The following is a 72,089-nucleotide window of genomic DNA, read 5'->3' as shown; positions in this document are numbered from 1 at the left end:
ACTGGGACGTACCAATGTACATGCTGGCACATGTGTGGCAATACATAAGCTGTCCAATAGCTTTCTATCTCTAAACCGTAAATTATAATGTTTCTAGTTGCATCAAATAACTTGGACATTCCAATTGATTGATCTGAACCGTTCATTAAGTTCAGAAAACATTTCAAGATCTACCTTGCCAAAAAAAAAAAAAAAAAAAATCACTGATGGGATGATCCAATCCATCCTAGATTTGGCTCTTTTTTTTTAGCCATCTTTTTTCTGATGAATGGATGGGATGGTTACAACTGTTTAAGCAATCTATGGTGGTCCCTAACAAATAGAATGATCAAATGGTTGATTTGAGCAATTTTGTGTGTATAAATGATCTCGACCGTCCATATTTAAGACCATTGATGAAATTTTAATAATTGTCACATCAGTGTGATAGTTGCTCCACAGAAATGAAGTATGTGTTGGATATAAGGAACAGTCCAGATCAATGGTTCAGATTCTCTAAGTGTCCCAATGAAGCTAGGAACGCTGCCACTTATAGCTAGGGGTGTACGCAAACCGAGCTAGCTCGGTTTGCTCGCGCGACTCAACTCGAAAAAGCTCAATTTGATTTGGTTTGAAGCTGAGTTCGAGCTGATTTTTTGAGCTCAAAAATGAGTTCGAGCAGGATTGAATCTAGCTCGAATAAAACTTGGATCCAACCAGTTTGGTGACTCGATTACTTTGCCATTAACTGTTTGATAAAATGACTCAACGAAATGTGGCTGGTGGTTAGTTAGGTCTGGCCGGTGGCAAGCAAGATATGTACATTAAACAAATATCTTTTTTTTTTTTAAGGTTTTTATGTTACTTAGAGGGTGTTTGATAAAATACTTGTAAAACCCTTGCCTCTGTTTGTAAAATAGTATGATTTTGAAGTTGCAGTTCAGTTGTTTGTGGAAATGCCTCAATGGCAAACTCGACTTGATCTTGGCTCGAACTCGGCCTGAGCTGCTAATCAAACCGAGCTGAGCTGGCCAATCAAACTCAAGGACCGAGCCGAGCCGAGTTCAAGCTGAGGTCAGCCAATGTTTGAGCTGAGTCGAGCGGAGGCTAGCTCGACTCGATGTACACTCCTACTTATAGCCCTCTAAAATAGAAAATATTACAACCAATTGCATGGGACCATTCTTCTATATATATCCAACCTTTTATTTTTCTTCAAAAGGTGATTTTTCTCATTAATGCAACGTCTGCCTATTTCCATATATATATATATTACACGAAAACAATATTAAATTTTTATTTTTATTTTAAAAAAAGGGTTGGGATTCAATCCCATAACCAAAACAGATGAGATGCAAAAACCCTAAATTAGACGGTGGATGGCACATCATCAGGCCCAAAAGATAACAGCAGCCATTAATGGAAACTCTAGCTTTTCCATTGAAATTGATGGAAGTTCCTGAAAAGCTAGCTTATCTAATCTCACCCCAACCTCCTTATCTCCAGCTGTAGCATTTCATGCACCTAACCAACCCAAATAACCATTTTGCAACCATCTCAATAAATACACTTTAGTGGACCATCAAACCGTGAAAAGAAGTGGTCCATACCATGAAAATCGCCTTGGGCCAAATTCATCAGGTGGGCCACACACATACATTGTTGAGTTTACGATGGGGCCCACTCATATTCATTTTGTGGGAAATGGATTGGCTACTCCCCCTGCCACCAGCCAATGGCTAGTGGTCTGTGCGCTGTGGGCCCCACCATGATGTATGTGTTTCATCCATGCCATCCATCTATTTTTCTAGATCATTTTAAGTATGAGACCAAAAATGATGTATATACCAATCTCAAGTGGACTACATTATAGAAAACAGTGTTGAATGAACATCGACCATTAAAAACATTTTGGGGGCCATAAAAGTTTTGGATCAAGCTGATCTTTGTTTTTTTCCCTTCATCTAGGTCAGTATGACCTAATCAACAGATTGGATGTCAAACAAACAGTACAGTGGGACTTGGGAGGATTTTAATGGTGGATATCCAATCACTATTTTTTTTCTTGTGGTGTGGTCCACCTGAGATTTACATCCCCCTCATTTTTGCTATCAAGCCCTAAAATGATCTATAAAAATGGATGAACGGTATGGATGAAACACATACATCATGGTGGGGCCCACAGACCACCGACCACCAGCTAGTGGCAAGGGAGTAGCCAATCCGTTTCCCATTTTTTGGACCATCGGTGGGCCCACTCATATACATTCAACGGTGTATACCGCTTGATGAATGGACATCCTGGTTTTAGCCCCGGGAGATCTCGACGGGGCCCACATTTCTCCAGCTTGGAATTTATACACAAGTGACAAGTTATCAAGAAATAAATGGTTGTATGTGAAAGTTCATATACAACGTTTATAGGCATGTTTTTACTATGGCCGTTGTAACGGGAATGATTCCTTTACGCGGTTTCGGGAAACGGATTGGCTACTCCCCCTGCCACCAGCCCGTGGCTGATGGTCGGTGCTCTGTGGGCCCCACCATGATGTATGTTTTTCATACATTCCGTTCATCCATTTTTAAAGATCATTTTAGTGCTAATATTAGAACTGAGAGGGATATAAATCTCAGTTAGACCACACCACAGGAAAACAATAGTGATTGGATATCCCCAATTAAAATCCTCCTAAGGCCCACTGTACTGTTTATTTTACATCCAATCTGTTGATTATGTCATACAGGCCCAGATAAAAGGAAAAAACAAAAATCAGATTGATCCAAAACTTTTATGGCCCCCAAAAGGTTTTAATGTTTGATGCCCATTCAACACTGTTTCCTGTAATGTGGTACCCTTGAGATGGGGATATACCTAATTTTTGGTCACATACCATAAAATGATATGGAAAAATATATGAACGGCATGGATGAAAAACATACGTCATGGTGGGGCCCACAGAGCACCGACCACCACCATTGGCTGGTGGCAGGGGGAGTAGCCAATCCGTTTCCGTGGTTTCATACAAAAAATGTCTGTTATTAAAAGCTGTCGTTTCTTTAGATGAGACGTGATACAACAGAACAATCGACCATTACATACATAAGATATTCTTCTTAAAGGAAACGGCATCACATTCCGCTATATAATCAATTGGAAGAAAATCAGGCTGTCATAACGGCGTTGTAACAGGTATTGTCGCTTTGTATGACTGTGATTAGTTTGAATCGACTCAGCTGACTCGACCCCGACTAGATTCGACTGGCCTGGTTCAACACCATGAGTCACCCATCTCGGCTAGCCGGTTCAATCCACCCCGATTCATGCAGACTAGCGATTTGACTCAGACCAAAACGAGTCGGGCCCAGACTCGAGGCTGAAATCATGCTTTGGTGGATTTTTATTTTTATTTTTTTTTTTCAAATTTTGGTTAACTAGAGCTACCTCCCTCTATACACACAGACTTTTGTTTCGGATTATTGGAGGTGCCTCCACTCGATTTTGAATTATTACAGGCACCTCCCTCTGTTGTGGACTATTGTAGGTGGCTTCCTCTATTGGAGGGGTTAGATGAATATATGCTAAATGATAAAAATACCCAAAATCCAAGCAGAATTTTGCCTGTATGAGGGTCCCACAATTAGAGTCGTGCATGTGTCGAGTTAGCTTGGTCAGCTGGAAATTGGATTTGGACTGATTTAATTTGGTTTTTGGAGCTTGAAAAAATTTATAGCCAAGTTTGAGCTTGCCTGAGCTCAACTCAACTCAGATTGAAGCTCAACTTGAATCGACTTGGATCAAATTAGCTTGGTGACTCGGTTATTTTGATATTGATGCTACTTGCCGACAGTTTGATAAAATAACTCAACGAAGTGTTGTTTCGGGTATATACATTCTTTGTTGAATTGGTTGGCGGTGAGGAAGGAATGGATATAAAATAAATCACTACAATATATATATATATATATATATATATATATATAAACTACCATCATATGTTGATTTTGATGCTACCCATCGAGTGTTTGATGAAATACTTGGAAACTATTGTTACTGTTTTTCATTCTGTGAAAAATTGAAGATACACTCGATGTGTTTAAGAAAATGTTGCACAAGCTCAAACTTGGCTTGAACGGGCCCGAGCTGCTGACCAAACCTAGCTGAGTTCAAGTTAAGGTTAGTTACTGGCTGAGCTAAGCCGAGCAGGGCCAAGCTCAACTCGATTCGAATTGTGTACAACTCTACCCATAATTATACATAAATGGCATCCAACCCATCCAATAAAAAATATAAGTTAATTCAATTATCACGGGGACATGCCATAGAAAACAATGAAAAGCCTCTCACAAACCTCTAGACTCACCTATAAGCCACTAAATTTACAAGGTGGCCCATTGATAATTATATTAGCCTGATTTTTAAAGTGTTTAATTTTCTTGTAGTGACTACAATGAGCAAGTTGGCCGGCAAGTGAAGGGTAAAACAATTGAAGATAACTAGCTTATTGGGCATTGTTTCCTTGTAAAGGCGAATCTGCAGAAATCTTTCAAATAGAGGGTGGTATATATAATAATCCAAAACAGAAGGGAGGTATGACTGATTATCATACAACTAAGGATTTAGGTACAATGTGAGAGAGAGAGAGAGAGAGAGAGAGAGGTACGACTAATTATCATACAACTAAGGATTTAGGTATAATTAGAGAGAGAGAGAGGTACGACTAATTATCATACAACTAAGGATTTAGGTACAATTAGAGAGAGAGAGAGAGGTACGACTAATTATCATACAACTAAGGATTTAGGTATAATTACAGAGAGAGGTACTACTAATTATCATACAACTAAGTATTTAGGTACAATTAGAGAGAGAGAGAGGTACGACTAATTATCATAAAACTAAGGATTCAGTGCAAGTTCTAGACCATCCAAACCCTATGAATGTGGCAGATGAATGCATGGACACGTGGCATGCATGCATGTAAGTTCAAATCATCCAATCCCTGGAACCTACTAGGAGTATAACCCAGAAATGAAACTGATTGGACGATCCTAGTCGTCCAATTGCTGGGCATTTTTATGCTGAATTCCTAGTGTTGACTTTTTCTCATTTCAACCATCGGTTTGATGGCCACTGAGCAATCATTTACTAAGTGTGCTTTTTAGTTTGGTCCCACCCACATGGCCCACGATTTTTGACGGTTTGGAGCCAGAAACATGCATTGCCACGTGATGTATGTGAGACCCTGCATCCACCTAGGTGGGTTGGACCCCTGACTGTGGGGCCACTGTGATGTATGTGGCTACATCCACACCGTCCATTCGCATTGAAAGATCATTTTAGAGCATGATCCCTAAACATAAGCAGTTCCGAATCCCAGATGGACCATAGTACAGGAAACAGTGGTGAGTGATCATTAAAAACTTCCTGTGGACCACAAAACCTTTCAATCAAGATGATATTTGTGTGATACCTTCATCTACGTGTTTGTGATCTTATCAACAGGTTGGATGGAAAATAAACATTCCGATGGAATTCACGAAGCTTTTAATGGTGGAGATTCAATCACTACTGTTTCCTTTGGTATGGTCCACGTAAGATTTGAATCAGCTTCATTTTTTTGGAATCATAACCTAAATGACCTTTCAAAATGGTTGAACGGTGTGGATTTAAGACACATACATAAACGTGAGCCCCACAGTCAGAGGTCCCACCCACTTCTGTCTATCCGAGGTCTCACCAAATCCGCTCCCGTTTTCTGCGCGTACGAATGATTTGTAAGACTGTAAACAGGCCGGGCCTGATTTCGCCTTGGCCCGGATTTTGAATGGTTTCGGGCTGGCATTTTCCAAAATTCTTATTTTGGAGGCCCGAGCCCGGCCCATTGACACACTTGCTGATTTGCCGTGCACCGGATGGTATCGAACAAATCTGCATGTTTTATCACTAGCAAACAAGAAAAGACGAAGAAAAGTGCGAGAGGTTTCAACTCCACCCCTGCTAACATACTCACGCGAGTGAGATGATGAAGGGCTCGCACGAGACAACATGGCACACATGTGCATGATCTGATCCATATGTTAGGTTAGTGCTACTGTAGATATTCCATATTCTAAAAAACTAGGACCATTTCACTCTTCTGATGGGCGAATCTGTATGAAAATAGGGACCATTAAAAAAGAGGATCAACAGTCCATATTCAAATCAGATATGTGGTCCATCTGATTCGTATTTTTGAACCATGTGGCCTTAATATCTGGACTCATATGATGCATGGCACGTCTCCGTCGGACTTGTGCACGGTTGGCACGTGTATAATCTGTGGAGGTGTCCACTCAATCTAACTCGCGCGAATGCCGCTTTGTGAACGTGTTTGAGTGGGGACAAAGTGGGGTGACGTGGACGGTGGAGAAGAAATGAAGGAATGCGCGTATACGGTTGGAAGAGAGAGAGAGAAACGCCCAAAAACCCTTTTGCCAGTCACGTGAACTGCCCTCATTCTCGTAACGTAAAATTCCTTCTGCCCCCACATCCGTTCGGTTGCCCTAAAAATGATTATCCAATGGCCCACCAAACAACAAAAAACCATTTGTAGCCCGCACCTCCACTTCCTAAACACAAACTCTCACACGTGCTGATACATGGCACGTTCTATCAATCCAAACCGTTCACTCGAGGGGCCCATAGCAGATTCTCGTCTGCCTACAAGTCCGGCGTGTGCGGGCCACATCCATGCGAGAAATAGACGGTTTGAAAGAGAGTTACCAACGGTCTATTTTCAATGTACACGTGCAGCTTATTTGCATCCCTGGGACTCACTGATGACCTGCGATGAATCATGCACACGTGTTCAATGTCGGTGCTCTGAACCCCACACGTGTCACATGCATGGCGGTAGATGAAATTCATCATGCCACCTATAATCCACCCTCTATCTCATGCGGCTTGAATGAGAACAGTGCAGCCCCTCCTCCCTCCTATTTAAATCCCATTCCCTACCTTCATGCAGAATGCCCACACCACCTAACCACTCCACTCATACATGCAATCAAGGGAATTGCAACAACAGCCCTTGTTTTCATCTCATTGGAGTTGGAGGAGGATAGAAATCTAGGGTTTTTCTTTTGGTGTGCAATACCCAACTCTCTCTCTCTCTCTCTCTCTCTCTCTCTCTCTTCCCCCTATATAAAGCCAGAATATATAACTAGTTCTATAGAGATGGCCATCATCACCATCCATCCTCCATGGACTTTCACCTTTGGTCTCTTAGGTAAATAGATAGTGGCTTTTGATGAGTTCTGGCCCACCTTCTCCCTTTGTTCTTGTTCTTTATTTTTTGGAAATGTTTTATAATTATTTTGTATGATTATTAAGATTTATAGAGATGACCATCTTCACACCATCCACCATAAATGAGTAGATAGTCAGCTTTGATGGATGGTGGCCCACCTTCTTCCTTTTCCTTTTTTCTAAATGGTTTTTAGTTATTTTTAATCTTGTTATGTATTAAGTTTCATAGACATGGTCATCGTCACCATTCACCACCCACAGAATTTTGACTTGTTAGATTGATAGACACTAAGATTAAAAGGATTGTGGCCCATCTTTTCTAAGGTTGTGTTTGTTTGCACCATATATCATGAAATTTATATTTTTAAAGGCTTTTTGTAGAGATTTATTTTATATGTTTTCCTTACAATTGTTTGATTCTTATTTATTTATTTATTTTTACGGTTTTTCCACCATTTAGGTATGATTTCTGTGTAACTGCTAACATAATCAATATGAAAAGGTTAACAAGACTTCTGATTTAATTTCTTTTTTCATATTTTCATTCTTTTCCATTTTAGGGTTTTTAATATTTTAAGTTGAGAGGTTTGTTAAGCTGACACGTGCATAGCACAATGAATACACATGCAGACTAGATGATATGGGGCAGGAGTTAAGATCTGAGTTTTCATTTAGGTGGGCCACACTGTTTAGATCTTCTGGTCTTAATATCAAGACGTTACAGTGTACAAAACAGATGAATGGTCAGAAAGAAATTGTTTTAGCTTTCTTTTTCTCTATACATTTTCGCCCACCTGAGGAGTATAACTGCTAGGTTTTTTAGCTAGTTAGAAGATTTTATCAATGTGGCCCAGTTGATGGAAAGCTCGATCTCACACAGTTGTGCATTATTGGCACACGTGTTTGTGTGCATTGTTTTTTTTTTTTTTTTTTTGAGATATTTTTTTCTTTTCTTTTTTGTTTGATTTGGGTTTATTGCTTTCCAATATTTTTGTTCATTTTTAAAAATAAGGGTATGCTAATCTAATCATGGAAGGCTTTCTCATATGTGTTTTTCTTGTAGTTAATTAAGCTCATCTACACGCCAAACCCACGTACTAGAATGTCACACATGTGTGAGATCCAAGCCTTCTATTAGGTGTGTCCCACCACTTCGATTTTACCCTTGTCCAAAAATGAGACCAGCTAACAGATCAAAGAGCTCATAATGTTAGAAACAAAGAAGATGGATTAGAAAAGCTCGGCCAAATTTTGTTAGCCAACCGTTTGTTTCTAAACCCTAAGTCAACTAAGCAGTGGGACCCATCTGATGGATAGCTTGGATCTCTCATAGGTGTGCCACTTTGACACATGCTTTTAATTGAATAAAAGAAATTTAATGTTATTTTCTAAGTATTATAACATTGTAACCTACTTACCAACGTACATTAAAGATGCATGCAATCAGTAGTGGGCCACATACAAAGTTGATGGTTTAAATAAGTATTTTTGGCCATCCATTTGCTATGTGTGCTATGGCCCACTTGAGAAGTGAGAATGGCCTGCCTTTAGGCCAGAAGATCGAATTAGCGTTGCCCACCTGATGGAAAGCTCAGATCTTGCACATGTGTTCCATTTAGGCATGTGTTTCTGTGTTTGGATAGGCGTGGCTCTTACAATATGTGGAATTAGAATATCAGACATTCTCAAACATTTATTTTACAAAAAAGATTATTAATTTTATTACTGTTATTAATGATGCAGGTAACATAGTCTCGTTCATGGTCTACCTTGCTCCCTTGTAAGCTCTCTCTCTCCTCTCCAATTGGTTCTTCTGCCCCCATTAGAGATAGATGATTAGTGGGTAGAAATCCAATGCACATGCATTCACTGAACAGTTCCCGCCAACTTTTGATAAAAACAAAAAGGAGGCAGGTGAGATGTGTATAGAGATTTCTGGTCAATGGATGGTGGGAAATGTTTGGCCCCACAGATCTCATATCTTAATCCTACACGCACAAACTTTAATTTTCTTTTTAGCTTAATTTCTTTGCTAAGTTATTATTAGAAGTATGGGACATTAATTAGGACTTTTAATCTCATCCACAGGCCCACATTTTATCGAGTTTATAGGAAGAAATCAACGGAGGGATTTCAATCACTTCCTTATGTGGTTGCATTGTTCAGTGCAATGATGTGGATTTACTATGCGTTTGTAAAGACCGATGCTTACCTGTTGATCACAATCAACACCATTGGATGTGTCATCCAAACCATATACATCACAATATACATAACTTATGCACCAAAGAAGGCTAAGGTATTTTAGAAAGATTTCTTCAATTCATCTTATTCTCAATAAATCAATCTTATATACACCTTATAGCTCTACATGTTCCATGGGTACAAATGGTAGATGTGTACAAGATCCGGACCAATCACTTTAAAATCCACATCAGTATGGTCCATGACCTGAAAATTTAAAAAGTTGGTCAATCCTCATAGCTCAATTTGAAGAAAAAGGCCGATGTTCATATTTGGTTAAGGTTCTAGTTGAATACTTAAGATCCTCAGATTGAACTAAATTTTGAGATGTAATCCATCTATGGTGAGAAATGCTACATGAATGGTCCAGATCTTGTACGTAGTGTTGTACAATTACCGTTTTTTTTTTTTTGTTTTTTTTTTTTTTTTTTTGTTTCTAACAACTGGTTTTGAATTTGGATTTGCAGCTCATTACTGCTAAACTGCTTTTGTTGTTAAATGTTGGGGTGTTTTGTTTGATTCTTATCTTGACCCAAGTGTTAGTGGGGGGCCCACAGCGTGTTCGGGTCCTTGGATGGGTTTGTGTCGCCTTCTCCGTTAGTGTCTTTGCAGCTCCTTTGAGCATCATGGTAAGATTGATACATCAAGCTTTGATGGTTGTTTTTGGATTAAAATTCTATGATAGTTCTAACCTTGATATGGTGCAAATTTATAGTTGTGGCCCAAATGGGCAAATTTATAGTTGTGGCCCAAATGGCCGACTAATGATCATACTTGGCCATTCAATAAGAACGGTCCACTGTGGATTGCCTATGACCCCAATATCACCCTAGATGATCAAATCCATTCAATAAGGGCAGGCAAAATTGATATGGTGAGATCATTTTTACTCTTACAAAAATATTATGTTTGTGTGCCATTAATTGTATGACTTGATTATCAGATCATGGTTATTTTTCATATCAAGGGCAAGTGAAGGTGGAATCCTCCTATCCAACAGTCTTTATTGATAATAGTGGGACTGCCCGGCCCCATAGGAATTTTGTTCGGAGTGTTTCCATTAACCCAAACCGTTTATATGATGGGCCTCACTGTAGATGAGATTTTATTTTTTATTTTTTTTTAAAAAAACCCACATATTGAAATAGATTTAACTTTTCGATTGTCAAGGATTCAAAGGAAAAAGAGAAAATGATAAATTGGTTGAAATATTCTAATTTAAGAGCTTCGATTTTTCAAATACCCACTATCTTGGGTGAGTCTCATCATATGAACGGTTTAGAACATTAAAATCTGACTCCATATATAAAAAAAATAAAGTGCGGCATATCCTGTAACAATACATCATGATGTATTCTAGCAAACATCTTGTTTGCATGCACAAACAAATGTACTTATCCATGTATACACTTCAAAAGGTGTACAATAAATGATATTTATACGGCGAGAAATGGGCTGTCTTGGTTTAGACTGATCATCAAGGCCCATGATCTGGATCCATGAACCGTTGATTAATTAGGGAAGGCCCAATCAAAAACCCAACCGTCCCCAGCTTAATGTTAGTGGGCTGGGTAGTTTGGATGATGGGTTGTTGTAAAACAGATGTCTTAAATCTTAGTTCACCGAGATGCTCAAGTAGTCAAGGTATTGGCTCGACTAGTCGAAGATCCCTTCGACTAGTCGAAGACAGTTCAACTCAAAGTTTAGCAACGATATATTTATGATTTTCAGGATATTCGACTAGTCGAATAGGTCTTTCAACCAGTTAAAACCCAAGCTCGACTAGTTAAGGGTTACGCAGACGGTGCACGGTTTATGCGCGGACTGCATAAATTTGAGGCAGTTTGTAGGGAGGTGCGTAAGTGGAGTTTTCCCATTTATAAATAGGAGTCCCTAGGACCATTCTTAGGTATGCTAAGGCTTTCTAAAGGGGTTCCAAGGGTTCCTAAAAGGATTTTAGGGCTTCTAAAGGGTGTAGTAAGGGTGAGATTCGAGGTTGTTCAAATTGGGTAAGTCATTTCTCTTTGTAATTTCTATTTTCATATTAGAATTCTGTCGCTTAGTGCCGTGTTTTTTTTTTCCCGAAATGGTTTTCCACGTTAAATCTTTGATTTCTCTTGTATTTGCTTGGTACCATTAGATTGATATCCTAGATCCATATATGTGTGATTCCGCAGCACAAATCCCAATAAGTGGTATTAGAGTAATTGTTTGGGGGGGGGGGGGACAGATCTGAATCTGAGGGATAAACAATAATGGTTAACATTAGGTATAATATTGAGAAGTACTCAGGAAAAAATAATTTTGAGTTATGGAAGATCAAGATGATTAGTTCCTTAATCAAGTAAGGTAAAGATGGTGCTCTTGGAGAGCGAAAGTCTACTATGACTGATGATGATTAGAATACTCTTGATAAGAAGGTCTTATCATTGATTCATTTATGTCTCACGGATGAGGTTCTTTACAATGTCATGAGGGATAAAACTACAGCTAAGTTATGGGCAAAGTTAGATGATGTGTATGTGTAAAAATTCTCTGAAAATCGCCTACACTTGAAACGTAAGTGGTATAACTTCAAGATGGCAAAGGGTGGAGATATGGAGGCTCACATCAATAACTTTAATAAATTGGTTTGTAAATTGCTTGATATAAAGAAAGTGATGAAAGATGAAGAACAAGTATGTATGTTGCTGAATTCTCTTCCAGTGTCGTATGAGTCATTCAAGGGCACAATGTGCACCACGAATAAAACCCTGAGTGTCGACACCGTTATCTCAACCCTTCAAGGGAAGGCCATAAGAAAGCTTAACGATGACATGGAGATATCTTCCAATGCACTGATTACGAGAGACAAGAATTCTGAGTAAGGTATAGGATCTTTAGGGTCAAGATCTAGGTTCATGGGCAAAGGCAAAGGCAAGTTAAAGTGTTGGAATTGTGAGATGAGAAAACATGTGAAGAAGGATTGTACAAATCCTAAATCTAAGAGAGAATATTTTGAGGCTTCATATCGGGAGGCCAACGGTGCCACATCGGATGGATTGAGTGGATGTGATGGTGATGTTTTGTCTGTGTTTACGATCAGACACTTTTACGATGATCGTAAGGGCGAGTGAATTATAGACACAGGGGCATCCTTTCACATGACTTCTCATCGGAGTTGTTTCACTAGCTTCAGGGATTGCGATAGTGGACGGGTGTTTATGGGCAATGGCATTGCCTGTAATGTTATGGCGGTTGGTACGATGCGTATCAAGATGTTTGATGGGGTGGAGCGTACCTTGACTAATGTCAAGCACGTTTCTGATTTGAAGAAGAATTTGATTTCTTTTAGTGCACTTGAGGCAATGGGCTGCAAGTTCATAAGTATTGATGGTGCTTTTAAAGTATCTAAGGGGGCACGAGTAATCATGAAAGCGCAGCGATTTGGTAATCTTTACAGGTTGATCAGGAGCACTTCAAAAGGTGGAGCTGCGGTGGCTGTAGCGGATTCCACCTTTGCTCGTGTGTGGCATGCTGGGCATGACGACATGAGCAGGCAGTGCATGAAGGCTGAGATGCGTGGACAAAGATATAGAGTAGATACAGCAGCTACCTGTGAGAAGAATCACACGGCATAATCGCAGAATATCGACGAGGTACATGGATGACTCCAATATCGTAGAGAATCTGTCCTCTATTCAGATAGCTCTAAATGAGTCTGGTGTTGAGAAGTAGAAGGTGACTATAAGCGATGTGATGGACTCGTTATACCAAATCAACATATGGGAGCTGGTGGAGCTTCCATTGGGCTGAAAAGTGGTTAGATGCAGGTGGATCTTCAAGAGGATACAGCATAGATATAGATTGAGGTTGGTAGCGAATGGTTATGCTCAAAGAGTAGTGATCAGCTTCTCAGAGATATTCGCGCCAACGGTATAGCAGGTGTCTATCAGATTCGTGATTGCCGTTGGTTGGCCAATGCGATATTGAGCTGGAAAGGATGGATGTTGAGTCTGCACTTCTGCACGGAAAATTGGAAGAGCAGATCTATATGAAGCAACCAGAGCGATTTGAAGTTAAATGGGCTGAGAAAAAGAGTTTGCAGGATGTCGTGGTACGACCTATCCCCTAAACAGTAGTTTAATTCCTTCATGATAAGTCAGAATTGTATGCTGATGATATGTAGATCGCTAATTATGATATGTCTGAAATCAATGTATTGAAGACTCGGTTAAGTGGGACATTCAGGATGAAGGATCGGGGGTTGCAAAGATGGTTCTCGGCATTGAGACTGAAAGAGAAGTAGGTTTTAATAATCACAGGTAAAATACCTTGTGTAGGTATTGATCAAGGATGTGATGGGCCAGACAGAGCAGGAGAGCGTTCCCTATGGGTCTCTCCTCAAGTTTTCCTCAGGACATGTCATAAAACAGATGAGGAAAAATAGGATATGTCTCATGAGCCTAATTCAAATGCAGTTGGTAGTGCATGCCATGGTCTGTATTAGACCGGTTATTTCACAGGTAATTGGTGTTGTGAGCAAATACCCCAACAAGCAACATTGGATGGCGGTGAGATGGTTACTTCGATAGATTCGAGGTATAGAAGACTACGTCTTACTTTTGAGAAGACATGAGCAAAGGTAATTGGGCATGTGGATTTAAATTCGACAGACATGCTCACTTAGATTGTTCCTGTAGAAAAGTTCAAGTTTTGTGCAACTATTTTAGGCTTAGTAATGGCGTAAAAGAAGGATAGAGTATATACAAGAAGTGTTGATTGAAGTTATGATGTGATGTATAGATAAGAGAAGAGGTCGAGAAGCTACACGGTTAAAGATTAAAGACATGGTGGAGATTGTTGTAAAACAGATGTCTTAAATCTTGGTTCACCGAGATGCTTGACCAGTCGAGCTACTGGTTCGACTAGTCGAAGACAGTTTGACTCGTAGTCTAGTAACGATGTATTTGGGATTCCGGGATGCTCGACCAGTTGAAGTTTGTGCTCAACTAGTTGAGGGTTACGCAGACGGTGCGCGGTTTATGTGGGGACTGCGTAAATTTGATGCAGTTTCTAGGGAGGTGTGTAAGTGGAATTTCTTCATCTATAAATAGGAGTCCCTAAGGCCATTCTCAGGTATGCAAAGGCTTTCTAAAGGGGTTTCAAGGGTTTCTAAAAGGGTTTTAGGGTTTTTAAAGGGTGTAACAAGGGTGAGATTCGAGGTTATTCGAATCGGGTAAGTCATTTTTCTTTGTAATTTCTATTTTCGCATTGGAATTTTGTCGCTTTGTGCCGTGGTTTTTTTCCTAAAAGGGTTTTCCACGTTAAATCTTTGTGTTCTGTTGTGTTTGCTTGGTGCCATTAGATTGCTATCATAGATCTATATTCGTGTGATTCCGCAGCACAAATCCCAACAGGGCCATGCCCCAACCAAACACAATCCCAATTCCTTAGCTTATGGGCCGGACTTGCACATGTTTGGGCCTACCTTCATTTATGGTTATAACTCATGCAATGTTCATTGTTAGTTTTAGGGTGCCTTTGGTTGCACCAAATAATATGAAATTTTCATGATATTTAGTGCAACCAATTTCATGATTTTTAGTCCAACCAAACGGGCCCTTATTTATTTTGATTTTTTATTATGTATTTTTTGTGTATGTAGAGGCTTGTTATACGTACGAAGAGTGTAGAGTTCATGCCATTTTACTTGTCTTTCTTCCTTACATTGAGTGCTGTGATGTGGTTCTCCTACGGTTTTCTACTGAAGGATAAATTCATTGCTGTAAGTATTCCATTATTAGTCTTTTGTGCAACAAACCAATCTTCTTCTTCTTCTTCTTTTTTTTTTTGTGCAACAAACCAATCTTGATTCATCACTGCTCCAATGTAGACGATGTGCTTGGTAAATCTAGCGCGTCCATAGGGTGGGCCTTCCCATGGATTGACTACAGTACAAAAATCTCGCCAAAATAAGCATCCATGCACTTGAAGTCGAAGTGGACAGCTTGAATAGAAAAGGGACATAAAAGCAGAAATGTCCTGCACATTTTGTATCATGGGCCATCTGTTATAAGGCCTATTAGATGGACGGTGTGGATTCATGGATCATACAACCAAATGTAAATTAGAGTGCGAAAGTTCTTCGGCTATCATGGACTGGGCTTCACCTATTGAAGCCTAGACGAATTCAGGCCCAGTCCTTTCATTGGCTTGCTGTAGTTGGGCATTTCAAGACCCAATAAAGAAAATTTCAGGGCTGGGGCCCGATGACAGGCCGGTTTTGGGCCTATTGGGCCGGGTCTGGCCCAATCTCATTGTATGTTGATTTCATCACTGATTGTTTTTTCAAATGTGTTTCTGTTACAAATAGCTGCCAAATGTGGTGGGCTTCATCTTCGGCCTCCTTCAAATGATCCTATACATGTTTTATAAGGGTACCAAGAAAGAAATTCAAGAACAAAAGCTACCCGAACACATCGCCAACGTCGTTAGGCTGAGCACGATAGGGAGTTCGGAGGTCCACCCGATCGATGTTGTGCCACAGACCCACAATGAGAAAAACATGGACGAAGATGTACAGTCACTTGAACGGGCTGATCAGGACAAGAAAGATGTGGGGCCCACTGAGGAGGCCCAATCAAGTAAATGCGAAGTTTGATAATGCATGTTCTTATATGCATTAGTTGGGACTTGGATGCAACTTCTATGTATGATTTTGGGATTTTTGGTTCAAAAGAGATGAATGATGGGGAGAGGCATTCCTACACCATATGCGCTTCTTCAAGCTCTCTCTCTCTCTCTCTCTCTCTCTCTCTCTCTCTCTCTCTCTCTCTCTCTCTCTCTCTCTCCTTTTGTAATGAGATGGACACTCAGGAAGACAGTCGTGAAGGCTTAAAACCATGCTTTAAATGCATCATTTTTGGTATTTCCATGGAATTAAATAAAAATGACACTTAGGAGGTTTGCACACGTGATTTCTTTCTGATCTCTCTCTCATGTAGAAATGATTCATTTTTATGATGGGTCTCATTTTTTGATGATCCAAACCGTTAATACTATCCGCCACGCCCTGCATGGCCCATGAGCCGAACATCACACAGATTGGAAGATTTTAGCTATGGAATATTAGTCCTTTTTTTTTTTTTTTGTGAATGTGAACCATTCGGAATTCTCTACTTGAACCTGTACTTGTTGGTCCTCGTGTCGAAGTGTTGGGACTTTTCATATGGGAAACCTATAGTGTATGGGCTGTCTAAAGTTGGGCCCTTCATCTGAATGGTTTGGATCAATGAACCGTGGGTCCACTTGTACAAAGTAAGGGATGTTGCACCTCACTCTTGTGCAACAACTCATCTACTGCACATGTTGCACACGTGCATGCAGATCTAGACGGTCGAAATCAAGGACCCCAAATGGATTTTATGCCTTTTCCTAATGCCACAATGATCTTATGATCATAACAATATAGTTAATGACCCACATATAACTGGACCAACCTGATTTTGAGGCCAAAGAAGCTAAATGGTGAGACCCACTTGATAAACGGCCAAGATCCTATATCATGTGATGATGGCACGTTTGGGAGAGTATGAAGTAGCCATAGCATCATGTGGCCCATGGAGCACTAAAAGGTAAGCGTGAACCGGCTGAGATTATTTGGAAACATCTTTACTGGCAAACGCACGTGCATGTGCATGATGTGTACCTCTTTTACAAGTCATCATGAGAATTTCTATTTCAAATATCAATGATTTCTATAATTCAGGAAGCTGCCTCTAAAGGGTGTTTAGATAATAAGTTTTTTTTTAAAAAAAAAAATTTAATTTAATTTTTTATACACACGCACACACACCCCCACACACTCACGCTAGTGGAATTTTACCACCTATGGATGCTTGAACCCTTGACCGGGTGTTTAGATAATAAGTTGTTTAATATAAGCTACTTATGTTACAAGTAACTTATCTTAGTTTCTATTTATGAAGAATACAAGTATGTTTTGTAAACAATATATTTATCAATTCCTTTCTTTCATCTCTCCTTATGCCTCTTTTCAACAATTTATGAAAAGTAAAAAAGTAAAAAAAAAATTAACTAAAATAATTATATATTTTTACGTAAAAGCATTACTCATAATTAATTATAAACCAAACTTATCTGAAATAAGTCACTTATCTACTCTTGTAAATGAAAAAAAAAAAAAAAAAAAGCTTATTTGGTGGTATGCAAACAGGCCTAAGGTTGTATTTGAATGATAAGTTACTTTTAATAAGTAACTTATGCCTCAAGTAACTTATCTAGATTTCTACTTGTTTTATTAGTAGATGAGCTTCTTCTTTTTTTTTTTTTTTTTTAACACACATTATCTAAAAAGCCCCTTTGGTTAGGTTAGGAAACACCCAATCCATTAATACTGTGACAGTGGGGCTCACCTTAATGTATGTGTTGTATATATACTCTATCCATCCATTTTGCATTTTCATTTTAACACGTTTTCTCAAAAAGAGGCAAGATCCAAATCGCAGGTGGACCACACCATAGGAAACAATGGTCATTTAATGCCCATAATTAAAAACTTTCTAGAGCCCACCATAATGTTTATGTGCCATCCAACCTCTTGATAAGGTCAAATAGATCAGGAAGAAGGGAAAACACAAATATAAATATCAGCTTGATCCAAAACTTTTGTAGCTCTAAGAAGTTTTTAATGGCATGTTTCCTATGGTGTGGTGCACTTGAGATTTGGAACTTCTTCATTTTTGGGCTCATGCCCTAAAATGAGCTAGAAAATGGATGGACGACACGTATATACAACACTTGCATCAAAGTGAGTCCATGTCACCGTTTGACTGAAAATGCTGTTACTTGACTTTGCTGGACATGATTGTTGGATCAACCCAGCTCTGCGTGCCTAGGGCCCATCGTGATGTTTCTTAAAAATCCACCTGGTCCATCCATTTTACCAGATCATGTTAGGAGGTGGGCCCAAAAATGAAGGAGATCCAAAGCTTAAGTTGGCCATATTGAAGGAAACAATGGAGCGATTGAACGACTACCGTTGAAATCTCTCCGAGGCCCTACCATGATGATTATATACCATCCAAACCAGTCATAAGACAACTGGATATTTCAAAAAAAATAAAATAAAAATAAAATTGAGCCTAATGGCTTTTTCAATAGTGGAGGTTTAATACCACCGTCTCAAGTAGTTTAGCCCATTTGAGTGTTGGATCTACCTCTTGTAATTGGGCCCACAACCTAAAATAGATCAATGAAAATAGTGGTCATGGTAAATTTCTCAAAAATATGTGATGGAACACTTCAATTTTGCCCGAAGAAATTTTCAAGGGAAGAGGCCCATACTAGTTTGGAAGAGCTCTTTAAGCAGTATGATAGTGTTCTTGATAGTTTGCACTATAAGGAAATCAAGGCGGATTTTGAGACAATAAACACCACGCCCGGTTTCAAGACATTATCACCGATGGAAAAACAATCTGCGTACCTTTATATTAGAGAAATATTCAAGAAATTCCAAGTTAAATTATTTAAATGTTTTGGTTACATGGTAAATAGAATTGAAGAAGAAGGGGATATTTGTACATACAAGGTGGTGAAATTCAGTGAAGAGAGGAAGGCCCAGATCATTACCTTCAATGCTTTGGAGATGAGAGGAAGTTGTAGCTGCCAGATGTTTGAGTATACAGGCATTCTTTGTAGACATGTACTAAATGTCTTCAAAGTAGTGATTATCTTCACAATTCCTTCTCATTATACTTTGACGAGATGGAAGAGAAATGCCAAGAGTACAGTGGTGTTAGATGAATTAGTGAAGTGCAAGGTCATTGTCCACAGACTATGATCTTGTGGTATAATGATCTATGTCGATCGTTGGTACATCAAAGTTGTAAAAGAAGGGTCAAGATCTGTATCCTTCCATATATATGTGCACATATGTGATTTCTGTATATTGTTCATCACCCAAGCTGATATGTATAAATTCAGTTTCAGTAGATGTGTTTGTCGAACATTTATATATGGATTATGCATGCTGCATGCTTTTGTAATTCTCAGGTGCGTGAGTAGAATCATGATGTTTGTGTGATTCCTGAGCTCCACAGAGTTTCTGAAGTGCGCTTGAAAACATCTCTGTTGTACATGTGGCAACTGTTTACATGATCAGGACCATTAAGTTGGTGACCCAAATCCAAAAAATCAAGACAATCGGACTGTTTTGGATAGACTACCAGTTGCCAGAAGAGGGTTGGTTAAATCAGAAATTGACAAGCCATCAACATTCAATGGGCAAAACTCACAACAATCAGATGGCCATAGATGTCCAATCACTGCAACCTTTTGATATAGCCTATCTGCATAGGGGGCCACCATATTAACAATACAATCTTGAATGCATCTACCAGTGCATTTGTTCTTTCATGGTCGATACCTAGTGTAGTGTTCCTAGATGTTTTCTTAGTCTAGGGTGTAGGCTTTTGCTATAGCTCTTGCATAGAGTGTTAGTTCTTTCCTGACCTGGGATGTGATTTCTTTTTTCTTTTCATGTCTTCCTGACTAAGGTGTGGGTTTTTTTCTGCTCTTTGGCTTTTGTATTTTTTGGAGTTGCTGGCTCTTTGGAATTAATAAAATTTTCTTATCTTTTTTTTTTTTAAATAAATAAATTTAAAAGAAAGAACTAATTACCTGCAGGTTACACCCAGATCCATAGCTCAAGTGGTAGACTGAGTGAAAGATACCTTGTTTCAACACGGAGGTCTTGGCATCGATTCCCTAGTGGGGGTGGCTAACAGTGAAATGTGATTTGACAGTGGGTGTACTAACAAGCTAACAAAAAAAAAAAAAAAACCTGCAGGTTGGGTGCAAGGCTAGAGTTATAGCATTTTAAGCTAAAAAAGATCAATAAAAGATACATATTTTTTGTAACTTCATCTATATATGACTTTTTGTAGCTTAAGATGCATTGTATGAATCTTGACATACAGGTTGCCTGTTAGTGATTGTTTCTCTTATTTTATGGATTTTGTAGAGAGCTAATCACCTACAGTCTGCATGTATGGCAAGAGACATACCGTGTGTTTTAAGCCATGAAACATCACTTGGGGGTTAAGGGGAAAAAATATATATTTTTCCATGATATTTTAGCTTAAAATGTACTGTCTAGCTCTTACTGCACAGGTAGCCTGTAGGCATGGTATCCAAAAATGGTTATCCAACAGCCGTTAGGTAACTTCAATGATGCATGTTATTATATATGTATTATGGGGCAGAAACAGCTGTTACAGAAAAAATGACCCGTAATGGTGGGTGCGATCACCTGTAGGAGATCTTTTTCAACTCTAAAAAGCTCATACTGAGTACTTTTAAGTTGAAATGAGGTTTCGGGTTTTAAAATTGAAAACCCGAGCATTAACTTGCATTGGTTTTGAGGGCATGCACACCACTAACATGGGAGAAACAATTTCCTGTGTTTGACCTTGAATCCAAAAAATAACGCTACTCCAAATCATAGGTGGGCCACACCATAGGCAATAGTGTAAAATCATACCTAAAACTTGTAAATTCATGTTAGATTGAAGGTGATGCATGTCAGATGAATGAATCTAAATCCCAGTGGGCCAACACACAATTAATTGCACATTTCATGTGGATCATGCCCAAATGTGGCGGACCAAAATCCTCTACAACACATTTTACGCAGACCATGTTCAAATGCGGCGGTGGACCGGAATCTGCAAGACATTTTACAGAGACATTGCAAACCATGTCGTATATGTGAAATCCATCCTATCCATTAGGCCGTATGCAAGGCCCTGGAGCCAGAACTTGGCCAGATCCACAACTCTTGCAGGCCACACCACAGGCATGGGACCACCATGGTGTGAATCTTTTCATTGAACCCTAGCCCAACCTGAAACTCAGGCAGGCCGAATTTTACATCATTCCCATTAGTGTGGTCCATCTGAGTTTTTCATCAGCCTGGTCTTTTGAATGTATGGTGAAAATAAGGTTTTCACCTGATGAATGGAGTAGGATTTCACATATAGAACAAGGTAGGCCCCAAAGAAATTCGGGTGTTTAATGCAAACATGGTGTAGATGATTCCTGTCCATCCAAACACTACCTGAAAAGAGGCATGGCCCACTTGTGTTCTCCCACAAATTTTCATAATAAATAATAATAATAATAATAATAATAATAATAATAAATTAAAAAAATTGAACCTCAGAGACAGAAAAAAGATGTTGCTGTTTTTCATTTCACTTCTCTATCAATATACACTCTCTTCAGCTCTTGTTCTTACTATATGGCCCACCTCTCCTATTCAAGGTGGGAAAATGTGATTTGGGTCATTCCCCACTACCCATTCATTCCATCATAACGGCCTTGTGCACTTGCCCGTTGCTTCTCCCGTAAATTCTCCCCCCACATCTTGGCCTCAGCAACAGCCCGTTGTCGATCCAAATCCTGGTTCAAAATCCTGGCAGTCTCCTTTGGGGAATCATCCTTCTCGGACCCATCCAAGTCCCACTTGTGACCAGACCCACCGCCTCCCTCATTTCTGGCTAGCCTTCCACCTCTCTCATCTCGTCTATCACCACTGCCACCTCTTCTTTTCTTCTCATCCTTTTCTCCGGTGACTCTAATGTTTTGAGGATGAGCTGTGTTGGGATCATACGTGTGGGACGCCAAGTAGGAAAGCGCAGTCACCACGTCTGTGATGAGAGGACGTGCGGCAGCCTGTTCTTGGATGCACATGGATGCCACAGCAAGGGCCTGATAGAGCCCGCGCATCGGATACTGTCCTTGCAGCCGTGGGTCAGCTAGTTTTGAGAACTTCCGTCGGTCGCTGAACATGGGTCGTGCCTGCAAAGATTCAAAAGCATCAGAACTCGCACTTCAAAAACATGGCGACTCAGAATTTGAGTTCACCTGAGCTGATCACAGTAGAAATTAGAGCCAATTGAGTGAAAAAAATTCAAAAGATAAGCTGACTTAACCGAGTCAATGAGGTGACTCGCCTGAGGAAGGTTAAGTTGCACACCTAACAGAGGCCCAGTTGGAAGTTATGAACATTTGGAGGATTTATTTATTATTATTTTTTTTTTTGGGGGATATTCCCCATCTTTTTTTTTTCCACCACAGGGTCCACCATTTTGATTACCAAGAATGGGGCCCACATGTACCGTGTTGGGTGAGAACATGCTTGAATGGACACTATATTTCATTTTGATTTTTCCCAAACTGTGTAAAATCTTTAAAATTCTAACATCCATGACAGGACATACATTCATATAATCTCTCGAAAATTTGCATGGTAACTCCAATTTTCAGCCTGTACAGCTCTGGCCTGAACCAAACTGTTAAAATTATGGGCCCCACTAGTTTGGGTGGTGATGGGCCATGATATGATGAGGACGTCCCAAAAATTTCCCACGTCCGGCAAGCCTAACCCTCCATTTGGAGGCTGGAAAATAAAGGTCACAGAAAATGATGCAGCAGCAGTCCACAGTCAACAGATAGAAATACCAAGATTGGATCGCTAGGATCTCCCAACCTGAGAGACTTTCTAGGCATCTTCCATCAATAGTGAAGCCCATCAAATCAATGGTCTGGATCACTGAAACATGTGACAAACTTGTACAAACCTGAGATCTAACAGTAATAGGCACGTCCTCAGGCCCAGGATCATGTTTACCCTATAAATAAAATACAATTATCAATGAAGTAGTTTAAAAGGCCGATATTAGGGTGTGTTTGGATAGCCGACCCCAATTAATTGGGATAAGGCTTAGATGATGGCTAGGGTGTGTTTGGATTTACAACAGTATTGAAGTGTGAAAATTCAGTTCATATCAATGGAAATAGTGCAATTGTAATGATTTTTTTGTAGTATTCATAACTAGGAAATAGCTTGCGAATTGCATTTACATCCCTTTTGAGTCCAAACTCGGTAAAGTAATTGCAATTTGGAGCCTACTCCATCACAATGAAATACTTCATTCAACTAAATAAACAGCCTTAATCATTTGAAAATTTTAGAAAGCGGAGGGAGTTTGAAAGCAGATCAGAACGGAAAACCAATAAATTTCATTGTGTGCTGGAGTACCAAAACCAGAAAACTCAACTCGACTCAACTGAGTCAGTGAGCCGACTCAAGGAGTCCTCCCGATTCAAGACCTAGCCATTCCACAATCGAGTTTCCTAGTGACTTGGCTTGAAATCATAGTTCAAAAACCCCAAAAACTCAACTGATTCTTTCGTTTCCTTGGGTTACTGGCCATCTGCTGGGAGTTTCGGGTTGAATACTGATATTTTAGCAACAAATCTAATAATTCTAAATGTAGTGCTTGGTGTATTGAACTTTTTTGGAAAGGGAGTGTATGCAAGTTTTGTATTTCAAGAACACACTGGATCCAACCAGCTGCACCTCACATTATATATATATATATATATATATATATATATATATATAGAGAGAGAGAGAGAGAGAGAGAGAGAGAGAGAGAGAGGTGCACGCTATCAACAAATTACTTCCAAAAAAATTAAGAAATCATATGTAAGAACCATCGCATTTCGTGACTCGTTGGTAAACCAACTTTGATTCTCTAACAACCAATGATGTGGGACCATTAATAGACCCGACTCAATGTCTAGCTGGGTTAGATCGGGTCAACACAAAAACTCAACTTGACTCTATTTGATATTTAATTGCTAATTTAATAAGAATATATATGTGAATAATAGCTATTTAATAGCTAATGAATATAAAAATTGACATAATAGTCATATAGATGAACCGCACGCCTTGTTTGCAGAGTTAATAGATTCCCAAAGACAGGTCACTCAGCCCTCTTCCGTTTATTATGAAAAAAAAAAAAATCACCAGTGACTGACTTGGTTCGAGTTGTGCCCAGTTGCGTCGAGTCGACCCAGTGAGCTGACTCGACCAAGTTGAGCTCACCAGCAAGTTTCATATTAACTCGGCTCGAAATCTTGTTTTGTCTTGGCAGACATTCAAGCCGAGTCACTGAATTTTAGAACTGTGCTTGAAATATAGTCTAGTGGAATTAACTAATACAATTTTTGAGTCGAGTCACCGAGTTAGGGAACTATGACATATGCACCATGAATAGGCTAAGAAAGCATACCCATGAAACGAGGTTCTGTTCTCCGTGGGGCTTAGTGCCATCGATGGCCTTCCGCCCCGTGATCAGCTCCAAGAATACAACCCCAAAACTGTAAACATCAGACTTCACCGTCAGCTGTCCTGTCATAGCATACTCCGGAGCACAGTAGCCATAAGTTCCCATGACCCTTGTGGAAACATGCGACTTATCCCCCGTTGGAGCGAGTTTTGCAAGCCCGAAATCAGATAGCTTCGGGTGATAGCCCTCATCCAATAATATATTAGATGATTTGAAGTCCCTATATATAACAGGAGGGTTCGCTTTATCGTGAAGGTATTCCAACCCTTTGGCTGCTCCGGCGGCGATCTTCATCCTCATATTCCAATCTAATGGTTCCTTGTCCGGCGGAAGGTCTACACAAACAAAGAAATTTAATATTAGTCATCAATGTATTAAAACCGAAGGTTTGGCAAGCCCACGTGCATGCATAACCAATCTACACACCACTATATGTGTTGGTGGGTGTGAGATCCTATCTGTGTGGATAATCGTATCCAAAAATAGGCTCGTCCACTCTTCAGATTGGACGTAATGTTAGAAACAAGCATACAACCAAGTCTTTTCCAGACTTCCACTTGTTTTGTAATCTCTAGGCCAACCTGATTACTGGGCTGGCTTGATTTTAAGGGCAATGCATTGTCACAGTAGGACCAACCTGCCAGTGTCACAGGTATGTAAGATACTGGGCCATTCATCAAGTGGGCTCCACCATTTGTGCGCCACATTTCGATAATTAAGTGGCTTGTAACACATCCTGACGAATTATGATAAGATCTGTCGGGACTCTTAACCGTTGGATTTGCATCCCCCCCCCCCCTTTCGATTGGGGTGGCTAAAAAATCCTCTAGATTGAATATCTCAACCCATTGACTATACAAAGTTTATGGTGATGACGGTTAATGTTAAAAGCAAAAGAGCCATATTATGAATGGGTGGAAATAATCCAACTGAGAGAGTTTATGTGTTGTCTTTCCACCATAGAAAGTGAGACTTGTCAATTGTCATTTAAACGGTTTGGATCATTTGGAAGATGACCCACATTCAAAGGCTAAAGTCGGATGAATCATATTGCAATAAATCAAGACGTATTCGAGCAACCCTCAAATCTGACACTGGATTGCTCAACCATGAAAACTAAGTTTATATACTCAAACAGTAGCTTGAATGATTCTAATCACTATTTTTTACCCAAAGAGGCGGTGTATCTTGGGGAAAGAAATCAGAATGTGAATAGCCATCTAAATCCTACTTCCCAATCCAATGTAGGTTTCATGTCCCAAAATCAGACCAGTCCAGTCTCAGGTGGGCACATGAACAAAAAGAAAATGGACGGTTAAAAATTGACCAAGTTCAACATTTTGACTATACATGTGGCCCACCTAATGATAGGACCAGTCTGATTTTGGTGCCGTGGTACATACCAAATGGAGCCACCTGATGAATGACCTCTATCTCACCTAGTATAACACATTTAAGATTTGATATTAAAAATAAAAAAATAAAATAAAAATCATGCGAATTTACAAATTCAAGTATCAAACCCAGCCTTCTCACCTATTATTCTATATAGAACTGATCAGCTACAGCTGGTTGTATGCTAATTTAGCACACAGCCCATGTTTCCCAGCGAAGTATCATGTGCATAGTACGTCACACAGGCCACATCGTGAGATCGAAGAATGGTCAATGGACTGATTCAATGCACAAGTGTGGCCCACCTAATGAGTAGATCAGACTGATTTTCAACACAGTTGATATTCATAGTAGTACCCATAGTTTACATGGCATGGATGTCCTACACAAGTGGCACAGGCAGGAAAGATGGGAATAGAGTGCTAAGTTAGCATACATTGGATTGTAGGTGATCAGTTCTTTTTTCTTTTTCTTTTTTTTGAATGATGTGATCAGTTCTTTATTCTCTAATCTCATCTAAAAAAAATAAAAACTCTTAACCCGTGTTCTCCATGTATTTTCCATACATTGTGTTGGGAGTGACTGAATCATTCACTTACATACTAATGAGATGTACAATGTCATACTAGCAGAGTATGTACAATGGAGATAGCTGAAGGGTAAAATTGGAACTAACAAATAGAAATAAGATCATGATGGCCCATGTGCCTAGCTACACCTCAATGCTGATGATGAATCACATGAGTTTTAGGTAAAAGAACTACTAGATTTAGGGCCTCTTCACATGTAGGGAGTTGCTGATAGGATAGCAGTATATATTTCCTTTGGGAAGGGAGAAGGAACGAGATGGATTGGAAAAAAAGGGCATCATTTCAACATATATATATATATATATATATATATATATATATATATATATATATATATATATATATATATATATATATATATATATATATATTTCCACACAGATAGAAGCCCACAACTTAAATTAGGGCTTGCTTAGACACACTTGCACAAAAAGGGGTTTCCACAAAAAGGGTTTCATGCCTGCTTTTTGGTCGACTCGATGAAAACGAATTTGTTTCAATTCGACACAATTGGTTTTTCACGAGTTGGCTTTTTAGCGCCTATTTTGCCGAGCAAGGAGTACAATAGGATTCGCAAAAGTGCATCCAAATGCACAACATGAATTGGGGCTTGGCTCAAAATGCCATTTGGGCATCAAATACCCCTTTTGATGGTGCATACAAATAGGCCCTTAACTGTGAATCCAAGCACACAGGTAGCTTAGAAAAGAAATTACAATATGGCTATATCCACCATACTGGATATAAAATATGTTACAGTGCCAACAATACATGGGGTGTGTATGTCGAACACTACCCCTCAGATCAGATCAGGTTGAGGCATTCGGTTCTTCAAATATTCATGATGTTGGAACATTCCCCGAAAATGACTGATGGATAAAATCACGAGCACCTCAAGAGAAGTGTCCGCATAGGATGGATGTGGAGTGTTTAGAGAAGAATGACATGGTCTTGAACAGTGGACTATGAACTGAACGCAAGCAACCAAGCAATCAAATGGAGTGGTTGTAATAGAAATGCAAGAGGGTAGAAATAAAACAGGGACATTTAAGAAATGGGCTTTGTTAAGCCCAAGTACACCTAAAAAAAATTAAAATGTGGTTTGTGTGACATCCAAGCCGTGCATCAGGTCAGCCCCATTGTATAAATGAACTGGTCAGTGCATTCAACTCATTAGATGGTCCACTCATTGCAGCTCTTTGTTAGGGAGTTTTTAAGTCTAGGGAAGGTTCCCATATTAGGCTAATAGAATTGCATATCCTTTTGAAATCAGTGTCTTGAAGTGCCAAAAATCAGCAATGAACAGATCTGAAATGGTCACAGGTTGGCTCAGGCAAAAATTCCAGATAGTGCATTTATCAAGTGGCTAGAAACATGATCCAACAAATGGACAGCATGAAACGAAACAACGGTGAGTCTACGTTCAAAGATGATTGGGCCGGCCTCATTTTTTAGGATAAGGCACATGCATGGTGCGCCTCTACCACAGACGGTTTCCAAATGCCCAGGTAAAAGACAAGTTGATGTCTAGTGGGCCGCAGATCATATAAAATTTTCCAATCTGCCTTTCAAAAGCCAACCTCAAATAGCTGGGAGAAGGCTAAGATGATGATGATGATTATGTGAATGGCACATGCAAAAAAAATGGACCATATGATGAACTTCCGAAATCCTGCATACATGTGCACTTGGACAAAGGCAGGGTATTTGTGTTTAGCATTTGAAGATGTGGTGCCTAGAATTACCATACATCTTGGGCAAAAGAAAAGCGCTTCTTTCCCAAAGTAAGTTTATGAGAGGAAGCTTAAACATTTCAGTGACTTGATGCTACACAAAAGCATTTGCAGAAACTTTGCCTACAAAATTGAAGAGGAACATAATCCACATTTAGGAAAGGAAAATCAAAGACGCGGGACCCAATAAAAAAATGTTTGGGGCCCATGTTGATGTTTTAATGACATCAATACATCCATCATATGAGCCCCTTAATGCTCTCTGAGATACCCAACAATCCAGCTGATTCCAAACTCAGGTGGGACTCTCCACAAGGAACAGTTGGGCTGGGGATGCCCACCATTAAAAACCTTCCACATAGCACATGGGGCCCATAATGTTTTTCTATATGCCATCTAATCCATTCAGAATTAATTAGGATAAGGCTTAGATGATGATGATGATCTAATCCACTCAGAAAGATGCATCCAATCAGATGCCCAGACACGCAAAATAATCAGGCAATTCCAAAACTCGGATGGGCCATGACAGGTGGTTTTAGAGGTTTTAGTCATGATTTTTACATGGTGTGGCTCACCAGAGTTTTGGGATCCGAGTACAGGAGGGGGAGCACACAATGGATGGATTGGATGTAATTATAACATCAACTTAGACCATACATGCTGATTAGTATGTTGATCTTATCCTAGAAAGGTTTGTATTCGATCCAGCATCAAGATTGAAAGAGTTGATATTTGAATCACCCTGCCATATTTTTGTAAAACCCCACAAGAATATTTACAAAAACGAATCCAAGATGAGACTGTTATTAAACCTCCTTGCAGAGTCATGAAGTGGTGATATCGAAAGATAAGGAGCAGGAACAATGCAAACTTACCATGTAGATGATCTTCCAGCGACCCCAAGGGCATATACTCATAGACAAGAAGCCGTTGGTCCCCATCAGCACAATAGCCAATCAAATTAACAAGATTGGGGTCATGTAAAAGGCTGAGCATGAGCACCTCGACCAGAAATTCCCTATTCCCTTGGAGCCCATTTCTATCAAGTTGTTTTACAGCAATGACCTGTTAACACAAAAGCACAAACTCCTGTCACACTCCCACCACATGAATGCAACAGTACTTTGCTAGTCATGGATTAACTAACAATTTCATTGCACTTTGAATCTGTACAAGACAGGATTACCTAAAATGAAAATGCAACATTTATTTCCTAAGATTGTATTAGGCAGCTGTTTGGATGCCACTTAAAAATGAGTTCATCACTTTTTAGTCAAAACTAATTATGTGTTAGAGATCAGAGACTTGAGTCTACTATTCGTTTCCCACAGGGAAGTTCCCTTTGCAAAACACAGCTGTAGATTAGGGGCCATGGTTGGTCTATCCAAGGCATTGATCTAATGGTCCCAATCATGGATTGATCATTCCAAGAAACCAAAAATAAAAAATAAAATCCCCTCCATTGGTCGACTCTAACCTTCCCATTAATGGCATGCAAAATACATGATTAAAAAGACAATCTCTAACCTTCCCAGCGAAAAATCTTTTCAGTAGGGCTAAATCTCTAGTTTTAGAATGGGCTTCGGCTTTGGCTAGCTCTTCTTCTTTTCCATTGGGCTGGTAGTTGTTGCCCTTTTGGTTTTTTATTTTTCATTTGTATTTATTGGTTTCGGCCTTTTAATGAAATTATCATCTTTCAAAAAACAAAGAAAAAGAAAAAAGAAAGAGGCATTCTTGAATATGCCACATACAATGAAGGAAAGACCAAAGACTTGATAACTAGGGTAATCTGATTTGGGAGATTTTCGGAAAGTGAATAGGAAATTCAGCCTCTAGAGATCTTTTTTATTTTTATTTTTATTTTTTGTTTTGGTAAGGACTAAAAGTCTAAAAGTAATCTTGATAATCAGCAATTTACATTAACTAAGATCGTTAGTATTTAATTACAATTAACTAAAATCAGATGCATGCATTTTTAAGTGGCACCCAAACAGGCCCCAAGTTGGATTTATGTTCTAGTGTGTTACAAGAAACTGCAGCCTTATACACCTGTCTATACAACAGATCACAGGATTCCAGATGATGACACATTCTCATGATAAAACTGGAAGCAGAATCCTCTCTTGTAAAATATTGGGTTTTGCGCCGAACACACTTGATAATGGGAAGGAAAACATAATTCCACCCCAAATGGCAATACCACAGTTACTATTCTGAGTGGAAACATTTGCTAGCATGATAAAGGTCAGGATTAGCTTTTCTACACATGCACCCAAATTCTGTATTTAACTAAGATCTTACCTGGCCTGTGCTTTCTAGGCGGCCTTTATAAACACGACCGAATCCCCCTTCCCCTAAAAGAGACTCAGGTGTGAAATTTTTCGTTGCAGCTGCAAGCTCTCGGAAGGTGAATGTTTGCGCAGCGATTTTGACATCAATCCCATCCTTAGTACCTAAGGACTCCTTTCTCAACCCAATAGCGTTTCTGGCTTTGATTCTGTCAGCTCCTACAAAACCACCAAAAATAGAGCCAAGATCCATGAATATCACAGCGACCGAACTGAATCAAACTGTATCACCACACCAAGATCCCAATTTCAAAAGCAGCCATTTGAAAAGCTGAGAAATCCGTATTCCATCATTCTCAATAAAATAAAATAAAATAACGAGCAGACCAATTTCAATTCACGCTCGTTTGAAATACCAACTTAATGAAAATCAAAGTCCAATCAAGTTATTATTGAATTGATTCCACAATTCAGCTCCATTGTCTGAAATTAACTAGCTAAAGGAGATGAACAAACTTGCCACATTCAAAAAATGGAATTCAGAGACCAAACAAGATTCAATTTCATTCACTCCGGATCAAACTAAGAAAATGCAACTCAATCACACTCAAGCTGAAATACCCAATTGCCCAAGTTTTATTTTTATTATTATTATTTTTTTGATATGCCCATTTCCCAGTTCAGCTGTAGTGTCTGAAATGAAGTAACCCAAGATCATGGATTCATTTTTCAGTAATTAGAAACGGGACCATTGAAACTCCTGATACTCCATTTTCTGCAATCAAATCAACTTATAGCAATCAAAACCGATTTGAAATCTCTTCAAACAAGCAGATTCTCGACAAGCCCGTTGAAAACTATAATGAATTGAATTAAAATTCAAAGCTCTTGTCTCTGTGCCATATTTGGTTGCCACTTAAAAATGGGTTCATCTCATTTTATACAAACTATGATTTCTAATACATAATTATTGTCAACTAAAATGAGAAAAACCCATTTTTTTAAGGGGCAACCAAACAGGGCCTAAGTCTCTAACAAAAAAAACAAAATACAAAAAATGATTCTATAAATATTCAGTCTCCAACAAAAATTCAAAAAGTTCAAAGCTTTAATTCTCTAAACCAAGAACAATCAAAACACTCTATACTCTATTTTCCGAGATCAGATCAAATTACAAATCAGGCCAAACACTGAAATCGAATGCGACGTGAAATCTATTAAAGAATACAGATTTAAGACAAACCCAATTGAAATTCCTACCGATTGGATCAAATCCCATTCAAATTCAAATCTCTAGGCTAAATTAAAATAAATAAATAAATAAATCAATGAGTTTTCATTGGTAGCTCCAAAAAAATCAAAACTTGCACATACCCAAATCACAAGACTAATAAAAACATCACCCAAAAACACAGATCAGATCAAATCCAATTTTTTATTTTTTATTTTTTAAAAAAAGGAAGGAAAAAAAAAAAAAAAACACAGACCTGAAGATAATCTGGCAATATGAGATTCGATGGTGGGCTTGCCTTCTCTTCTGTAATCTCCCTTATCTACAGGATTTAGATGCTCTTCCTCCTTCGAATCGAAGCATGGAAAACAACCCATATCTTCAATCAATCCAAATCCTCTTTTCTTTTTCTTGTTTTCAAATCCCAACACAATATACCAAGCAATCTCCCATATTTCTTCTACAGATGAAATGGATTCAAAAAAGCAGATTTTATTTCTGGGTTTTTATCAGATTGAGATCTTATTGAAGAAATTAATGAGAAAAATGCAAGATGGAGAGTAGAAGAATCGAATCAGAGAGATTTTTCTTTTTTCTTTTTACTTTTTTCTTCTAGCCGGCTATATTTTCGGCCTATGTATATGAACTTATATACACTCTCTCTCTACTAATTTATTAAGCATGATTTACGGAGTATCAATTACTATACACCAAGACTCGGCGTACAGCCAGAGTCCAATCACTGCGTGGGGCCCATCGATCATGACCCTCCATGGAGTGAATATTGGATGGACGGATTAAATGATCCTATTGAATAGGACTTCGGATACATGGTCAGCTGATCCAGACCATTGCTCTATTGGGAGGGACAGTAGGTGGGCCATGTCTCGAAAATCTCCTTGATGGGATTAGCTTTTAAACCTGCGGCGTGAAAACTACACAGCTATGAAGAGAAATACGGCAACGGTCCGTGACCAATTCAAAAGGCTCCACAACTGATCTGTGGGCCTCACGCGGCACAAGTGACAACCTGGCAAGCGTTTGGGACATACGAACGTTCGTAAGGTCGCTCCAAGCCGTGAATATAACCTGCTGGAAATTTTATGGTGGCCCACCAATCACGGGGGTCGCTCCATGTTAAAACAGTGGATAGTTCAAGGAAACTAACCAACGGTCAACATTCAATAAACATATGCAGCACACCTGTTCATTAGGCCAACCTTATTATTATTATTTTTTTGACTGTGGATCATTTCAAGATATAGCCCACCTCATGCACCGCTCAGATGTCCATCAGCTAGCTGGAATCGGATTGCGTACTGAGTAAGCTCTGTGGGCCCCATTGTGATTTATGTTGTTTATCCAGTCCGTCCATCCATTTTAGTGGATAATTTTAGGTTCAGATAAAAAAGATGATATATATAGAAAGCTCAAGTGGACCACACTATAGGAAACAGTGTGAATTGAACCTCTACCGTTGAAAAATTCTTGGGGGCCATGGAAGTTTTGGATCAAGCTGATATTTATGTTTTCCCTTCATCCATATATTTTTGATCTTATGAACAGGTTGGATGATAAAATAAACATCACTGCAGGCACCAGGAAGGTTTCAACGGTGGAAATCTTTATTCCACTGTTTCCTGTGGAATGGTCCACTTGAGCTTTGGATATGCTTCAATTTTGGTCTCAACCCCTAAAATGATTTGTTAAAACGGATGGACGGCGTGGATCAACCACATACATTCACGGTTGGTCCAACAGAGTTTACCCAGTACGATAAAAGCGTACACAATCCGATTTTCAGCTAGCCAGGTTAGCACGTGTTAGTGGAAAGCGCGTGTAGAGAGCGTGTGTGTTGAGCCAGCGAACGTATACTTAGAAGACTATGACTAGCTTGAAGAGGAGTTATTTGGTACTCCGGATGCGTCTGATACTTTACACACTGGCACTCATTAGTTATATATGTGACACATATTTACTCGAATCAAACCGCGGGATCTCAATGTATATAAGTTAAAGTTCCACGATAAGATTGGACGAACAATCTTAAGTTCTGATTTGGGACACTTGTCTGTTAAAAGAGGACCGTTAGATTTATTTTTCATTTTAACCGTCCATTAAATGTTTAATAATCAGACAGTTAGATAATAAAATAAGTGTGATTTTTGGTCATAAACTTATAAAGTGGGAACAATAATCATTTTAATTCATATTAATTATATAACTCAAAGTGCCTGCGTATCATCTACCATTCTCTGCTGGAGTATCAAAGGTTTTTCTGCATATAGAAAACGCGGAGATTTTTCTTAGCAATTTATGACTTTTTTCTTTTGTTAGAGTCGATTTGGTGTTGACACGTGGCATTTATTTTTTAAAATTCTTCGCTGTTGTGTCAACGTTTTTTTGTCATTTTCTGGTACGTCCAACCAAAAGTATATCCTACGTGTGGTCCATCCAAGGTGTGGCCCAACAGATCCACGGCCAGATCAACAGTATGTATTGAATACTCGGGTTTTAGTTTTGACATATGGGGCCCACTCAGTAATCCCAACCATTGATAAGGTGCATTCCACAGTGGATTAGTGCGACCAAAACTCTCCCCGATTAAAAGATCCTAGCCGCCAGTCCTGGGCCGTTTAACCGTTGAATGTAGACCGACCGTTCCCGTATTTGTATTTTTGGTCGTATATTTGTGGTCCCCAAACCTAAAGGTTTAGATTATCCTCTTTATGAGATATTTGATGCATAGTCCATCTGTAGTGAGGCCCACTTTACCAATGGTCTGGATCATCGAAAAATAGGCCCAGTTCTCAGAATTGAAAACCAGAGTACAGTAGGCAGAGCTGCCGGTCGAGGATCCTATAATTCCTATTCGTGAATCGTGATCCGTGAGATAGCATTAATCAGTCTTTTGGAGGAAGAGAAAAAAGGCTTCCTGAGCACACATGCGTGTGCAATAAAGCTTAAGTAAACACCACACATGTGACAGCATCGAATGATATATAGGAGATCCAATCCATCCATCAGAACGTAAGTATTATATTTATGATCTATGCCAATAATCAATTTTATCCACTTGCCATGTGGGCCAAAGTTCGAAAAATAAATGTACGGCTCTCAAAAAATTGGCTGAAGCTTTCTAACTCATCTACATGTTTCGAATATTTGGATATTTTGGGAAAAATTGTGTATAAACGGAACAACATGATGAATGGATTGGATCTTTCACTTATGTGCAATGCTAGCACACGTTTGGCGTATACATGAGATGAGCTGTATAGAACACGCATGTAATCTTGGCAGAGCTGAAGAAAATACAGAGATAAGATTACCACATTGCAACTTCAAAAAACTCGATCGTGACCACGTGTAGTCAAACGTGTGCGTGACCGTTTGTTGACGTGGATGGACGTCGTCTAGATAAGATCCACACGGTCCATTAGTTAGGACACCCCATGCTAGGCCTTAATTCAAAGTATCACACTGATCCAAAACTCAGGTGGGCCTCACCGCAGGAAAATTTGTAAAATCTAGCTAAAACCTCTGACTTGATGTGGTGTGGTCCACCTGAGTTTCAGAAACTACGGTGGGGCCATAAATAATTATGGGTGGTGTCCCGTGAAGTGTTGATGACATCCACTCCCATCATAATGCATGACGAGCATGTTTAGACAGTGGCCCGAAAATTAAGACTGATTCAGGTGGGCCACAGGGAACACTTGAGAAAGGACGACCACTCTTGATTCTTGTAAAAGGCTCATTGTGTTGTGCATATATGATAATTCCTTGGTAGTGATCCCTCGGTTCTGTGGGGCCACCATGATGTGTGTATATGTTTTATCCATGTCGTCCATCCCCCTTTCCAGCTCATTGTAGGTAATTATCTCAAAAATTAAGATGATCAAAATATAAGGTGGACCACACCAGAGGAAACAGTGGTTATTGAATGCCACCATAAAAAACTTCTTCGGACCATTAAAGTTTTTCGATCAATCTGATATCTATGTTTTCCCTTCATTTAGATATGTGTGATCTAATCAACAGATTGGATGTAAAATAAACATTACAGTGGGCCTGAGAAGTTCTTAATGGTAGCCATTCAATCACCACAATTTCTTTGGTGAGCTCTATCTGATATTTGGATTTGCCTCATTTTTAGGATAAAACTCTAAAATAAGCTGAAAAAAGGAATGCACGGCATGGATAAAACACATACATCATTATGGGGCCCAAAGAATAGGTACCGGATGGATCACTACCCATTCCAAGTCCATATACATTAGTCATTTCTAAGGGTGTACACAAACCTAGTTATTTCGGTTAGCTCGCTCGACACGAAAAAATCCGATCCGACTCAATTCAAAGCTAAGTTTGAGCTAATTTTTTGAGCTCGAGAATGACTTCGAGCTGAGTTTGAGCAAGCCCCAGCTCGACTCGATTCGGATCAAATTCGGCTGGAATCTAGCTCAAATCCAACTCGAATCGAACTCGGATAGAACTAGTTTAATGGCTCGGTTACTTTGCCATTGATGTTGCTCACCTTCATGTATGTGATTGAGAAGTAGTGTGTGGAGATGGGAGCTAAGATGCTGCTTGAGTAGGTTGAGAGCTTAGGTGAGAATGAGACATGGGCTGAGAGGTCTTTTTACTCAGCGGTTGAGATTGAGAAGCTGTACGAGATGGAGATGTTGGTTGAGAGGTCTTTTGACTCGCTGGTTGAAGCTGAGAAGCTGCGCGAGATAGAGATGTTGGCTGGGCTGGTTGAGTCTGAGCAGCTGTTCGAGATGGAGATGTTGGCTGAGAGGTCTTTTGACTTTTTGGTTGAGACTGAGCAACTTTGATAAAACAGTGGGATTTTGATGTCGCAGTTCAGGTATTTGTGAAAATGCCTCAATGGCAAACTCGGCTCGATCTTGGCTCAAATTCAGCTTGAGCTAGCCTGAACTACTGATCGAACCAAGCTGATTTGGCCAGTCAGGCCCAAGGACCGAGCTGAGCCGAGTTCAGGCTGAGGTCAACCTATGGCTGAGCCAAGTTCGAACTAAGGCCAGCTCGACTCATTGGACTCATATCATAAGAAAAATAAATAAATTCTCTAGTATTCCTAGAGAGCACTGTAAGCTATAGTGCTCCTAGTTGCATTGGCCTAATTATTGGACAGTCCAATATACGATTTGAACTGTATATTATGTCCAACGTCCAAAAAACATTTCATTGACTACAAATTGCTCCAATAAATATATGGATCAATCTATTTTCTGTAAACAATCTTTACCGCCCAAATTAGAGGCCACTGATCAATGGTTAATATTTGTTGGGTTGGTAAGACGTTTGTACAATAGCCCATGAAATATGTGGAGTACATAATGAACAGTATAGATCAATGAATTGGATTATTTACGTATCCCTATGAACTAGGAGCACTATAACTTATATAGTGCTATGAAAGCATTGGAGAGAAGGCGATCCTAAAATCAAGTGGGCCACACCATCGGAAACGCCCACTATTGAAACATTTCTGGCCCACCGTGATGTTTTATATCCCATCGAACTCGTTGATAAGGTGATTTAGTCTGATTGAAATCTTTTATGGCCCCGCGAAGCGATCAACGGTGGGCGTTCAATCCCCACTGTTTCTCATGTGGCCACTTGAGTTTTGGATCTCCATCCCATTTTTGGCACATCCCCTGCAAGGAGCTCCTAAAACGGATGGACGCAGTGGATATAACACAAACATTACAGTGGGCCCTACAGTGCTTGGGGTTGCAGGAAATCCCCGTCTTGCCGGGAGCATCTTCGACCAACCATCTGGCCGTCCATTTCAAGGAATGCCCCCCACGTGGTTACTCGTAGATGAAGACATGTAGTGAGTCACCCACACTTCTTTTAACACATGCGGTGAGGGCTACGACAGCTGTCCTAACCCTGTGAACCGTTAACAAACCATCTTTTGTTAGTTTATGTAAGAGTTGCACCTTCAATTTCAATCTAATCTAAATGTGTGGTTGGATCTTAGTTTATGTACTTAAATGAGTTGATAAAACGGACACGTACATCATGGTGGCCCCCTCAGAGTTTACACTCAGTACGCAATCTGCATCCGCCTCAAACAAGGATTCCGTGGATATCGCGTCTACAGATGGGCCTCACGGACGCGGTTTGGTAGAAGCCCCACCAATTCTAACGGTGGTAAAATGGCGGTTGCCGGCTGAACGTGGGTGGAGACTTTTTTAAAGCTGTCTAGACCGTTTCACACCGCGTACGGCCGTATACACCGGGAAGCGGATTGGCTGGTGTACCACGCACCAGCTGTATAGCTGGTGTATTTACGTCAGCAAGTTCCGTGGGTCCCTTCATGATGTATGTGTTATATCCAAACCGTCTATACATTTTTTGAGATATTATTAATGCTTAAGACTAAAAGTAAGACAGATTTAACGATCAAGTGGACCACACTGCAAAAAGCCTTTTGGGATTGAACGTCTGCCATTGAAATCCTTTTGTGATTTACAAAAGTTTTGGATGAATATGAAATTTTTTTTTTCCTCTTCATCCAGGTCCTTGTGCTCTTGTGAACAGATTGGATGGAAAATAAATGTTATTATGGAAGCTAAGAAATTACTAACCATGAGAATTATGCTTACTAGATATGATTCATTTTTTGGATAATTCTCTAAAATAATCTTGAAAAAAATGAATGAAATATGTGAATATAATAAATACATCATTTTAAGGCCATGTAACTTTGATCTTTTTGAGCCTTTCGTACACCTTGGAGCGTCAGTGCTAGTTTTGGCACCACACATACCTACAACAGCTATATAGCTGGTGTGTGGTACACCAGCCAACCCGCTTCACACCAGGCTTACCAAACTCGGCCATGTTATTTCACCACTAAAGGTGGTGTGGGTTTAACCACCCAATTTCCATACTTGGAAGCTAAGTAGGTCCTCTGTGATGTTTGTGAGCAACCAACCTCATCCACCTGTTTTCCCATCCAAGACTCAAGTGGGCCATAGGAAATAAGAAAATGTTGGTAAGGAAATACGGATGCCTATTGTCTACTAGCGGCTTTGGCACAAAGGGGAAGATAAGTGGAGCCGACTTTAATGTTTGTGATAAATTCATGTTGTCCATCTATTTTCCCATCTCATTTTAAGTCATGAGATAAAAAATTAAGGTGGATCTAAAATTTAAGGATGCAACACTAAGGAATGTGATATAATAAATACATCATTGTGGGGCTATGTAACTTTGATCTCCTTTGAACCTTTTGTACACATTAGACTCGAGGAGTGTCCGCGTTGGTTTTGGCACGACACATGCCTACAATAGCTATGCAGCTGGTGTGTGGTACACTAGCCAACCTGCTTCACAAGCTTACCAAACTTGGCCATCTCATTTCACCACTGCTAAAGGTGGTGTAGGTTTAACCACTCAGTTTCCACGCTTAGAAGCTAAGTGGGTCTTCTATGATGTTTGTGAACAACCAACTCCATCCATCTGTTTTCCCATCCAAGACTCAAGTGGGCCACAGGAAATAAGAAAATTTAGGTAAGGAAATGCGGACCCGTATTGTCTACTAGTAGCTTTGGCACAAAGGGGAAGATAAGTGGAGCCCACTTTAATGTTTGTGATAAATTCATGTTGTCCATCTATTTTTCCATCTCATTTCATGAGATAAAAATTACGGTGGATCTAAAATTTAAGGATGCGACACTTAGGAATGTGGATAAAATAAATACATCATTGTGGGGCCATGTAACTTTGATCTCCTTTGAACCTTTCGTACACCTCAGAGCTCGAGGAGCGTCAGCTTTGGTTTTGGCACAACACATGCCTACAACTGCTATACAGCTGGTGTGTGGTACACCAGCCAACCCACTTCACAGGCTTACCAAACTTGGCAATGTCATTTCACCACCGCTAAAGGTGGTGTGGGTTTAACCACCCAGTTTCCATACTTAGAAGCTAAGTGGGTCCTCTATGATGTTTGTGAGCAACCAACTCCATCCATCTGTTTTTCCATCCAAGACTCAAGTGGGCCACAGGAAATAAGAAAATGTAGGTAAGGAAATGCGGACACGTATTGTATACTAGCGGCTTTGGCATGAAGGGGAGGCTAAGTGGAGCCCACTTTAATGTTTGTGATAAATTCATGTTGTCCATCTATTTTTCCATCTCATTTTAAGTCATGAAATAAAAATTAAGGTGGATCTAAAATTTAAGAATGCGACACTACAGAAAAAAGTGAGGAAAGAAAAACCTATGGTCGTCCACCTTCATGTTTATGGGCCATTCCTATTAGGATGACTGGAAAACATAAAAGCTTTGGCAGATACAAAACTTATATGGCCATATGAATGTTTTGATGGTGTTTGTTAAATTCCTATTATTTTCTCTGATAAGGTCCACTTGACTTTTGGATCCACCTCTTTTTTATTATCATGTTTTAAAATGAGATAGCTAAAGGATGGAAGGCGTGAATTTATAACAAACATCGTGTGGCCTCACTTAACTTTCCAGCCCAAGTACTTCATGCAGAAGCCTTCCCAATACACCAAGAAATGCCTACACTAGTAACCTCTATGGGTCCATCGTGGTTTTTATATGCCATCCAAACCTTCGGAAGGTTATCTCTACAAGGATGAAAACACACACACACACACACACACACACACACACACACACATATATATATATATATATATATATATATATATATATATATAATGTTTCAAAGGTCCACTTTCAACACTTATGTTTCAACAGTCATCATTCAATCTGTACTATTCCATGCTGTGCTGTCTGCTTAAGGCTTAGATTTGCCTCATTTTTAGGCTCATGTCCTAATAAAGTGATATATTTATCACAAACATTACAATGGGCCCACTAGCTCCTGACGGCAGGCCTGTGACGAAGTCCCTACCCAATTAGTCCTGCATTAGAAAACACACCATAGAAGATAGGTGGGGCACACTATGATGTCAGTGGTAAATCCGCTTTGTCCATTCATTTTGTCCCCTCGTTTTAGGCATGAGATCAAATGAAGTACCTCTAAAGTTCAAAGTAGGCCATGGGGCAAAGAAAGTGAGTAAAATGCAAACCTTTTTGGAGAGCGCCTTATATAAAATATTAACTTGATATAAAACTTATGTTATTACTGGAATGTTTTAATGTAGTAGCTTAGATGATCTGGACCAATCATGATGCATGAAAGTAAAAATTTTCTGCTTGTGACAAATAAATGATCAAGATTTTCCAAAGGTGGGTACTCAATTCAATTTTCCTTGCCAAGTGGCTCACTTGGGTTTTAGACATGTGTTATTGTTTTTTACTGAATTAAAATGACCGGCAACATGGATAGAGAGTGAATTTCTCACAAGGCCCCACCTAGCTTTAGACTGCAATAAATTCTACGGTTGGGTCCGACACAATCCGCATGCAAAAATTAATAGACAGCCACCAAAAACGGAGGCGGATGAGATACTCACAGCTTAAGAAGCGAGACTCACTACTGAAGTAACGTTATCAGGTTCTGTGAGACCTACCATGATGTATGTGTTGTATCCACACCATTTATTCATTTGGAGATATCATTTAAGGGTATAAGACAAAGAATGAGCCAGATCCAAATCTGGAGTGGACCCCGCAACAGAAAACAGTGATGCCCACCATTGAAACCTTCTTAAGGTCTACTATAATGTTTATCTGAGATCCAACGTCTTCATAAGTTAAGACAGACATGAAAGAAGTTAAAACACAAATTTCAGCTTGATTGAAAATTTTTGTGGCCATTAGAAATTTTTAATGGTGGATGGCACTCTCTCCACTGTTTTCTATTGTTGGGTCCACCCGAGCTTTGGATCCGACTCGTTATTTGGTTCATAACCTAAATTTATATCACCAAATGGATGGACGGTGTGGATACAACACATACATCATGGTGGGTCCCATGTAACTTAGTGACGTCACTTCATTAGTGATTCTCGCTAATCAACCTGTCATTAGCTAATCCGCGTCCACCGAAAACCGTTCTAATTAATGTGATTTTCACATCCTGGATGGGATCAGCTTGATTTGTATCTCCCCATTTCCATGGTCTGCCAAACCTGTCGTATGGATTGCATTCCATCCATGCAAACAAGTTGCATTTTCAACAGTTGCGTGTGAGACTTTCTGAGTTAGATAGGGGTTGTTATATGATACTCAGGCAGCATAGGACGCTTGATACGCAGGTACTCAAGAATTATAGACGTGGCAGTTATTAACTAAACCTAAACCTACAAAAATGTGGAGCCCGCTTCCTCTTAAGTCGCAGTCTATTAAACAATCCTGTCATCTGATTCCTGAACACTCGTTCGTTGGACCTTAGTCATTTTTAACCGTCCATAAATGTTTACCAGTACGATGGTCAGATAATCACATAAGCGTAATTTTGGTTCATGATGCATCGAATCTGGGACCCACAGTTTGGAGATTTTAATTGATTTCTATGCCAAATGTGCAATTTTTAAATAATTTCTAAGTGCTCGTGTATCACGGATCGCACTCTGCCAGAGTAACAAAGTTTTTCTCCTTAAAAAATACTTTTGATTAATTACTAAGTTCCAAGGGTGGCTTATTTATTTAATCTAATTTAATACTAGGGAGGAGAAATTTTCATAAGCAGGGCTTACTGTACACTTGTCACACATTTGCGATAATCAGGACTGTCGATTTAGTGGACCACTAAGTGGATAGGATGTTCATAAAATCAACGGATTTGGACTAATGCTAGCTGTCCAAATACGTGAGTGCAAAAAAGAACGGTTAGATCAACGGATGAAATTACACAAGAAACCTCACAATAACTTGATGGTCACAGCCGCCCAATCACTACAATTTCTGTCCTATACCCCATCCATCATGTGACTCACCAAATCAACAGATCTGATCACTAAAATATTTTCCACGTGTACGGTTCTGATGGAGCTGGGCGCAACTATGAGTAGTAATCGGGCATTCTTCTTTCCTTCGAGACTGAAATAATCCAGTGCTCTTGGAGCACAAGAAGTTATAATGCTCCTAGATGTGCCAGGAGATTTGGACAGCCTAATTATTTGATCGGGACCGTCCATTATGTTAATCAGACATTATTTAGGCTAGCATGAGAAAAATTCACCAATGATATGGTAAGAGATAATGTGTCGGCAATCCTTCTCGTGGCCATCATTTTTTCCACATTGGATCGGGTGGTTAGGATTTCCTGATATAAGTAATTTAGAACCGTGAAGACATCCATGATGGGACCAAAGGCACTAGGATGGCTAAAGTAGTTTACTAGGCTTTTATTATTATTATAAACGATGGTCACCATCCATTTAGTTAGAATCGCCTAATCACGGTGATTTTTGGACGGTAGCTAATGATATTTTGCCAAAGCCAATGGACAGTCCGGATGGATCGATTGGACGGCTCAAGTAGCCAGACGAAAGTAGCAACACTTTAGCTTTTAGCGCGATCCGACCACTGGATCATCTGACAAATCTTACAGGCTACCTGATAACCGTTCATCTAGTGGGACTCACCATGTTTGCCCAACGATGCGAAAGTTGGACCTGTTGGATGATCATAACCGTTCAATTAATTGGTTTTCAAATGTGGACCACTTTCTCATTTCAACCACCTGTTTGGTGGTGGGGCCCACAGAATCAACGCTTTGGAGATTGGGGTCATAATCCTATATTAGTTCGTTAATTAATGATACTTTGGCGGGATAAGATTCAAATGATTAAAATATATTTCAGCTCCCTACGAAACGTTGGAAAGACCCAGATCAAGGGTCATTGCTCGCCACGTCCACCCGTTTGAATCGGAGGGCCCAGAACATGCCACGTCTGGTGAGGGACCACAGAAGATAAACCTTCCACCGACAAAATTCCAAAAAGACTGCTCCTTTCCAAGTCCCGAGATCTAAAGACACATGACGTTCGCGGTTTCTTGATTTCACATGGAAGGGCATTTTGGTCCATCAAATTATATAGGGTAATTTTGTCATTTAGCCTTTAATATGCCACTGCCCGTTCTACCAGCCGTTGATTGAGGGAAAACGTATGACGGGAAGAGCTACATGATACGCGAGCTGCGTCTTAGGGGAGTGTAGGTAGGTTTTCGTTTCTGATAAGTGGGGCTTATGATTAGATAATCTAGACCATTGGTATATTGGGTCCCACCATGGATAAACCATCACAGAAAAAACTTCTATATTAGAGGATTAGAACAACCAATCTCGCTACTTATTTCAGTTGAATCCTGACCCTTGTTGTATTTCTCTTCTTAACCGTTTATCTTCAGTCCACAAATTAAAGGTTGAGATTTTTTTCATCCATCGTTATTTTAGGCATTACTCCATCGACAGTGTCACGCAACAGATCAATGGCTTGGATTACCTATCCGTGGGACCCACTTGTCAAAATCGAAAAGCCTATTGTACTGCGTAAAGACGCTGGAAAGCTTACCTTACAATTCCCGCAAGTCAGAGGGAATGAGAGCAGGGTAATGAATAGTCCACTTGTGAGATCATCACATTCGGTAGTCTTCCACTTCTCAGGACCGTCCAATCAAGATAGGAGCGTGATGTAAAGTGGGTCCCGTTTTCTCCGAGGTACCACTCGCTGGAGTAAGATTTCCAATCTTAACTGTCGTTTGCACGAGAGAACGGAAAGCGGATTGCACACTGACACTGCCCTAGCAAATCGTTACTGGACAGTGCCCTGTGGGCCCCACGATGATGTATTTGTTTCATCCACGCCGTCCATCCATTTTTACGGATCATTGTAGGGCATGTTATAAAAAATGAGGGAAATAAAAATCTCAGGTGTATCACACCACAGGAAAACATTGGTGATTGAACATCCACCATTAAAAATTCCTGGGGGCCACAAAAAATTTGGATCAAGCTGATATTTGTGTTTTCCGTTCATCAAGATCTCTGTGACCTAACCATCAGGTTGCATGGAAAATAAACATTACAGTGGGCATTCAATGATCACTGTTTTCTGTGGTATGGTCCACCTGATATTTGGATCTGTCTCATTTTTGGGCCATGCATTAAAAAACTGATCCAAAATGGATGGACGGCGTAAAACAAAACGCAGACATCATGGTGGGCCCACATAGCACCGTCCAGCAGCGACGTCTCTACTCTCACTGTCAGTACGCAATCCACGTCCGTGGAAATGCCCCACACGTTTCGCAAGATTTATGCCGTGTAAAAAGTACCACATATGCAGGTTTACCAGAATACGTCCGGACTTATTGCAATATGATACGGACGGATTTTAGCCTTTGAATATGGGTCATCTTCCGATGATCCAAACCGTTTATACCATGACTCTCATTTTGTAAGGTGGATAGATTATAAAAGCTCTTAAATGGATTAATCCAACTCTTTGATAATTTTGCTTTGAAAATGGACGGTCACCATCACCTTTTTATAACAAAACGGTTGAAATACTCCATCCGGGGAAGTTTTTTTCGGGAACCTAACATCCAAGGGAGCCCCATCGGCTAAAATCACGACGGTATCGTACTGAATACGCAGGAATGTATTATAACAAACCAGAAAATCAGCTGGTCCGGTCTTGAGGCGCAGTCGACGAACGCGGGAAGCGGATTAGGTGGTGTTGCACCCACCAACCCCAGCTGTGGTGTGGTGATGTGTTGGGCTTTGTAGGGCCCATTTTGATATACGTGTTTTATATCCGTGCCGTACATCGGGGTTTTCAGCTCATTTTAGGGAATGAATCCAAAAATGAAGTAGATTTGAAGTTCAAGTGGGCTACACCACAGGAAACAATATGGATAATGACATCCGCCGTTGAAACCTTTCTAGAGCCCATTGTAATGTTTATTTGCCATGGAACCTGTCTAGATGAAAGGAAAACATAAATATCAGCTTTATACAAGACTTTTGTGGCCTCCAGTAAGTTTTTAATGGTGGGTGTTCAATCACCACTGTTTTCTTTGGTGTGGTCCATTTGAGATTCATATCTGCTTCATTTTTGGGTTTATGCACTAAAATGAGGTGACTAAACGGATGGACGGCGTGGATATGAAACAAATACATCAAGGTGGGCCCCACAGTGTCCAACACATCACCACATGGCAGCAGCGAGTCGTAGGGCAACACTATCTGATCCCCCGCGTCCACCAATTTGAACTGTCTGTGGGTCCCATCCTTAGCGGATTCAACTGACGCGGATCCGCGTCCAACAATGTGAACCGTCAGTGGGTCCCATCTGTAGCGGATTGAACGGACGAGGATTGTACAGTGAGGTGCTCACCAACCTGCTAAACATGTTTGCCGAAAAAAAAAAAAAAAACTCTCACCACCCTTTCACCATGGTGTGAAGACTCTGTGGGGCCCACTGTGATGAAAGTGTTTAATCCACGCCGTTCATCCGTTTTTCCAACTTTTTGTAGATCACGAGAAAAACAAAATAAAGCATACCAAAGCTCAAATGGACCACACCACATAAAACAGTGGGGATAATGTGGAACAGTTAAACCTTCCCAAGGGCCAGAGTTATATTTATTTGTCCTCCAACCTGTTCATAAGTTCACAAAGACATGGGAAAGCACAAATATTTCCTTGATTCAAATATTTTGTGGTCCACAGGAAGTTTCAACGGTAGGCAATGGATACCCACTGTTTCCTTTGGTGTGGGACCACTTGAACTTTGGATATACCTCAATTTTGATCAACAGCTTAAAATGAGTTGGAAAAATAGAATATATATATATATATATATATATATATCATGGTGGGCCCACAAAGTCTTCACATCTAAAGGGTGGTGAGCGTCCTTGCACAATCACGTCATCGATTCAACCATGTGGGCTCCATCGCGAAGGGCCGAGAAATTGGCGGTTCCAACAAGTGTTGTGCGCAACAAAAAGCTACGTGGACATACCCTAATGTCTTTGTAGCATCCCCTCCGTCCATCGGTTGTCCCACCTCATATTAGGAGTGACCCAAAAATAGGCAGATCCAAAGCTCAAATGGGCCCACCACATTGAACAGTGGGGATGGAGACGCTCACCATTGAAACCTTTACGGGCCTACCATAATGTTTATATACCATCCATCCCTCTCACGAAGTGGTTGGCACACATCAGCTTGATCCAAAACATCGGTGGGCCTGAGAAGGATTCAACAGTAGATTTTCCCCATCTCGATTGTTTTCCATGGTGTGGTCCACTTGAGTTTCCCGTATGTCTGATTTTGGACTCATATTCTGATATAAGTGGGCCCAAACGAATGAATAGAGTGGATGTTACGCAGACATCACGGTGGGGCCAAAACAGCATTTTGCTGCACGGCAGCCCTGCAACAAGTGTACGAAATGCGTGTAGGTTCAACTACCGGAAGCAAGACCCATGCAAGAAGAATGAATGGTCCAGAAAAATTGCAATGTTTTAATGGCCGTCCATTGTTTTCGTACATGTGGGGCCCACCTGTCCTTGAAAGTTGACCAGCCTGATTTTTGTCCCGTACCATCTAGTCGGTAGGTCCACTTTAGGTTACTTAAGTCTTTGGTCTGCTGGGCCCATTTTGGAATGGGCAATGTCACAATCTCTCCTCTATCAGACAATCCTAACGGTTGGATGGAAATGAATAATAACCGTCCGATTTATCTGATGGTGAGATTTTAGCCTTCCACCGTATGAACGATCAGGCCCGATATGATAGAAGGTGGGACCCACATAGGGAGTTTGTTGCCTGATCAGATATTGTATACATTCCATTTTACTTCTCTAGCCTACCTACTAACGTGCACGGCACGTGCATTCAACTAACCTAACATACACGTTGGAAGAATATCATCCATTTTGTAGAAGTGGGAACGACGATTCATTGATCCAGACCATTGATACCATTGGCCCCTGACATGGACGGGTACCCAAAAATTTGTTTGTGTATTTGACGCTCGCTGTAGGTTGCTTCGGATGAACGGCCCGGATCTAAAAAAACATGGACCCTACGTGCAGAAACAGGCGCATCAGGACATTATTACCTTTGTTTTGCATCAGAACCTCCCATAATTTTAAATAACACGTGCTGGACGGTTGAAGTCAGCATACCCACCGTTGAAAAATGTAGAATATTGGTGAGGGACCAATCTACTAGATGATGAGTTGTACACGTGGCTCGCATCTTTGCACGGTATACCCGCGTTCGGTGCCCATGGATCTGTTTGTATACCACGGTGATGGACCATGGCTAAAACTCTCCTTGACAAGAAAATCATAACCTTTCGTTTGTGGCCTTAGATGTACGGAGGCACTTAAAATTATTTCAAAATTGCATACGTGGAATACGAGTAAATTCAAATTAAACCGTCCAAATTATGGGACCCAGTTTAGATGTACCAAGAACAAATATTTATGGGTATTGGTTATCTCATTATCAGATCGAAGGACATTTATTGGACGGTTGATACTGAAAAAATCCAACCGTCATATTTCAACAAACAAGTGTCAACAAAATCAGCCGTTCAGATTGTTCAAACAATATGATTTTTGGATGGTGATATCTCTGCAGTGATCTCCACAATCTGGTCGGTTCAATTTGAGTTACGCATTCTGCATTTGCAATTTCTGAGTGGCTGCATATCAAGTGTTGTCCAATCCAGAGTATCAATTAACTCCCCTATTTGATTTGGGTTAATGACATGCAATGGGGGGTAAAACTGACCCTGCTGGCCCACGGGTTAAGGCCCAGGCCCAATACAGGCTTGCTCGAGGCCCATGGGTTGGTGTGTTGCCTGATATTGAAGCTGATCAATAAACAGTTTGCAATTTCATTGAGTCCCAAAGAAGGGCCCCGTACTAGGTGGGCTTGGGCCTGATATCAACATCCAAATATTAAATGGGCCATGACCAAGTTCATTGATTGGATTGGGCTCGTGCCGAACATGACCGGTTCGAGTTGAGTCACGACTCACCTGAGTCAAGGGTAAATTCCGCAGAGTCATGGGTGAATAGGGAGTGGCTGTACTGACCGATGCTGGTCGCAACCGAGTTGACTCGGGTGAGAAGGTGATCCATGGTTACTACCAATCAAAAGCAGCTTAAAATGATATCGATTTTCTAAGTTTCAAGGGTCAAGCCCAAGTCATTGTGTTTGGTGTGGGCCCAATACATCTAACTTCAAATCGAAACAGAAAGTTAGGTCAACAACGTCGGCAAAATGAGGGGAACGTGTTGGGAGACTCACTATATGGTGTGTGGCCTACCGCTGATGGACAGTGATATGATGTTGATTTGGTCAGCAGTCAAATTTCAGGGAAGCCCATGTAACACGAAAGGATTTATATGGCTACCTAATGGAAATAGCAAGTACTAAAGAGAGTTGACCCATTATTCCTTTCACACTTGCCTAGCCCTTTGGGTTGGGTTCAAGTCCAATATGAGTTGGACTTGGGCCTGGGCCTGGGCTTGTGGCTCATGGGCCTGATTTTTAATGCCCAATTGGTGAACGGGTCTAGTCTGGGGCCTAGGGTTTGCAAAATCTAGATGAACTTGAGATGGGGCCATTAATTTTTACTGAGTATAATGAAAGTAGCAGGGGCACTGATTCAAACACAATTAGTTTTTCGAGAAATAGTGGATTACCCCTTTCAACTTTTTCCAAATTCAATGGATTCAATGCTGGATGACCCGTTTCAAGAATTTTCAAATTCTATGGCTCACTGCAATTTTAGATTTTCATCTTTTTGTGTGTGTGTGTGTTGATGTTGATGCAACAAATGTTGGGAAATTGAGGAAGCACACCTTGAATTGGAATCAAATAATAAAAAGACAAACGTAAATAAGCACCACAGAGAACATGCAATTTTTATATGGAAAAATCCTTGCACGAAAAATCACATCACAAAGTGACAATAATTACTATGAAAACGAAAAGTACAAGAGATGAATGAACGTACAATTAGAAAACCCTCGTTTTCTCCTCTCCAAACCTTAGAAATGTTTGAGTCCTGATTGGAATACCCTAATCCCACAATTACAATTGTTGTAACATCCTGGATTTTCACTGTTTTGAATTTCCAAAAAATCCATCAATTTTTATTTTTATTTTTTTATTTTATTTAATTAACTTAAATATTACTTAATAACCATTAGCACTCAATGTCAGTGTATACAAGGGTGGTACCAGTAAAGAGCCGCACTAGTCCAATTAATCAGCCGTAGGAAGCCAATGAATCCGCTCGATCACTTGAACATCAGGTGTAGTGTAACGTCCCCCCGACCCAGAACAGTGTCCTGGGGCGTCCACGTAAGATTTGCCACAGGATCGTTCGTTTAAGCCACTCGTAGTGAGGTATCACAAATAAATTAGATCAAGATTAGCCCAATTGAATAGGTCAGACGGGTCCTGATAGAACCTGGTGCGGGCCTCCAAGCCAGATGATCGTTAACACCTAGCGACAGCCCGTGCAGGCTATACCGCGACATAGGAAGGTTAGAAAATTATAAAAATTTAGGGGAGCATAAATCTTACTGGGCTTGGAGACCATCACGGATTACGGACCCAGTGGACATCCAGAAGTGGAATCTGACACTTGCCAGATGCGCCTCACCAATACTAGAATTGGAATCTGACACGGGTAAATAAAACTGAGATTTCAGGCATTTCAGCCGTCAGATTTCTTCCAAATTTACGGTAAAGGTCTAATGTATTTTTTTTACGCTCGCTCACAAAATCTGTGACCCGATCGTGAAACGGTGACCGTTGATCGCAAATCGGACCATTGCGGTAAAACCCATCTATTTGCCCTCAAATTTTGCATTGCCCTTCATCAGGCCATGGAGCACCTATTCTATAAATTTCGTGACCAGGGACCAATCAGATCAACTCCATTACTCTTTTAGCCTAAAACCAACGGCTTAGAGTAATCATGACCAAATCTTCACTTTCACTAGTTATAAATAGACCACACTATGAACACAGTTAATCCAAACTCTAATCATTGCCCTCAAGAAATCTCAATACGTAATTCATTCCAGAAATGCCCTGATTTTCCGAACAAGCTCTAGACCACTCGTTGGCGGGCCACTAGTTCCGAAACTATAGAATAATGTCCGTCTCATTGGGCTTGACGTCCATCGCAGGAATCGGACTTGGGTACTGTCCAGAACCGGTCAACTTGAGTCGAAGGACGAGTGCATGAGAAGTGCAAGTACCCTAAAGGAATGAGTTGGAATTTAAGTAAATTAAGTCGTCCACTCTTATGTAAAGTTGAAGATTTCAGACCGTCGGTTTGCTACCAAACTTTACCCGTGGAGTAAGGATATTTCCCTGCTCATATCCATATAACCGCGGTCCCGATCGACCACCGGTGACCGTTGAACAGACTTCTAATCATATCCGTCGATCAGCGCATCCAAATGGTGGGCCGATCATATCCATGCGTAGATCATCATTAGGGCCAACTATCCAATGGTGGGTGTCGACTCCTACGCCCCATAGTGGGCCCTTTTATAGGTCTAGTATAGTAAAAATCTAGCACTTGGGGCCATTTGTACCAATCTGACATTATAAAAGGGCCTCATTTGGGGCACCCCTCTCCCCATACGAATTTGCCCTAGGGAAGGAAAGAGAGAAGAGAGAAACGGGAGAAAGAAGAGAGGAAGAAGAGAGGAAGGGAGAATGAAGGAGAGTGAAGGTGGGCCATAGATCAAAGTGGGGCCCAAGGGAGTCCCATCTTGCAAAACCCTACCTCTCCCTCAAGAAAATCCATCATCCACAACCGGGAAAAGCCCTCTCTGCCAATTGGGTAGGTAAATCTCTCATCTTTTTGGAAACCCCTCATGTTGAGGGAGGTTTTGCATGAGATTCTAACATGCAAGTGCAATGTCTTAGGATTCCGGCCGATTGGCATTGGGTTTGGCGTTTCTAAGTCGTTTTTCGAGACTTCAACAATCTATAGGTGCGGATTATTATCCTTAGGTGGCCTAACACCAATTATAGTTGGAGTTTAATGATTTTGTTTGCTTGGTATGTTGTATGGAAGAATCTAGAGGAACCTAGGGATGGCACGTTGTTGGAATTGTATGAATTGCATGTTTATTTCTCTTTGATGTTGATCTTGCCTCTCTCATGATCTAGTGTATGGATGATTACATGCTCATGTTTGGTTGATTTCTTTTCTCATATGTGTTGCTTCATATTGTGAATGAATCATTTGCTCTTATGTATTTGATCCCTTGAGGTGTAGGAAGTGCTTAACTTCCTCACCAACCCACACCACACACATACACCTTATTCATGATATTAATAGTTTGCTTGCTAGAGAAATTTGAATTGTATGTTAAGCAACATGAGAACATGATGTTGAATATGTTTGATGTTACATTGGTAGTTGGCATACTATGAGTCACTATTTTTACCCTTGGGTTGGTCAGGAACATGAGGAGAGCGAAAGTGGTTCCGTTGGTAGGACTACCTTGAGGCTAAACCCATGGGTTTGGGCGAGTACGTGTGGGCGGCAGTAGTTAGGCTACATGGGTCGCTTGAACCCGATGTCGTTCCACCACATACTTGCCTGGGCTCGTGCGGTTTAGTCCACTGGCTGACTTACTTGGTTTGTTAACCTTGTTTGCTCACATATGTATGAAAACTGGAACACACTACCACCGTTGTAGCTCATCGATACCGGATGAAATATTGATCCATAGTCTCGTGAGCCGAGCATGGTGGAATGAGACACTGTGTCCGAGCTGTCGGTCTACGCTGGGGTGACGCGCCTCCCCGTAGTGACCGCGAGCAATCCTACATTCATCACCCCCATGTGCTTGAAGTCGGGGATGGGAGAACTTGACGGGGTCAAGGATTGCGGGGTCTCGGCCTCACACATTGGGGGGCCTTGGCCTTGCAACTAGTTCATGGCATTTGATATGTGGGGTGTATCAGATTCCCAAATCTGCTGGATGAATGGACTTAACTAAGAACCCGGTTAACATCATCATTGCACGGCATTAGCTAGGTTGGCGACTCGGCAGTCGAGGTCGCTCTGAGGGAGTGTTGACATATGCGATCGTTAGACGGAGTCACTCGAGGGAGAGTTGTGGTGAGGGCATACATCATATCATCCACCATACATGTGCATTAATAAGATTAGTTAGGTATTTGTGAATGATTGCTTTTCATTAAATTCCTATTATAACTGATGCTTGTTGCAACTTAAGACTAATAACACCCACTGAGTTGATCACTCACTCCCACTTTGGGACGGTATTTTAAAACACCAACCAGACCCGCTCGTAGATGTAGGAGATACAGATTACATAGAGCCTGGTGATGAGAGTCTCGAGGAGGAGGACGAGTTCCCTTACTTCCAGTTGATGAGCGGGACCCCGTCGGATCAGTAGATGGGTCGTTGGATCACCGAGCAACGGCTTAGCTTTATTCTTTTGGACATGCCATTCTTTTTGTGATTTTGTTGGGCGTCACCTTATGCGCCCGTTTGTATTCTTTTGGACATGTATATATAGGTATAGTTGATTTTCTTCCATTTCAGTAGACTTGTGTGGTTGTGTTTCATGTTTCAGGAAATTTCAGAATGCGCATTTAGACTAGATTAATCGCATATTAATGAAAACCGGTTATAAGTGACCCCGGGAACTCGGGAGTTGAGCGTATGCATGATCCCCGATTTCCAGGGCGTTACAATTGTTGATGCTGAGATTTGGACATCCCTGCTAGCCCTGTGTGTACCTGCAAAACTAAGTGACAATGGGGGCACCAGTTATAGCCGGGGGCCCTCCGATGCCTAAGTTAGAATAAGCATACAATAGGCGTAATTGAATCAGGGTAATTGGGTATACCTAATTATAACCTTTTGATACATTTTTTGTGTATGACAATGAATCTATTGTGTAAATACGTATCACAAAATGGATTTTCCCTAGATATATGGCGTTTATCTCAGCTTGATCCTTGACGAAGATCTCAGGAAGGGAATCCTTTCCGTACACGGAGGGGATGTCCACTAATGGTCTTTCTTAGAGGTCGGTATTCGAGGTCAAGGTCGATTAGTAGAGGCCAACATTTAAGTCATTTAGTCGAGGTCCTGCTGACTAAGGTCGACAACTAAGATTGGGGTGGAGTTTTGAGGTTAGGGCCTTTGGTCAAGGCTAGGTTGGCGTTTATAGTCGTCCATTGGTTGGGACAGTGAGATGTTAACTAGGTGACCACGATCACCGCTCATGGTTAGTGCTCAGATTGGTTGAGGAGGTCGTACACGGCCTCTGAGGCCGAGCTCTTACTCGACCTCTCATCCGAGTTGTTTTCCTTATTGTTTCCATCTCATTCCAGTTGTTTGGTCAGTCCAGTTTTACCAATAACAACACCCATATATTAACATAACATCCGAAATAGAAAACTAATCACGTAATTAAGAAAAATTGCACGTGTTGTCGATCTAACCATTAATCTATCGACATCGATTGAGCAATTCTCGATCGATTGAGCTCCACATGTTCGATCACTCGAACATGCTCACAAGTGTCCAGAAAGATTACAAGTATTTCTAAATTCCGTCGATCAATCGACTCGATAGTTCGATCGATCGAGATTGTCCGAAACTGTCTAACGACCAATTTATATAATTTCAGGCGCTCTCGATTAATTGACTAGGGTGGTCGATCGATCAAACCCCTGTTTCATGTATATATTGAAAGCATCTGTTAATAATCTCCACCATGGCTTCAATCATCATGGACCATTACTCCAAGCTCCATCTATAATCGCCTACATCATAGTTTCACAATCGTTGTCGCTTTTCGTGCACACTCCATCTTCATTAAACTTTCGCTAGACCTAGTAAAATCGAATATAATCAGAACTTCTCTACGGGAACCACCTTAATAAGCATGTCTGCTAGATTCACGCTCGTATGGATATTCTTGAGTGTGACATCGCCTTCCTTAAGCACCTGTCAGATAAAACGATAACGAACATCAATATGTTTGGTTCTAAAATGGTAAACTGAATTCTTCGCCAAATTGATCGCACTTTCGTTGTCACAATTAATTGGCACGGCCTCTTGCTGAAGCTCGAGTTCGTTCATCATTCCTTTCAACCAAACACCTTCCTTATATAACTTTATCACCGCCATGTACTTCGCTTCGATTGAGAAAAGAGTAGCCACAAACTGAAGTTTTGACATCCAAATGACCGCTCCACCCACTAGTATAAGCGAGTAGTTGGAAGTCAACATTCTTTTGTTCACGTTTCTTGCATAGTTCGAATCAACATAGCTTAAAAGATTTTTCTCTAATTTTTTAAATGTTAAGACGTAGTATGCTATACTTTGTATATAACGAAGTAACCATTTCACCGCCTCCCAATGTTGCTTACTGGGGTTTGATATGTATTTGCTCACAACACCGACTGCATGTGAAATATCCGGTCTTGTAGAGATCACGATATACATCAAACTGCTAACTACGCTCGAATAGGGTACATGAGACTTCGATCAATTGTGCATGAAAAGATGAGACACTTGATGAATCTTAGATTTGGCATAAAAGACTGGGGCATTTGATTTTTCATGGCTTAAAGTTGATGAATCAGAAGAATATGGTAAATTGTTTACTATCTATCGAAATTAAAAATGACATTTACTCAGGTTGTGCAATGAGAAAATATCATCATGCACCTTTCTTAAGAAGCACGTGGAGAGCAAAAACGCCCTTAGAGTTAATCCACACTGATATTTATGGAAAAACGCAAACTCCATCACTTAGTATAAGCTTGTATTTTATCATCTATGTTGATGATTATACAAGAATTATTTGGGTGTACTTCATTAAGTAAAGTCGGAAGTTCTTTTGATCTTCGAGGGATTCAAATTACAAGTTGAGAGACAAAGTGGTCTCAAAATCAATTTACAGCACAAACAGAGTATGTGGCAGCATCTCTTATGGTTTTTCAAGCAATATGGCCACAAAGAATTCTTGAAGATATGGGCGAACTGCAAAATGGAGGAATTGCTATATATTATGACAACATGTCAACCATCTCAATTGTAAAAAATATCATAACAAGACGAAGCGTATTGTGATCAAGCATCACTTCATTTGCGAAGTTGTCGAGAGTGGCAAAATTGAGTTGAAGTATTGCAAGACGAAAGAACAAATGACTAACCATGTTTACCAAGGCACTCCCAAACGAAAGGTTTTGTCATCTTCAATAGATGTTGGGAGTAATTCGTAAAGTGCATTAATGGGGAGTGTTTAATTAATGCACTTTAAGTAGATACATGTATGTGTTCCTATATATGTACATGTTCTTTATGAGATTATGTATTTGTTTCAATACATGTACATTATATAATATATATATTTGTTCAAATACATTGTAACGCCCTGGAATTTGGGGGTCGCACATACGCTTAACTCCCTAGTTCCAGAGAGTTACATATAACCGATTTTTATTAATGTGCATTTAATCTGGTTTAATTGCGCAGCCTGGAATTTTCTGGAACATGAACATAACCACATAAGTCTCCTGAAATGAAAGAAACTTATCATATATACAGGTCTAAAAATATAAATGGGTCGCACAAGGCGTTGCCCAACCAAAACAACAAAAGAATACTATATTTCAAAAATAATAAGGCTGAGCCCACTACTTAGCAATCTCGATTCTGCCCATCAAGTTGATGGAGAGCAGTCCATCAACTGGAAATAAGATAGCTCATCCTCCTCGTCGAAGCTCGCCTCGCCAGGCTCCTCCAGCCCTGAGTCACCTGCATCTATAAACGGGTCTGGTTGGTGTTTTAAAACACCGTCTCAGAGTGGGAGTGAGTGATGAACTCAGTGGGTGCTATTAATCTCAAGTTATCACAGGCATCAATTATAATATGATCTTGATGAAAAACAGTCAATCATAAACATCTAACTAATCTTATTAATGCGCATGCATGCTGTATGATATGATGCATGCCCTCGCTACAACGCTCCCTCGAGTGACTCCATCTAACGATCGCGTATGTCAACACTCCCTCAGAATGACCTCGACTGCCGAGTCGCCACCCTAGCTAATGCGGTGCAATGCGATCGTGTTAATCGAGTTGTTAGTTAAGTTCTTTCATCCAGCAGGTTAGGGATTCTGGTACACCCCACGTATCAACGTCCTAAACTGGTTACGAGGCCAAGACCCCCTAACGTGTGAGGCCGAGACCCTGCGGTCTGTGATCCTATTGGGTTCTTCATCCCCGACTTCAAGCACATGAGGAGTGCCGAGAGAAAGGGATCGCTCGCGGTCACTACGGGGAGGCGCGGTACCCCAGCATAGGCCGACAGCTCAGACACAGTGTCCTATTCCACCATGCGCAGCTCATGAGGATGTGGACCAATTTCAAGTGGGTATTGATGGGCTACAACAGTTGTAGGGTGTTACAGGTTCTATACATGTGTGAGCAAACAGGGTTAAAAAATAAGGTTGGTCATATAGTAGGTTAGACCGCACGAGTCGAGCGAGCGTGAGACGAGTCACATTGGGCACAAGGGACCTATGTAGTCGAACTACAGCCACCCGAACACATCCGCCCAAACCCACTGGTCTAGCCATAGCATAGTCCTACTGATGGGACTACCGTCTCTCCTCAAATTCCTGACCAACCAAAGAGGGTGAGGGGATCCATAACCTATCAACTATCCAAGTTATCAACAAGCATAATCATATCATATTCTCAGGCATCTCAACCATACAAAAACGGATATTCCTGCAAGCAAGCAAACATTATCAAGAAACAAAGTGCATGTGAGAGTGTGGGTTTATGAGGAAGTTAAATACTTCCTCCATCTTGAGAAATCATATGCACAAAGGTAATGAATCATACATCCTATGAAGCAACAACACATGGAAAAATCAAACAAGGCATGAACATGTAATCATCCATACACCAAATCATGTGAGAGGCAAGAACAATCATCATAAGAGTCAAACCTATAATTCCATATTATTTCAACAAACCTACAATTCCTAGGGTTTCTCAAGATTCTCCAAATATGGCATCCAAGCAATCAAAATCATTAATCTCATACTAAAGTTGGTGCTAGGCCAACTAAGAACAATAGTCCGCACCTTCGGATTTGTTGAAGGCTTGGGAACAACCTAGGGGCGTGGATCTTCGGGGTTGAATGGCCGGAATCCCTAAAGCGTACATTTATATGTTAGAACCCCATGTAAATCTCTTCTCCACTCAAGGGTTTCAAGAAAGAGGGATGAACGATCTTACCTAAACGATCATGGAATGAATGGTGTGATTGTGGTGGAGAGTTTCTTCTTGAAAAAGAGGTAGGGAGTTGTGGGGTTTAATTCCCTCGGGCCCCACCTCGATCTAGGGTCCACCTTGTTCTCTTCCACTCTCCCTTTCTCCTCCTTGCTCTCCCTTAATTCCCTTGGTAATGGTAGTTGTGGTGGGAGTTATGAGATAAGGGTTAGGGATTTATTTCCTATACTTGGGCCCTTTGGCCTTAAGGTTCCTCAAATTCTCAAAATAGCCTACTAGGGCTCACTATTAGTGTTGGAGTGGCCCTAACACTCCTTTTGCTGTCAAATTTGGTGGGTAGGTTCCCTATGGCCCAATGAGGGGCCATATAAAATTTGGGAACAAACGGATGAACGATTATGTGGTTTGAGTTAACGGTTTCGATCTTTAAATGGCCCTGTGGGGTCCATTCTGGTGATTGGAGTGGTTCTGGTGGCCCTCTGGTTATGAAATTTATAGGATAGTTGCTCCATGGCCCGATGAAGGGCCATGCAAAATTTGGGGATGATCGGATCTGGTGTTTGGTCGTACGGGTCCAATTTGTGATCAACGGTCACCGTTCCCCGATCGGGTCTCAGAGTTTGTGGACGGGTGTAGGAAAATTCATTATACCTCCACCGTAAATGTAGAAGAGATCCGACGGTTGGATAGCCTGGTATCTCGGTTTCATTTGCAAGTGCCGGATTCTAATCTTGGCATTAGTGGGGCGCATTTAGCCAGTGCTAGATCCCACTTCTAGGTGTCCACCGGGTCCATGGTTCACGATGGTCCACAAGCCCAGTGAGATTTATGGTTCCCTACATTTTTAGAATTTTCTGACCTTTCTACGTCGCGGTGTAGCCCGTATGGGCTGTTGCTAAGTGCAAACGAGCCATCTGGCTTGACGGCCCGCACCGGGTCCTGTTATGACCCGTTTCGTTTATTCTAATGGGCTAATCCTAGGTTGATTTGCTCGTGGTACCCCACCGCGAATGGTTTAAATGAACGGTCCTGCGGAAAGTCCTACGTGGACGCCCCATGACACTGTACTGGTTGGACGTGATGTTACATACATGCAGGAGAAGAATGCTAAGGGTTTTGAACATGCATGCATTCACACTTAAAATTTTATGAAAAGGTATACGTCTCTTAGTTGAAAAGGCACATCTGTTAGTTTTTTGATGCCCCTATTAAGTAGCTTTTATTTCTTAAATATACCTTAAAGTCTATAAATATATGTATTCATTTTCAAGTATGAAAAAGCAATACAATACGAAATTCAGTACGCTCTTAATCTCTTCAAAGCTCTTCTTTACACGTACAAGGTTACAATAGCATACACAAACGAAGGGTTACAATGAACTTTAGGGGTCATTTGGCAGCATGGATTCGTCATGAAATAGAATCCAAATCACAATTACCATAGTGTCTATGTGAATTGGGATCCTTAGTTAATAGATGGAATCCATGTGAATCAAAATTTTGCATTTGGCACGATCCTCGTATGTCGGAGATGATTCTACGAATATTTACGCATGGCTCATTGTGATGGTTATGTGAAATCCATCTAGATCATCAAGTGTGTCTCTACATTTTAGCCGTAAGGCCCAAAAATTAGCCTTATCCGTGATTAAGGTGGATCATATGATAGGAAACAACACACTGGGTGTTCCTCTCCCTACCGTTTTCCTTTGTATGGCACACCTGAATAATGAACTAGACTAATCTTTTTAGCTCTGCATCTAAATGAGGTGACAAACCTGGTGATTGGGAGGATTTCACTTAGACATCATGGTGGGGCCACTATTTTTTGAAGTCAAATTCAGATGATTTTTATATTGCAAAGTCACAGATGAAACACATGACAACTAAAAATCTCTCATGTGATCCATTGATGTTTATGTAAAATCCAGCTTATCACTAGGTGTGTTACTCAATTTTAGCCATAGGGTCCAAAAATCAGCTTAGTCCGTGATTTAGGTGTACCACATGATTGAAAATAGTAATGCTTACCCTCTAAATTGTTTCCCTTTATGTGGCCCACCTAAATTGAAGATGAACTCTTGCTTTGTAGTTCCGGTATCTAAAATTTAGCTTGGCATTTAATGGTCAGAGTAAATTTCATATTATCATCGCCGTGGGCCTGAAAAGAATCAGGGGTGGGCATCCTTCTCCTGAGTCATTTATTTCCCTTTGGATGGCTCACTTGAAACACGGATTGAGCTCATTTTTGGGCCTTATGACTAAAATGAGAAGTGGAGTAAATTTCACTTAAACATCATGCTGGGGCTCACTAATTCTTGAAGCCAAATTTAATTAATTTTCATTCCCAGGCTTAGGTGGTAATTGGGCTTGAAATAATGACCCCTTATGAATACATGTTTTGTCACTTCCTCTTATACTAGGGAATGTCGAAATTTCAGCAAAATCCAAGCCACTCATTAGTTGGATCCAAAAACCATGCCAATCTGCTTATTACATCGATGGAGTGGATTCAGGCCTTACATCACATTGGGGCCCACAGGGCCCAGCACAAAATCATAGAATAAGCGGATCATACAGAAGTTGTAGAGGAACCTAGCTCAGATTTAAGATAACACTTCCCTGGAACACACCATATTTCATAAATATATATGCTCGTGACGATAATATTGGCAGCGAGACCGATCGAGTCCGGTCCCATTCACATAAGGTCCATGACTTGGCCCATCCACCAAGGGGCCCATGTGGTCGCATGGGCCTGTGATCCGGACCGTCCATCTGGGGTTCTGTGGAGTGGATCACATTTTGATGGATGACTGTCGCAGATCACCACATTGGTTGGATTACCTTATCTTTCCAATGGGTAGCCTTCAAAAGGATATGGCTAAGAAAGAAAAAATCATTAGCAGTCATCACGGAAAATCAGATGAAATCAGGCAGCTTCCATTGTTACATTGGCATGACTTCTGTATAGTGGTTCATGCATATCATGGCCTAGCAGATGGAAGGTCCTGATTATCTGATGATGCAACCAGTTGGGCCCACCTAGAACTATCAAGTGCAATTGGTGTCAAGCCCTACCAAGACTAACATCTCAGCTACTGCAGCGACAACTGAGAAACTTTGGCAGAACATGACGGAGTATACGCGCGCAGGGTCTTACAAACGGCATACCTGTGGTATACAAATAGTCCTAATTAGTGTTGGGAGTCAGTAAAATCAAGCTCCAATATAATCATACAAGCAAAAGATAAATACAAATAAAGTAACATAAGATACACAAAATTTTACATAAAAATATCTTTGTGGAAAAAAATCACTGCATAAAGTCACAATCAACCTACTTTGGAAATGAATATACAAAAGAGAATTGACTTACAAATGTGAGAACCCTTCTCGAAAACCTACCTTCTGTCTACAACAAGTCTATCAACCACAAACTGCGCATAACCTTGATTTAAGCATTGATCAAGCAACTCTCGATCATTTGAGCCTCTACATTTGATCAATCAAATATGCTCAAAAGTGTGTAGTGAGCAAGCTAAAAAATTCGGAGAATTTTGATTAATCAAACAGTCTAATTAATTAATTGATGACTCTTGCCTTAGTATAGATTAAAGGCACCCGGCGTCCAAATTATAGATCTCACTTTGGACGTATCTTAAACCAAATTTCTATCATTTTATTATTTGAATATGGACATTTATTGGACTGCTAAAATGAAAAATATCCAATAGTCCGATTGGGTCAACAGGTTGAATATCAAGGAATTTTTGGTTTAAATTTCTGTACATTTTCTGACAGTTTCATCAATTAACTGGACTGGTTCACGGCAAGCTGATAAACAACAGAAATTACACTTTTTTTAAAAATAGTTTTCTTATTTGATTATGAATATCTTATTTACGATTTTAGGGTTGGTTTAAGGTTGTAGTTTTCTGTATAGTGGTTCATTGATATCAGGGGCCATCAGTTGGATGGTCTTGGTCATCAGATCATGCAATCACCTGGGCCCCACCTACCACAGCAAAGTGCAATTGGACGCAGATTGGGTACTACCCTCGCTAGGATGTAGCTAGAGACTGACGGTCCCATTGGGGGTTTTGTGGGCCTGCCATGCTGTTTGTATTTTATCTATGCTGTCCATCCATTTTGACAAATTGCTTCAGGTGATTAGCCCAAAAACAAGGCAGATCAATGCTCAAGTGGGCCACACCACAGAGCATGAATAGGTTGGGATGGTAAATAAACATCAAACTAGGCCTTAGGAGGATTTCAACGGTGGAGATCATTATAACCCCTGCCTTTTGTGGTGTGGTCCACTTGAGCATTCAATCTATCTCATTTTTGGAATCATGCCCTAGAATGACCTGTTAAAATGGATGAATGGCTTGGATAAAATACAAAAGTAATAGTGGACCCCACAGAGCCCCTGACAGAACTGCCCATCTCTAGCTAGGTCCTGCTGGGGTAATTACAATCCGCGGCCAGTGCAATTGGCCTCAATCGCTGACAGGACAAACATCTCCACTCCCACGTATTGACAATTGAGAAACTTTGATACTCTGGCACGGTGTGATGGATTGTACACAGGCACTTGGATATTGCATACATGGCATATCACTATTTCCAATTAGACTGTCCAAATTCTGGATCCCAGCTTCATGTATTACTACCCAAATTTCCATCTTTTTATTATGTGAATATGGACATTTATTGGACTGCTGAAAATGAATAATATCCAACTGCCCTATTTTAATAATAAAAGTGTGCACAAATCAGAGGTTAGGAATGCTTAACCAATCTGATTTTGTGACTGGGACTTGGCGACAGTGGGCTCCAGTCCTTAGGCGGTTTAATGTTTGCTACGTGACAATTTCCTAATGCCTGCACATCAAGCATGATACTCCTCCAGAGTATCAACTAAGTCCTCGTGACAATCATGCATGAGGCTATATCATGAAAAGTGACGTTCGTGGCATCTACGAAAATGTATCATCCAAAGAGAAGAAAATCTCAAATTTCATGGACCCACCATTAATGAATTCAAACACAAAATTTCAACATACAGGTTGAAATCCATTAATGGTGGGTCCATGAAACCATTATTCTGTATACACAGCACATACCAACCACTCACTCAGCGGACACGGATTGTGTGGTGACCCTACCACTACTATATTAGTGGTGACCTAAATGTAGGTAATTGAATCTTGTACTCCTTATACAGTCTAATCAAATCCCACTACATCCACAACGGTCAGTGATGGTAGGGCCACCATATAATCTGTAATTGACAAGAAAGACCTCCAAACGAAGGGTTTGTTGGGATTTGTGCCGCGAGATCACACGAATATGGATTTAGGATTGCAATCCAAGAGCACCAAGTAATCACAAGAGAACACAAAGATTTAACGTAGAAAACCCTTGCGGGAAAAAACCACGGCACAAAACAACAGAAATCCATTATGAAAATAGAAATTAGAAAGAGAGAAGACTTACCCGATTCGAACAACCTCAAATCTTACCCTTGTTACACCCTTTGATAACCCTAGAACATTTTAAGAAACCCTTGAAATACCTTTAGGAAGCCTTAGAATACTTTAGAAAGGCCCTAGGGATCCCTATTTATAATTTAGGAAACTCTACTTCCGCACCTCTCTAAATCCGCTTCAAATTTCCTAGTCTGGACAGAATTTGCGCAGAATCTGCGTAACCTTCGACCAGTCGAAGAGTCCGTCGATTGGTCGAGCAGCACGGAAGAACAAATACATTGTCGCTGGACTTCGAGTCGAACGAGCTTTGACCAGTTGAGGGGAGCTTCGACCAGTCGAGCAGGCCTCTCGACAGGTCGAGCAATGCACAAGAAGTTTTAAGACATCTTCTAACAACAGGGCTACAGTGAACTTTTAGGGAATATATGTTTGGAAATGTTGGGAAAATTCAAGCCACTTATCTGTCGGATCTTAAAAAAAGGCCAGTCTACTTATTACATTGATGGAGTGTATGTAGGCCTTACATCACATTAGGGTCCACTACAAGGTCCAAAACAAAATCATAGAATAATTAAGCGGATCATAAAGGTGCTGTATAAGAACCAAACTCAACTTCAAATAACACTTCTATGAAACAAACCAAATTTCATAAATATGCCGGCGATGATAAGTAGTTGTGAGACGTGTTGTTGATGTCTTAAATTTGTCAGTAATAAGTCTGTCGACATCATCTACATACCACTAATTAATGCCATCGAGTAGATGTCGAAGCCATCGATATACGCTTAATCCCATCTAGAACATTTAAAAAATTCATGTTGGTTGCCGGAACATTTTAGTGTTACTATTCGATGACATCGAAGTAAGTTCGATGCCATTGACAAATCCTCGATGGGGTGTCGATGCAATCAAAGGTCTCATTGAGTGCACGCAGAGTTGCATAAGAACGAGATTTATTTTCTATTCCGGTTGTGATAGTATATATATCGAGTGTAATCAAGATTAGAAAGTGAGAAATGTGTATTATAACTTTCTAAATCATTCTTAAGGGTTCAAGGGCATAGCTAGGGCTTGTGAAAAGAGATTTGAGGCTTGTTTAAGTATCAGTAAGCTACTATATCTTGTAATTTATTCATTCATAGTGCATTAATTACTCATCGCTCTGTGTCTTAGTTTCTTTCTGTAAGGGGTTTTTCACATAAAAATCGGACTGTTCTTGTTTGAGCTAGATTATACGATTGCGTGTACCTTGTTTGATTCGTCTTTGGGTATTTCGGCGATTCCCCGATAAGACCCACTCCGGTCCCAATAACATAAGGTCCACCACTTGGTCCATCCACCAAGGGGCCCAAGTGGTCGCATGGGTGCGCATCTCACCATCTAGAGTTTTATAGTGTGGATCACGTTGTGATGGATGACGCTCACAGATCACCAAGTTGGTTGGATTATACCTTATCTTTCCAATGAGCAGCCTTCCAAAGGATGGCTAAGAACGAAAATCACGAGCAGTCACGTAAAATCAAGCATCTTGGATGGTCACATTAGTCCTGACTTTTGTACAGTGGTTCATATATGGTTCCTTACGTGGAAGGGTCTTAGTCATTAAATCATGCAGCCACTTGCCCCCCACTTTAGAAAGGCAAGCTCTGACAGGACAAACATCTCCACTCACTCCTGAACTGACAATTGAGAAACTTTGATACTCTGGTAGAGTGTGATGGATTGTAAGCAGGCGCTTAGAAATTATATGCGCATGTCATGCAACTGGCTCTAGTTAGACTGTCCAAATTATGGAATCCACTTTTGAGTTACTAAATATACATTTTTTAATTATCTGAATATGGACATTTATTGGACCGCTGAAAATGAAAAATATCCAATGGTCCTCTTAATAAAAAAATGTGTGCACAAATCAAAGGTTAAGATTGCTCAACCAATCTAATTTTAGGATTGTAACTTGGGCTTTATGGGCGGTTTATAATTTGATTTAATATTTGCCACACCAATTTCCAAATGCATGCATATCAAGCAAATACTCCACCAGAGTATAAACTAAGTCCCCGTGACAATCATGCATGAGGCTATAGCATGAAAGGTGACGTTTGTGGGCCAGTAAAGTTTCAAACCATCAACCATGCATGTCTTTAGTTTCACGGAAATGGGAGCACAAGGGTACATTCCTCCTATATCCTGTACGGTACACATAGCACGTATGTACAATGATCTGAACCATCCAACCCTTGGAATCCACCATGGATTGGCCACACAGTCAAAATTATACTGTTCCGGAAGTTCTTACTATCCTATTGACAATCATTTACCTCTTGAACGTTAATCATTATAATCTTTTATCTTTCAGGCCCCATTTTCATGAGAGCCATGAGACAGTTACAGATGTGAGCAATTGAATGAGCCGTCCAGATTACATCTACATCTACCACATATAAGGTTACCGTATAGAAAGAGTAATCTAGTTTGTTGTTTGCAGCTACACGCTTATAAAGTCACGTAGCCATTGCTCATCTACAAATGGAAGGCAAGCCTTTTTTTTTTCTTTTTTTTTTTAAATTTTTTTTTAAAATTTTTTAAATTCAGAGGGAGTACACCACCTATAATAAATGAAACTTTGTTGATATGACAAATATCTGTACATGAGATTTGATGGGCTGCACAAAAAGACTGGGCCACACTTCTTATTTTTCATTTTTAACACAAATCAAAAAGAAATTTTTGCATTTTGAGATCATTATGGCTCTATTTCTTCTTTTTTAATTAGAGAAAATAAGCTATGTGCAATAATCCTTGTTTTCAAATAAAACCGTGTGGAAATCATTCTTGTTGGTCACGAGAAAAACAAATTTGCAATTTCATAGGATTGATACCATTAGTAGATTTTTTGAAAATCAAGAAATAACATTTATTATTATACGGTACGTTATGAAGGGCTTGGTTTCATGATTTTTGGAAGTTATTTTGGAGAAATAATCACACATTATTGATACCAATGATACATGGCCCATACTTTGAGAGATGATGTGTTCACATTTTAATACCAAGTTATAACACAGTGCATATTTCATGCATGCGTCTGTATTATGATAAGTTCACAGTTTATTTATTGATCAAGTGTCTTTAATCTATTCATAGAAGGTAATTTTTGGATCGACCGAGGTCACTCTTGGTTTGATCGAAAATTATTGGTTTCAATCCTTTGCTTGGTGTGATGTATCACATGTTTTCGCCTCAACACTTGGTTCAATCAATGCATGTCGATTCTCCGATTCGATCGAAGGTTATATTTGGTTTGACCATCTCATATGCATAAGTGCGGATTTTATTTTTAATTATGTACAGACCACATAAATATGACTCTTAATTTGAGATTAAACTTAAGAGGAGTAGGGCTGGCACGTATTCAAGGGTTTGAACCCTTCCATTTGTAAGTTATTCCATTTCTTGAATTCTTTTAATTATAGTGGATTAATCATCGCTTTGTGGCCAATTTTTCTCTGCATGTGTGTAACACCCTGGAAATCGGGGGTTGTGCATATACTCGACTCCCGAGTTCCCGGGGTCACTTATAACTGGTTTTCATTAATATGTGCTTAAATCAAGTTTAAATGCGCAGCTTAGAGTTACCTGGAACATGGAACACAACCACAACTAGTCTACTGAAATGAAAAGAGATAAATATATATATATATATACATATATATATATATATATATATATATATATATATATATATATATGTGTGTGTGTGTGTGTGTGTGTGTGTGTGCACATGCCCAAAAGAATATATAAGGGTCGCCCAAGGTGTTGCCCAACAAAATTACAAAAATATATAAAAAAAGGATGATAAGCTGAGTTCACCACTCAGCGATCCACAATAGGCCGCTAATCTATGACAAACCGCTCATCAGCTGGAAGTAGAACAGCTCGTCCTCCTCGAACTCATCGCTACCTGCAACTACTAAAGAGTCTGGTTGGTGTTTTAAAACACCTTCCCAGAGTGGGAGTGAGTGATCAACTCAGTGGGTGCTATTAGCCTTAAGTCATATCAAGCATCAATTATAATAAGAATTTAATGAAAAACAATCAATCATAAACATCTATCTAGTCTTATTAATGTGCATGGATGCAGGATGATATGATGTATGCCCTCACCACAACGCTCCCTCGTGCGACAACATCTAACGATCGCCAATGCCAACACTCCCTCAGTGCGACCTCGACTGCCGAGTCGCCAACCGAGCTAATGCCATGCAATGATGATTTTAACTGGGTTCTTAGTTAAGTCCATTCATCCAGCAGATTTGGGAATCTGATACACCCCACGTATCAAATGCCCTGAACTAGTTGCGAGGCCAAGACCCCCCAATGTGTGAGGCCGAGACCCCGCGATCCTTGACCCCGTCGGGTTTCCCCCCATCCCCAACTTCAAGCACATGGGGGATGCTGAATGTGGGGTCACTACGGAGAGGCGCGTCACCCCAGCATAGGCCGACAGCTCAGACATAGTGTCCCATTCCACCATGCCCAGCTCACGAGACTGTGGATCAATATTCTATCCGGTATCGATAGGCTACAACGGTGGTGGGGTGTTCCAGTTTCCATACATGTGTGAGCAAACAAGGTTAACAAACTAGGTGGGTCAGCCAGTGGACTGAATCGCACAAGCTTAGGCAAGTATGTGGCGGAACGACATCGGGTACAAGCGACCCATATAGCCTAACTACTGCCGCCCACACGTACTCGTCCAAACCCATGGGTTTAGCCTCAAGGTGGTCCTACCAACGGAACCACCTTCGCTCTCCTCATGTTCCTGACCAACCCAATGGTAGGAATAGTGACTTATAGCATGCCAACTACCAATGCTGCATCAAGCATATTCAACACCATGATCTCATGTTACTCAACATACAATTCAAATTTTCCTACAAGCAAATCATTAATATTATAAATAAAGTGTATGTGTGTGGTGTGGGTTATTGAGGAAGTTAACACTTCCTCCATGTTGAAGAATCATACACACAAGAGTAATGAAATCATACGAAATATGAAGCAACAACGTATAAAAATCAACACGGCATGAGCATATGATCATCCATACATCGAATCATGTGAGAAACATAAACGACATCATGAGAGAGAGAGTCAAACATATAAATCCATATCATATCAACCAACATATAATTTATAGGATTTCCTAGGCTTTCAAAAAATAACATCTAAGCAATCAAAATCATTAATCTCGTATTAAAATTGGTGCTAGGTTACCTAAGAGTAATAGTCCGCACCTATGGATCGTTGGAGGCTTGAAAGACGACCTAGGAAGATGGATTTTTGTGGTTGAACGGCCGAAATCCCCAAAGCAAGCATTTGTATGTTAAAATCCATGTTAATCTTTTCTCAATACATGGATTTCAAGAAAGAGGGGTGAGGGGTTTTACCTACATGATTAACGGACGATTCTTGTGGTTGTAGTGGAGGGGTATTCCTTGAAGAAGAGGTAGGGTGGTGCAAGATTGACCTCCCTTCAATCCCACCTTGCCTACGGTCCACCTTCACTCTCACCTTCACTCTCTTCTTCCTCTCCTCCTCCTTTTTCTCTCCTCTCTCCCTTTGTTCCTTAGGGCAAATTCGTATGAGGGAGTGGGTGCCCCAAATAAGGCCTTTTATAATGCCAGATTTGGTGACAATGGCCCCAAGTGTTGGGTTTTTACTATACTAGACCTATGAGAAGGTCTTTCTAAGCTTTAGGGTCCACTATAGGGTATACATAATGATATACACCGTAGGATAGTTAGCCCTAATGATGATCTATGTATGAACATGATCGGCCCGCCATTTGGATGCGCCGATCGACAGATACGATTAGAAGTCTTTTCAACGGTCACCGATGGTCGATCGGGGCCAAGACTATACGGATATGAGCAGAGAAATATTCTTACTCCACGTGTGAAGTTTGGTCACAAACCGACGGTCCGAAATCCTCAACTTTGCATAAGAATGGATGACTCAATTCACTTAAGTTCCAGTTCCTTTCTTTAGGGTATTTGCGCTTCTCATGCACTCGTCCTTCGGCTCAAGTTGAGCGGTTCTGGACACTACCCAGGTCTGATTCCCACGATGGACGTCAAGCCCAATGAGACGGACATTATTCTATAGTTTTGGAACTAGTGGCCCACCAACGAGCGGTCTAGATCTCGTTTAGAAAATTGGGGCATTTCTGGTGGTCCTCTGGCCATGAAACTTATAGGATAGGTGCTCCATGGCCCATTGAAGGGCCATACAAAATTTGATGTCGATCGGATATGGGGTTTGGTCGCACGGATCCGATTTGCGATCAACGGTCACCGTTTCACGATCGGGTCCCAGAGTTTGTGGACGGGCGTAGAAAAATTAATTAGACCTCCACCGTGAATGTGGAAGAGATCCGATGGTTGGATAGCCTTGTATCTCGATTTCATTTGTAAGCGCTAGATTTCGATCCTGGCATTGGTAGGGTGCATTCAGTCAGTGCCAGATTACACTTCTGGGTATCCACTGGGTCTGTGGTCCGCGATGGTCCCCAAGCCCAGTGAGATCTATGCTCCCCTCAATTTTTATAATTTTCTGACCTTCCCATGTCGCGGTATAGCCTGCACGGGCTGCTGCCAAGTGTAAATGGCCATTTGGCTTGACGGCCCACACTTGGCCCAATCACAACCCGACTGATCTACTCTAATGGGCTAATCCTAACTTAATTTAGTTATGACACCAAACCATGAGTAGTTTAAACGAACGGTCCTGTGGCAAATCCTACGAGGACGCCTCAGTTCACTGTTCTGGGTGGACGGGACGTTACATGATTAACCGAACTTGTGTGGTTCTTCACTGGTACACCCTGTATACACTAACATTGAGTGCTAATAGTCATTAAGTAATATTCAGGTTAATTAAATACAATAAAAATTGATAGATTTTTGAAAATCCAAAACAGTGAAAATCAAGGATGTTACAATGTGTTTTTCCAGAGTGTTTTTAACGGGTTGCATGGAAAGGAAAAGTTACGCGGTAGGCATTATCGTGGACACTAGGAAGTTTTTAACGATGGATGTTCAATCACCACTGTTTCCTGCAGTGTGGTCCACCTGAAATTTGAATCTGTTTAACTTGTGGGAACACTTCCTAAACTGGGCTGGAGAAGCGGATGGACTGCGTGGATATACGACACATCATTAAGGTGGCCCTCACGGTAAGGGTAACACCCACAGAGGCGTTCCCCGGCTAACAGCTAATATCCCCTCCCCTGATGTAACTAAATCCTGTACTCCGTACACAGCCCAATCAAATCTCATCACGTGGGGTCACCATGGTCGGTGGTGGTAGGGTCACGATATAATCCACGTCTATCATTCTCCAGTTGTCAAGAAAGGTCTCCAAAGGAAGGACACGGATTAGCCACTGAACCCCACAGTAGCGGGTCTCACTACTGAAGTGACGTCCACCATGAGGTATTTGTTGTATCCACACCGTCCATCCATTTACAGAGATCATTTTAGGGTATGATCCAAAGAATGAGGCAGATACAAATTTCAAGTGGACCCCACCACAGAAAATAGTGGGGACGGCGACGACCACAGTTGAAACCTTCATAGGGCCCACCATGATGTTTATTTGAGATCCAACCTATTTATAAGTTAACTTAGACATGGAATAAGGTAAAGCATAAATATTAGCTTGATCGAAAACTTGTGTGGCCCAAAGAAGTTTTTAATGGTAGGCATTCAATCCCCACTGTTTTCTGTGATGGATCCACTTGAGCTTTGGATCTTTCTCCCTCTTTGTCTCTTGCCCTAAAATGATCTCTCCAAATAGATGGACGGTGTGGATACAATAAATATTTCATGGTGGGGCCCACAGAACGTGGTGACGTCACTTCAGCAGCAAGACTGCTACTGTCGAGTTCACCAGCTAATCCGCGTCCCCAAAGGAATACATGTTTTGTCACTTCCTCTTAAATCAGGAACGTGGAAACTTCAGCAAAATCCAAGCCACTCATCAGTCAGATTTACACCAAAAAAAAAAAACCAGGCCAGTCTAGTTATTGCATTGATGGAGTGGATGCAGGCCTTACATCAGGTTGGGCCACAGGGCCCAGCACAAAATCATAGAATAAGCGGATCCTATATATAGGAGTTGTAGAGATGAACTGAGCACAACTTCAAAATAATGCTTCCCTGAAACAAACCATATTTCATAAATGTGCTCTTGCTGATGAGACCACTTGGGTCATCCATCAGAGGGGCCCATATGGTTGCATGGGCATGCAATCCAGATCGTCCATCTGGGTTTTTGTGG

The 72,089-nt window shown here is 40.6% G+C and overlaps 2 protein-coding genes across 2 annotated transcripts; one reads left to right on the top strand and one right to left on the bottom strand.

Moving 5' to 3' along the window:
• The first annotated feature begins 6,966 nt into the window (after window positions 1-6,966).
• Window positions 6,967-16,290, top strand: LOC131246710 (bidirectional sugar transporter SWEET14-like). Its single transcript, XM_058247060.1, has 6 exons — window positions 6,967-7,247; window positions 9,011-9,047; window positions 9,356-9,566; window positions 9,979-10,140; window positions 15,159-15,278; window positions 15,867-16,290. The coding sequence occupies exons 1-6, from the start codon at window positions 7,196-7,198 to the stop codon at window positions 16,152-16,154; spliced, it is 870 nt and encodes a 289-aa protein (XP_058103043.1). The 5' UTR covers window positions 6,967-7,195; the 3' UTR covers window positions 16,155-16,290.
• A 5,452-nt stretch (window positions 16,291-21,742) lies between these two features.
• Window positions 21,743-32,593, bottom strand: LOC131246709 (serine/threonine-protein kinase PBS1-like). Its single transcript, XM_058247059.1, has 5 exons — window positions 32,214-32,593; window positions 30,740-30,945; window positions 29,314-29,503; window positions 24,661-25,052; window positions 21,743-22,375 (listed from the first exon to the last, which is right to left on the bottom strand). Exons 1-5 carry the CDS (start codon window positions 32,332-32,334, stop codon window positions 21,869-21,871), a joined length of 1,416 nt encoding a protein of 471 aa, XP_058103042.1. The 5' UTR covers window positions 32,335-32,593; the 3' UTR covers window positions 21,743-21,868.
• Between the last annotated feature and the right edge of the window lie 39,496 nt (window positions 32,594-72,089).

The sequence above is a fragment of the Magnolia sinica genome, chromosome 5, assembly GCF_029962835.1.
Source record: "Magnolia sinica isolate HGM2019 chromosome 5, MsV1, whole genome shotgun sequence".
Classification (NCBI taxonomy): Eukaryota; Viridiplantae; Streptophyta; class Magnoliopsida; order Magnoliales; family Magnoliaceae; genus Magnolia; species Magnolia sinica.
Note: the sequence above shows the minus strand (reverse complement) of the source record. Positions and strands in the feature narration are given on the sequence as shown.

Bases quoted from the DNA above. Each gene is read 5' to 3' on its own strand.
- LOC131246710 (XM_058247060.1), top strand. From the start codon at position 7,196: ATGGCCATCATCACCATCCATCCTCCATGGACTTTCACCTTTGGTCTC. The intron at 7,248-9,010 runs GTAAATAGATAG...TTAATGATGCAG, and splicing joins TTTCACCTTTGGTCTCTTAG to GTAACATAGTCTCGTTCATG. The intron at 9,048-9,355 runs GTAAGCTCTCTC...TCTCATCCACAG, and splicing joins ATGGTCTACCTTGCTCCCTT to GCCCACATTTTATCGAGTTT.
- LOC131246709 (XM_058247059.1), bottom strand. From the start codon at position 32,334: ATGGGTTGTTTTCCATGCTTCGATTCGAAGGAGGAAGAGCATCTAAAT. The intron at 25,053-29,313 runs GTAAGTTTGCAT...TTGTTTGTGTAG, and splicing joins GCTGGAAGATCATCTACATG to ACCTTCCGCCGGACAAGGAA. The intron at 22,376-24,660 runs GTATGCTTTCTT...GAATCTTTGCAG, and splicing joins AACAGAACCTCGTTTCATGG to GCACGACCCATGTTCAGCGA.